At 43.4% G+C, this 70,624-nt stretch overlaps 2 protein-coding genes across 3 annotated transcripts in view; one reads left to right on the forward strand and one right to left on the reverse strand.

The window, feature by feature from the left end:
* The first annotated feature begins 8,146 nt into the window (after positions 1-8,146).
* Positions 8,147-46,423, forward strand: LOC116490554 (alpha-2-macroglobulin-like). 2 transcript variants are annotated; one of them, XM_032189852.1, is made up of 36 exons: positions 8,147-8,343; positions 13,127-13,310; positions 14,310-14,466; positions 15,000-15,052; positions 15,763-15,783; positions 18,818-18,986; positions 20,868-20,952; positions 21,659-21,782; positions 22,495-22,609; positions 22,745-22,854; positions 23,696-23,857; positions 24,164-24,391; positions 26,046-26,109; positions 27,395-27,537; positions 27,878-28,027; positions 28,225-28,401; positions 29,096-29,195; positions 31,220-31,355; positions 31,537-31,765; positions 32,907-33,033; positions 33,623-33,744; positions 36,563-36,614; positions 37,302-37,385; positions 37,513-37,689; positions 38,185-38,269; positions 38,802-38,958; positions 39,250-39,324; positions 40,051-40,216; positions 41,038-41,261; positions 41,853-42,071; positions 42,363-42,490; positions 42,845-42,935; positions 43,526-43,600; positions 44,038-44,140; positions 44,293-44,334; positions 45,288-46,423. In XM_032189852.1, the coding sequence occupies exons 1-36, from the start codon at positions 8,255-8,257 to the stop codon at positions 45,311-45,313; spliced, it is 4,449 nt and encodes a 1,482-aa protein (XP_032045743.1). In that variant the 5' UTR covers positions 8,147-8,254; the 3' UTR covers positions 45,314-46,423. The 2 variants fall into 2 exon arrangements, with proteins under 2 accessions (XP_032045743.1, XP_032045754.1); XM_032189863.1 differs by having other exon boundaries at positions 31,229-31,355.
* Positions 46,424-48,835: 2,412 nt separating this feature from the next.
* LOC116493760 (alpha-2-macroglobulin-like) overlaps positions 48,836-70,624 on the reverse strand; it is a 28,215-nt gene continuing 6,426 nt past the window's right edge. Inside the window, exons 8-36 of the mRNA XM_032195328.1 lie at positions 69,864-69,984; positions 68,480-68,594; positions 68,134-68,243; positions 67,483-67,641; positions 65,842-66,069; positions 65,438-65,501; positions 64,801-64,943; positions 62,811-62,960; positions 61,993-62,163; positions 61,253-61,385; positions 60,535-60,649; positions 59,974-60,202; positions 59,643-59,769; positions 58,872-58,993; positions 57,634-57,685; positions 57,269-57,352; positions 56,691-56,867; positions 56,098-56,182; positions 54,806-54,962; positions 54,394-54,468; positions 53,955-54,120; positions 52,772-52,995; positions 51,962-52,180; positions 51,543-51,670; positions 51,098-51,188; positions 50,452-50,520; positions 49,911-50,013; positions 49,717-49,758; positions 48,836-49,018 (exon numbers count right to left, since the gene is read on the reverse strand). Of these exons, the coding sequence (XP_032051219.1) occupies positions 48,993-49,018; positions 49,717-49,758; positions 49,911-50,013; positions 50,452-50,520; positions 51,098-51,188; positions 51,543-51,670; positions 51,962-52,180; positions 52,772-52,995; positions 53,955-54,120; positions 54,394-54,468; positions 54,806-54,962; positions 56,098-56,182; positions 56,691-56,867; positions 57,269-57,352; positions 57,634-57,685; positions 58,872-58,993; positions 59,643-59,769; positions 59,974-60,202; positions 60,535-60,649; positions 61,253-61,385; positions 61,993-62,163; positions 62,811-62,960; positions 64,801-64,943; positions 65,438-65,501; positions 65,842-66,069; positions 67,483-67,641; positions 68,134-68,243; positions 68,480-68,594; positions 69,864-69,984 (3,685 nt within the window). The 3' untranslated portion in view covers positions 48,836-48,992. The remainder of the gene's footprint in view (positions 49,019-49,716; positions 49,759-49,910; positions 50,014-50,451; positions 50,521-51,097; positions 51,189-51,542; positions 51,671-51,961; positions 52,181-52,771; positions 52,996-53,954; positions 54,121-54,393; positions 54,469-54,805; positions 54,963-56,097; positions 56,183-56,690; positions 56,868-57,268; positions 57,353-57,633; positions 57,686-58,871; positions 58,994-59,642; positions 59,770-59,973; positions 60,203-60,534; positions 60,650-61,252; positions 61,386-61,992; positions 62,164-62,810; positions 62,961-64,800; positions 64,944-65,437; positions 65,502-65,841; positions 66,070-67,482; positions 67,642-68,133; positions 68,244-68,479; positions 68,595-69,863; positions 69,985-70,624) is intronic.

Raw genomic sequence — 70,624 nt, forward strand, 5'->3', positions numbered from 1 at the left:
TGCTGGCTCCTGGCCTGACACGTTGCCAGGAGTTAGGGCTGCTTGGTGCAGTCTCAGTGGGCATGACCAGCTCCTTTGCATGCACATTCCCCCATCAGAAAAATGTCAGTAAAAATCCTATCACTGATTAAATTCCCTAACAGATCCTGGCCTAGAGAGTTGTCCCAAGTATGTGCTAGTCCCAAATAAAGTGTCAAGTGTAAAACTTGCAAGAAATTAGGCCTGAAATTATGTATGTTGAGGACACTGACATTTTTGAACAAGCGTGTTTAACAACATTCTGTACGATGTTCTTAGCATGCCATGCACCATTTAAACTGTGGCCAGTATTTTCATGCTGAACTCAGTGGACTCCGAAGTTGATAGAGTGATTTGCAGCTTACAATCTACTTTAAAGAAGACCAAAATGGACAGAAGACAAGGGGGGAGAGGACTGGGGGAAAAAAGGACCTGTCATGTAAATAATAATATAAGTGCAGATGAGAACTGTTGAAGTGCTGACGGCTTGTATATATGTTGAAAGGAACTGGGAAAGGGATCCATTTCAGTGGTTAATTTGCTAATGATGCGTGTGGAAAATAGAGACTTGGATTTTTTTTTCAGGCAAAATGAATCTGCATGTCAGCACAGAGTATCACCCTTCTCAAACTATTTATTTTTTTTCCCCAAAAGGAGCTACGCAATTAGAGAAACAACATGATTTGTGCTTCTGAGTTCAATCCTGAAGAAATCAGATGTCTGAGTCTCCACAGGCAGCAGGCTACCCAAATACTCACAGGATCTATCAGCCATATGTGATTTTCAGAATTGTGAAGGGCTGGCTGTCCAGGATCTGCATGATACTAATGTTATATAAAAAGGCATTTCATTAAGTTTCACAGACAAGAGGAATTTGTGGGCCATGAAATTGCTTTGGGTAGAGTGCAGATTTCTGTGCTGAGTTACAAAATTAAAACTTCACTGGCAGTGGCAGGGAAGCAAGCACAGCTGTGAATTTTGCTGTCCTGGTACACTCCAAACTGTAGCAAATAGGCTTGATTTACATCAGCATCAGACTGCATTAAAGCAAGAGATCACAGCAACAAGGCTGAAAAGGAGAGCAGGCTGAGTGGATGTGGATATAGGAATATATCCCTTTTCTGGGGAATTTGAGGCTAGTTAAGCGAAGACTTCAGTGTTCCACATGGAACTCATGAAAAAAGCCCTCAGGTCCAGCCACATGTTATTGTGCTCAGGCAAACATCATTTTCTGGGAAAAAACAAAGTCCTGAAAAAAAAAAAAAAAAAGAGAGAAGTGAAGAGAGAAGAGAAGAGAAGAGAAGAGAAGAGAAGAGAAGAGAAGAGAAGAGAAGAGAAGAGAAGAGAAGAGAAGAGAAGAGAAGAGAAGAGAAGAGAAGAGAAGAGAAGAGAAAAAAGAAAAAGAGGAGAAAAAAAAAAAAAAAGAAAAAAAAAGAAAAGAAAAGAAAGAAAGAAAGCCTGCATTTTTATCATTCTTGTGGAGCCTTCTTTTTCTCTTAGGCCAAACCTGAACTATTAAAATATCAAAAGCGTATTTCCCACTGCAGACTCTTCCTCTGCATACTGAAAATGTAATATTTATATCCTGATTTTGTCTGGTGACTCAAAGAGCTAATTGCCAGTTGGAGTCAGATCTAATAAACATCCCATGCTCAGACTCTTCCTCCAGATTTTTACATATAAACCATGTTCTCTTTGGCTCCTGCTTACACAAAGAACAACAGTATTTCTTAAAGTGCATTCCAGCAACTCCCAGATTTCTGAAACCTGGGTGTCTTGTTTTAGCTATATGCTTCATGGCACATACACAAAATTGAAGAAAGTTTCTTAGTTGTTCACTAGGTAAAGCAGGAACACGCAAAAATGACTGAATGTCATTTCTTCCTTCTTAGTCCAATAATATTGAAGTGTTATATCATTCAATCCTAGCACCTCAGAGAGTGTTATAGGTCTCAAAAGGTCAGAACTACTTTCATTTTGGCAAGATATACATGCTAGGCAAACTGTTTCCCCAAGCAGAAAATCAAGCCCACTGTCCCAAAAGGTGCACTTGGTTTACTGTGCTCAGTGTTGCACAGCACAGCTTCAAAATCTATCAGAGAACAGAGACAGATAGAGGTATCTGCAGAAACTGTTGTACAGGTTTGTGGACTGTCAGAAATGCTGCAAGAAACAGGAAATAAATTCACTGCAGTGGTCTGCCAGTGCCTTCATGCCTGCTCTGCAGCTTATGTATGTTCTATGGATCTATCCATGCCTCTATTAAAAATGCATTAAAAGCTATTCTGAACTTTGGATTTTTATGAGAAAAAATGGGATAACAAAAGTATAATCACATGAGAATGTCTTTGACTAAAGTGCTCAGTCATGCTTCCCTTTGTGTTTAAGCCTTTTTTGTAGTTTATGTGTGTCATGGGACTTGCTTTGCTGCTTATGTGGAGTTCACAGTGAAGAGTTTGCTAAAGGCTGATGTGACCATTTCTAATGACCACATTTGTTCTGGAACCTGAACATACACTTTTTTACTGTAGACCATAGGTCTCACCCACAGTGCAGGCAGCAGGGTGCAAAGTCTAGAGAAAAAAAAAAAAAAAGGAAAAAGTATCTCACCAAGAAAGATGAGCTTCAGTGTAGCAGTGTTTTCTTGCTGAGGTCTCTCAATTGCTTACCCAGTGCTCTCATTTGGAAAAAGAATCCTTGGTTCAGGGCATTTGGATGCTTCATCATTTGGCTCAAATCCTCTGTGATTCCAGTGATTGCAGTGTCAAAAGTTAATAGAGCCAAGCTGTTAACAATGGCACAACTAGAACTCTGTATGACTTCTCTTGTTTTCCAGATCTTGTTCCCTACTTGTTGATACTCAGGTCTTCTCCTGATCACCTCTGTCAAATATTAAGTGTGAGTGATGACCAATGAACTCACTGAAATGTTCAAGAGGAACCTTCTATCAAGGAGTGGTGATGTGCCAAAATGCTCTGAGAAAACAAATCAGCCTTGCTCTCTCATCATTCCTCTGTTGAGTTCATTTGCCACCTTCCTGGTGGGCAATTAGTAAGGTACTGCCATGTGTGCATCGCCTGACACCTGATTCATCAGACAAGTGGCATGATCACATCAGTGGCACCAATGGTTGTGATAAGGGTAGCATCAGAAAAGGACTTCTTGAGGAACAAGTGAAAAAAATATATATTTTTTTCTCTTTCTCACTCATGTACAATTTGAAATTGTGTATTCAGTGTTAAAATGAAATGTTTTGTATCTCCTCAATTTATTTTTTTTTTTCAAATGGAGAAGAAAAATTTTATCAGCTAGTCCTGCAGCTCAACAGCAAGACATAACTCCTTTCTGATCAGTTTCCTAAAGGGTCACCTTTTGAGGGTCAGGAAATTTTTTAAGCCAGGCATCGTATTGGATACAGGACCTACAAGCCTCCTCCAAGGAAACTTCTCAGTCTTCCCCTCTCTGATCTTCTTGCAAGCTCAACACACCAATTTTCTGATGCCCTTTGATCCTGTCCTGGAGTTGTTCGCTCCTTGCTCCAAAGGTTCCAGTGCTGGGTAAACCTCTCTTAAGAACATGATTCCAGGAGGGCTCCTGGACCCTGTGTTCTCACACTGTGTATATAACCTGGCAGCTGGGAGAGTGAAGAATTCTTACGTGAAAGTGAACATAGAGTAAATATGAACAAAGAAGGCAGAGGTGGAGGGAATAAAAATCACCATACTGTGTATTGACAGGGCTCTGTGTGCATGCCACAAAGTCCTAACCTTGCACATTTTTTTCTCAGCCTCCCACTCTTTGGCTCAGTACCCACTGGGAGGTGAAGGCTAGGTTATTACCAGAAACAATTGCATAACCACGCCACATGTTTGCCTTTCCAACTTCACTTTACTGGAAGTGATAAGCTCTAGACCCTACTGGCTTGGGGTATTAGTTGAAACCTGTTCCTCCCATTGCTGTCCCTCCGGTCAAGGCAAGGTGTGTCCACACTTACTTGCTGACCTTATGCCTATGCCATGGTAAAACTCTTCTAGGAAGTCCTATACATGGAGTTTGAGATGCACAGCTAGATCTGGAATGCACAGCTCTCCTGACATTTTCTGGCTCCTTAGGCAAGGTCCTTGTGCAGTTAGGACTTGTCCTGTTCCCTACCAATCACTTGTGTCCAATGCAGGGTATTCCAAAACATGAGGGAAGTGCAGTGGTGTAATGCAGCCAGGGCAGGCTCTGTAGCAGGATCCTAAATTCAAAAGGAACCTGTTCTCCAGCATCATGGCTTTTACCCCTTTTCCTGACCCAACAGGGTAAATGTGACACACTGCGCTGCCCACCAAGGTGCAATGTGGAGGTGTATGGGAAAGGGTTAACCATAAGAGTATCCTATTTCTTTGCCTAATACTCCATCAGGACTTCTTGTCCTGCTTTCTTGTAGCATCCTCTGTCTCAAAAATCTTTACAGACACATCTTTGGTCTGTACAAAAATCTTTGTACAAATCTTTGAAATCAAATCTTTGACTTGCCTATGCTGTGTTACCATGGTCTTTTTCTGTACTGGTACTTTTGTGCCATGAAGTTTGGACAATCTCCAGGGATGGCAATCCCGTGGCTCCTCTGGGCACGTGTTCTATTGCTGCACCACCCTCGGAGGAAGCATTTTTTCTGTCTGTTCAGTTAGAGTCTCTCTGGACACAGCTTGGCCCACTGCCTCTGCTCATGCCACTGCCTAAGATAAGAGCCTGTCTCTCCCTTGATGCTACCTGCCTTGAACACCAACCTTAGGACCACCAGAACCACCTCAAGAGGTGCTTGTACCTCATCTGAGGAGAAAGGGAGCCTGGATTATAAAATCACGGAGAGAGATCAAGTGAAATTTGTAGTTTTATATGCATTTTGTATGACTTTATGTGGTGAAGTTTTATCTGAAAAGAGAAGACATGAGTCATAAATAGTATTGTTAATTATCTCATATGCTGTTTTCAGACACATTTGTAAATACTTTGGCTTTTCCCCACCCTTTCTGTGCAATAGTCTGAGAAATACAAATGTAATAGCTTTTCATTCTTTACATCAGGGACCGTCTTCATTTCTCTGTAATATCAAAACCATATCTGTCAACATGAAACAGCTAGTTTCATGGTTATATATTTAAAAATTGTTAATATTATTCACTGATTACCTTGGATGGATTTAATGGCGGGATTTTAACAAGTGATCCCATTCCACTGTGCTCTGTAAACATCAGACTGACGCACTGCAGATTTCTCATACCATAGGGTTAACAACTTTGGTCGCAGTCTTTTTAGCAACATACAGCATAGGTTTCTTTTAAGGCAAGACAAAAAGTATAAATAGAAGTAATGTTTGTTATAAGAAGTTGGGAAAGGTGGATTAGCCCTACTTCATATAGGGCTTGCACTACCAATGGTCTTGCCTTGCATCACACAAAGTTAGTCACAATCTATTTATAAAACCCAATGCATTACAAAGCACACTAAAATGTGGGTAATTCATTGATGCCTTTACATACCTGAATAGATTTAGTTGTTCATAGGACACCACAGAAATTTATATGAGTTATATTAGACAGCCCAGATGTCTGCACTCAGGAAAGGCAGTTAATCTGCCACCAGAGCCTTCTGTCAAATTAAGATATTCAACAGGCCGCTAAAGTGGATAATCTTTATTTGCTTTAATATTTTCAGTTTAATTTGAAGTTCAGATGATGAAGCCTTTTTATGGGCCTTCATTTCATAGAATATCTTCCTTCATCTGCACGTTGCGACTTGTATAATGTTCATGCTTTCTGAGTTTTCCTAGTAAGTTTTAGAGGAGCTTCTCTTCACTACAGCCTGTGAAATATTTTGTCTCCCACAAAATAATAAACCCTTTTTTTATCCTTCTGGGTACTGTTGTTAATCCTATTAATATGTACAAATGCTTTTTCTTGTAATGCTTCTTATTTATTTATTTAAAGTAAATTGCTTTGGGTTTGTTTCCTTAGATATCTCTTATCAGATCAGCTACCCTTGCTGGAAGAAGTAAGGTATGAAAAAGAACCAAAAAGCTTTCAAGCTAAATACAAGTTCAATTGTTCTGCACTTAATGGGATAGGTACCAGATAGACTGCCTCAGTCAGTGCTTGTGGAGCAAGGTGGGCAGCAGGATGTCAGAGACCTATTGAGTGGTTCCTGGGGGACTGAGAAACAGATGTTTTGTGGATGGGAAATAGGTGAGTAGAAGAAAGATCACAGTGAGCAGGATCTCCGCTGAATCCCCACTTCTGATAGTCCTGTAGATCTATGAATTTTAGTTTTACATGCTCATCCTTAAAGCATACTGTACGTGTCCATTCTGCTTTCTTTTTGTTTTCAGTTCACAACATCCTGAGTGAAAACAGAACACGTGGGGTGAGTCATGTTTTCCAACAAATATCCAGGACACAATTGCTTTGAAAACTGCTACTTTGCACAAGTTATTTACTGGAGAAGACGGAAATGGGAGGGAGAGGACAGACAATAGGGGGCATTTTTGGAGAAGGATCCATATGGCTTTTATTACTTTGTAGTTACACAACCAGATTTTATCAATATTTCCATCTCTAGCTGATAATCTGCTAAATCTTTTGGTTTCTATGACTGTGTGTTCATTTCTTTTTCACATTACGCTTATATAACATTTCTCCCCAGCACTGGCTGCCTCCTGTTTGTTTTCCTTATTTTTGTGGTTTATGAAAAGGTGTTGAATTTTATTCCATGAGAGACCGTGCCTGATTTTTGAACACAGTTCTTAAATTTCCTTTAATCCTCAGGCATTTCTCCTTATCCTTTGCACTGTTCTTCCCTGCAGTTTTCTGTCAGCACAAGAGTCAAGACACACTATGTAGTTAAACTAACATTCAGTCTTAACATTCACTATATTTCAAAGTTTAATATTCAGACAAACCAATAGTGTTGTTGTGATCTTATAAGTGCTTTTGTGCAGATCAGAGAACCTCTGCCACTAATTTGGCTTCATATAATCACATGCAATATGATTTGTGCTAAAGTATTTTCTCTCCCGAGTATTCATACAAAACAGGGCTCTTCACAGGGGTCTTGAATCTCTAACAAGAGCGCGACCAATCCTTTGATTGCAGAAGCACTGCAGGGCAAGCTGAAGCCCTACAGTTGCAGTTTTTGCAGTCTTCCATGGACTGATACAAATACCCCACAAAGTCAAGCTACTCACGGAGTTCTGGTAGCTTGGACTGAATATTTCATTTCTGTGACCAACTGGAATGTAGCAATCTTATTTATTTATTTATTTATTTTACTAAATTCAACTTCTGGATAAGCTGCTGCAACCAGACATTCACAGACAACCAAGCCAAGTGAGCAGCGCTGTCTCTGAGTGATTTTCATTATGGATGCAACTCACAGCAGCACAGCTCTCAATCTGGCAAAGGGAAAGGGGAGGCACCTGGAGCACCTGGAACATCTTCACCCCAGACCAGGCAGTCTCAGAGCAGGCAACACAGAATGATCGAAGATGATCACCATGCTGGGGGGGGGGCAGGAATGCCACCTGATGGCATTGCCTAATATTTATGCATGTTCACAGTGGAAACAACTTATTTCCATATCTAGACCTGCAGCCACCTCACTGTGGACTGTATAACTGACAGGCTAATTGTCTAACCTAGCAGCCCTGTTAGGGGCTTGGTCAGCAAACTACTGCAGTATTCTGTTAATGTAACATGAGCAATGCTTTTCCCTGTGGGTTTCATTTTGATCGTAACATACCTATAAGCACAGCTTTTGACTTCAAAAGATGGCATTACCGGATGTCGGAGTGCTGAGATTGGATGCCACCCTCAGGGAGCAAGCTTGTGTCAAACCCAGTTCATTTTCCCAAGACTGTGGATCTCTGATGGGTTAAAGAAAGCAGGGTATGAATGGTTCAAAGATTTCTAATATAAGTATTGTCCAATAAACACCCTTCCCCCACATTGAAAGTCTCTAGCCAAATACTGTCCCTCTGCTCCAGCTCCTCCTTATATGCCTCTCGCCTCTCCCCATTTCCGGATGGGTCCTGGCCCTCAGCCCTTATCTCCTCTAGCCCCTGGGCTGTTTGCAGAGAGCAGTTAAAAAGGGGCTGACCCAGCAGAGAGTGGAGGGGAATTACAAGGTGCACAAAAACAACAGCACCAGACCAGACTGGATGTCTGCTTGAGTCACCACAGTCCTGCTCTGCACCATGGGGAAGGACTGGCTCTTTGGCAAACCAAACATCTTCCTCCTTTTCCTCTTCTTCCTCCCTGGAAATACCTCTCCCACTACAGAACCGTAAGCTACACAAATGGAAGGGGGAGGGAGGTCTTAGTGCTCTTTTTATTTTATTTTTTTTTTTCTTCTGTCATTTTTCTTCCTTTCTGTCATTCTCCAAACAGCCGTGCCAGTTTCTCCGATTCCTACCCTGCATCCCACTACTAGCCCAGCTCTGACTTTCCTGCACATCTCTGCCAGTGTTGCCTTTTCCCCCCGGTACTCCCCTGCTAGTCCAGCCCTGGTTCAGCACAATATCTCTGCCTAAATATATTCTTACCTAAAAATCTTCAGGTGCTAGGGTTTCTGTGGGCATGCATGTACTTACCTTTCCTGTAGTATCCTTGTTTTGGTCACTGAGTCATTTCTCTGCGTTCTCCTGTTTCTTTCAAGCTGGTTTGTTCCCTTTCTCCTGTTTCTTTCATCCCAGTTTGTTTCTCTTGGCAGCATTAGACATGCTTGTTCCCAAAGAGGATCTGTGACCTAAATTCCCTTCCGCCAGCATGGAGTCTGGCGCTGGCACCCTCCCCTGGGATGTCCACGCTGGGGCTCTGCAGGTGAGCAGCATGGCTGCAGCACTCACACTGCAGAGGGCCCCATGGAGAAGCTCTGCAAGGGCAGATCAGCCTGGTCTCCTCACCTCAGCCTCACCTGCCAGAGAGGGTTCCGCAGCCTCTACTCTCTCAGGCAGAGCAGTCTCCCTCTTTAGACTCTTGCTGCTGTCACAGCGTGCCTCTTGCTGTCCCACAGTTCTCTCCTCTGTGGTTCTGAAGCTGGTCTTGTGATGCTTGCTAGAGAGCTCATGCCCACAAGCAATGCATGAGCACTAGTAGCTGTAGTAGCAGAAGGTGCAGCAACACTGCTGTTGCTTACTGTGTGGTCAGAGGTAAAGTGGTGACTGGCTCAAAACTGAAGGACCTTTGACTCACACTTAACCATCAGTCCCTCATTCACCTGCCCTATTTGGCTGCTTCTGGGGTAGATAAGCTAGCCAAGTCTGCTTTGGGGTCAGGCAAAGCTCTCCAGTGTCTCCACAGTAATCTCTTGGCATCCCTGCCCAAGATCAGATGGAAACTGCTTGGTCTTTTCCTCGCATAAGCAACATGCTGCTCTTTTTCTCCAAACTGAGCATCATTTTGGGAGAGGAGAAAGAGGAAGGGTTGAGAAAGGTGTGAGGAAGAGAGGTATATTTGGGATGACAGAACAAAGATAGGAGCTGAGTGCAGTAAGCAGTTAGGGAACAGGTAGGCAGTGCGGTCTGAGTAAATTGCTAGGCAGGTGTGAGAATAATGAATCTCATTCACACTTGGTACCAAGTGCTGCAGGGTTGATCAGATGCTGTGTATAACACAGGAGGGAAGCTATCCTAGAACTGAAGACCTCCAAGTCAAATCAAAATGAAGCTTCCAACCAAGATTTGCTTTCTGCATCTTGCACAGGGAGATAGCTTTGATGAGCAGCAGTTGCTGCTTGTTCTTTTTCAGAAGTGACCATCTGCACAGGAGACACAATTAAAGTTCAGATTAGATATTTAAAAAATAAATAAAAAACTTACTCATAATGTTACTGCAGCATCGGAACAGGTGACCCATTGCAACTTCCTTTTCCAGGAGGGATGTTGGCTTGAGACATCCACATGTCCTTTCCAAACAAACAAACAAACAAACAAATATGTATATATTTATGATACTACAGCATACTGACAGTAGGATTTTTTTTTCTTACTCTGGATCTGTTCTGGAAGAATTCAACAGTAGGCATTGTTCACCTATACTGATATGTGGTTGTGCATATAAGCTTTTTTACAATGTAGTATATAATGTTTGGGAATATATTTAAGATACCCAAAAATGCTAGCCCATGATAGTACTTGAATTGACAGATATGGATATGGATTGACAGAGCTGATGAAACTTGGTAGTTTCTTTGGTTGAATGTTTGTTCCAGGAAGCAGCTGAGGGTTGACACATGGAAGTATCGAGGGTCATAGAATCGTGGGTTCTAGGATTCTATAATTCCAAGTTAGCCCCTCTTAAGCTAGAGTATTACCTCCTCTGTATAGACAAACTTAGCATTTTTGAGTCAGGCACTTTCTCTAGGGTCCCTTATCCCTCCTTGTTGCCTGCTTCTGATGGAGTCACTGCCTCTGTTTTCAGAATACTGCCAACCTTGCTGGCAGTGAGGCTGGTGAGGTCTCTTCTGGTAGCCCAGAAGCATTTTGTCCTGGAATGGCTATATATGGACTGTGTGACCCAGACTATTTAAAGCTTTCATAGTACTTCAATTCATCTAGCCCTTTTCACCAACACATCTCACAACAGTTGAAGGGAGGTCTATAAACAGCGTATTTCATAACCTTGTTTCAAAGACCGTGAAGATGGTGTAGGGGGAAGTTCTGTGCATTGGCCAAAATTTCAGTGAAACAGTGAACAGGAAGAGGAATAAAGCCAAATTCCCTATGAACTAGGTCACACTGTCCCTTCAGTAGTCTGGACATTGCAGTCACATTGCCACTGACAGGATGCAAGGAAAATTAGATTAGGGGACGCAGAGTGAAGCTGTGGTGAGAAGGCTATGGAGGAAGGGTAGTGGATTAGCAAGCAGCATAATCAAAAGCTGTAAGTCATTCCCTGGGTGGCTGGAGGTCCCTCCTTTCACTGCTTCTGCAGCTGCAAATAGTGGCCAGAGGTGCCTGCTGACTTCTTACTATGCTTTATCCCATTTTCTGATTTTGAGGGAAATGGAGGTACTCCCTAGGTCCCACTGCCTTCAGAGTAGAAGTTGGGCACTTTTAGAAGTGCCCAAAAGCTCAGAGCCTGGGCAATAATGTAGCTCCGGAATGTACCCAGCTATCTCTTTCCTCAGGTCTGAAGGGAGACCACTCTATTTCTACACTTCTCACATCAGCTCTGTCTAAATACACTCAGTCCTGAAAGTAACCATTTCTTCATTCTGCTGCCCTGGGCATGATTTCCATCCCTCAGCAAAGCTGCTAGTACACCACCATACTTTTTCCTAGGTCACTTGTGACTGTGTGACCTTTACAAAGTGTTTTTATTAACCATCTGGTAAGGTGCACAATACCCTGCCCCAGTGGATGGTCCATGGCAAAGTGTTTTTTTTTTTTTTTTTGTTCTTTACCTAGGGAAGGACAGTCAGCTGCTGTCTATCATATGATGCAGTCTGGGTATATTTGCTCTTCTTGGACTGTGTGAGAACACCAGAAGGTTCAAGAGCCACGGCTAGTCATACCAGAATTATACTTTGGGCTTTATAGTGCCTATTACCATTAGATTCCTTTATTTAATTTTGCACCTTAGTGAAGAAGTTTCTGCTTCATTTTATTTTTCATGAAGTGTCAGTTAATATTTTTACATGGTGTTGTTTAGTACGTGTATTGTTACAGCTGATGAACAAACCATACTTTAGGAATCCTTTGTGCATAAGCTTTCTCTCATTCCTTTTTTTCCAGGCTAAAGAATCTTAATCTTTGTAGTGTCACTTCCTATAAAATTATTCCAGATTTCAGACCATCTTTCATTGAATCTTTCTTCTAAATTCTTTTTTGAAATGGGAAGAAAACAGCATACCATATTCGAGATGTGGATGCAATTATACATTGGCAAAACTGTGTGTTCTGGTTTGTCCTCTATTTCTTTCTTTACAATCACAGATTTAAGGATAGTTCCTTCCAAGCCATTTGTCACTTATCACTGAATGAAAATTTTAGAAGAGTGTTTAGCAGAGTTCATTTCTTAGTGGTAATAGCCCACTTAGTGATGCATGATATACATGATAGTATTGGGGGTATAGTAGTGGGGGTGGTATTTTCTTCCTTGAATCATTCTTTTCCCTTAATGAACAGTTTATTTGACATTTTTGCTATAGTCCCACAATATGATAAAAGTTTTTCACAACTAGTTCACAAGTTTTTAACTTTTCAACATTTTCTTACTCTGGATAATTATCAGAAAAATTTTACTTCCCAGATCACTTAGAAGTAGATTGAACAACAGGGGTCCCTACGCAGACCTTTAAGATTTTCATTGGTGACCTGCTTCTGCTGTACAAATACACAATTTGTTCTTACCATTTACATCCTATCTTCTAAACACTTAATCCACATCGGAATTAATAATTGGATTTATTAACAAAAATTAGTAAAATTATTCCTTTTATTGGAGGGCAGCTTAGTTTATGCGTCTTTTGTGAGGGACCTTTGTCAAAAGCTCTTTGAAGATGCAAGTGCACTTCTGTTGCAATAAACCACTGCTCTCTGAAATCCTTTGTGTGCTCATCTTAATAAGGTCACAAACTGCAAGCACTCACATTTTTGCTCAGCGTGAGAAGGGTTTGGAAACCTGGATAAGCAAAAACAGGAGCAGCCACAGAAGTAGGTGGTTTTTTCAACCCTGTAACTGCTGAATTTTCAACCTTTTTTAGCTAATGCCTTTGAGTCTCAATAAGAGATTGTGGGATACACAAAAATCAATTAACAGCCTGGAACTTTTCACGCCATCCTTACTCCCTGCTGTGAAGCTGAACAAAACAGCCTTTATAAAGGGCTGTCTATTAGCATAGAAATTGTTCCTCTACTGAAAGCATTTTCTTGCTTTTAGGCTAATTAGTTAGGCAATTTAACATGTATAAACCCAAAATAAAATGTATGTGTTCATGTGTATATGCACTGGAGCTCACAGAGATAGTAATGGATTAGGCTTGCTGATTAGTTAATTTCCTTTCATTTAATACTGTTTTCTTAATACCACTTCACAATTCTGATCCTTGCTTCCCCCCTTTCTAGGCAATACATGGTGCTGCTGCCCTTTCTGATACACACCGATGCTCCTGAGAAAGTCTGCGTTCAGCTGACCCATCTGAACGAGTCTGTGACACTGAGTGCCACGCTTGAGTATCAAGGGGAAAACAGGAGCCTGATTGATGATGTGGTGTCGGAGAAGGATATATTCACCTGCATCCCTTTCTCTGTGAGTATCTAATTCCTTTAGGCTGATCCTTTGTGCTTATTGCTAAGGCGTAGTATTACTGAACAGTTCAGAGATGAGAAATAAGATGCTGCAGTTAGAGGCTTCTAAGCTAAGCCAAACAAACAAACAAAAAAAAGAATTTGATGTGGAAAACTGACTGTGATAGCCTTATGAGGATCAATTTTCCTCAAATTCTGTATCCCACGTGATATTTTTGTGCATGCAGGGCTTAGGGAACTCTTTTGGGATGATTCATCCCAGAACTTTGACTTTAAAGTAGAACATAACCCATCTTGGTTTGATCTGGTTAAGCCTCAGAGGAAAAATACTGATGAAGTGGAATGAGAACCAAAGAAGATGGTGAAGTGGTGAAAGAAAGTAAATTCCACAAGGTTATATTGTCTCCATCTGGGTCATATTCATAATTGTTTCCTACAGAATGGTGGTTGGTGAGTAGTGTAAGCAACTAGTGCCACCGACAAACAATGAATCTGGGCAGATTTTCATTTTAATAAATCATAGGATGGAGCGAGATCAGTTTTAATATTTCTTTGAGGAAAGCTTATAGATGACGATAGGGAAAGGCTTCCAGTATTGGAAGGACAGGCTGAAGATGCATAGTGAAAATGCAAGGAAATGGAGAAGAGAACAACCCCAACTCTCAGCCCGTCTTCATAGGAGAGGTGCTCCAGCCCTCTCTATCATCGTTATAGGCCTCCTCAGGACCTGCTCCAACAGGTCCATGTCTTAAACTGGGGGCCTCAGAGCTGAACGTAGTTCTCCAGGTAGGTCTCACTAGTAAGGAGTAGAAGTGGAGAATCACTTCCCTCAATGAGCCCTCCAAGTTCACATCAGAAAGTCATGTCTTACTCTTGTTTCTGGCCCTGTATCTTTGGCATTCCTTCAGAGAAGTTTTAGACCTAGCTAATATTCTGTCCTCCAAGGGCTCAGTCCAATGAGATGAATCACTGAAGTAGTAATTCTCTTCATTTTCCTCAGCTCCCAAAATCCAATAGCACATCAGTGGCATTTCTCACTGTGATGGTGAAGGGGGAGACGCAGCAGTTCAGAAGCCGCAAGTCAATGCTGGTCAAGAATTCTGAGAGTTTGGTCTTTGTCCAGACAGACAAACCCATCTACAAGCCTGGACAGACAGGTACAAGGAATTGGGTTGATGTTGACTCTGACAGCAAAAAAAGTCTGAGCTTCATTCCTCAGAGGACTCATACTTTCATTAAAGTTTTCAGACTTCTTCATGGGGGGATTTACAGCCAACAGTAAATCTTACTTCTTTCAGCTGAGATCTAGGCCATGTGGTACCTTTGTCATTGCTGCTTTCCATCCTCCAGGCAGAGCATCTTATTCAGATGGCACAGAATCAAAAAGAGGCACAAATGTGGGATGACTTCAAAGCACAGTCTCCCATGGCTGCACTTGAATCAACAGAGCAGAACAAGCACCCCCAAGGGACAATTCATTTAAGCCAAGAACTGATTATCCTATCCTATCTATCACCATCTGAAAGAGAGAGACCCTAAATTAGTTGTTTCTATAACTTAGGGATCTCAGTTCAGAGTTTGTTGAACACTGAAGTGAACCTGAGTTATAAGTTATTGAAACATTGACATTTCCTGGTAATGGCTAAAAATCTAACAGTGGAATTTCCTTCTTTTCCATTACACTCTTCAGTTCTATTTCGGATCGTCTCTCTGGACAAGGACTTCCACCCACTGAATGAGAAGGTAGAGACATAATTCCTTGTTTTTAACCAGAAGGTGTAATTCCCAGTTAATACCATTACTATCCTCATCCAGAATCACCAAAGAGAGCATTTAAAGCAAATAATCCTTTCTTATTTACACCATCCTTGATCCATCCTATATGTCATATCTGGTCCTGGGACACAATTCATCTGACTCCATTGACTGAGAAACCTCACCCCTTTTTTCAAAGGGATTTAGATGTTTAGAACCAGATTACCAAATGAATGTATGTGGATAAGCAAGCATGTAGGCAGGGATTTCATTAGAGAAAAAATGGGTGAGACAATTTCCATTGAAAGTGACAGATGTGTAGATGTTTTTGGCAGCGGGTGCAACCACATGCTTAGAGACAGAGAGCAGCATGAAAAAGACTTAGTTTGAAGAAACTGGTCATTGGTGTAGTTCACCTTTTAGCTTATTTGTCAGTCAGATCCTCATACAGTTCTTCAGAAACTCTTACTTTATCACATATTCATACTGTGGTAAGACAAAAAGCTGGAGTTCTAAAATATTATAGGAGAGATTCCCTTATCTATCAAGAACTAAGGAAGCAGAGCAAGTACAGAAAAGAACTCAGAGGACCTCTTACGAGGTTGTTTTTACTCCCTTCAGTTCAAATCAGGAAATTGCTTCCATCTGCATGCAACCTGTGTTTCTAACTCTGATTTTCCTTTGTTCTTTCCCCACAGTTTCCATTGGTCTATATTCAGGTGAGTGGATAACTACATGTATGTTATTTCAGCAGAATATGAATGCACAGAGGTATTATTCCCCAGCAGTGGTATTTGTAGGCTGAAGTGCAAGGGAAAAGAGATGGGTGCACGACCTTTTTCCTTTGTGTAAATGACAGCTGATTAGTAGGGCATCAAAATAAGTTCTGACAATGGTTCTTTGATTGAGGAATGTGCTGTAGCACCAAAATAGTTAATGAGTACTAGCCATGCTGTGAACAGAATTACACATGCCTAGAGGTCATATTAGAATGGCTTATTCCTCTTCCCAAGCAGAGCTAGGATTCTCTGTCTGCCAAGTATGACTGAAACCATAAAACTGCATTAAACAAATTAGCAAAATTAAAGAAATAAAATTATGTAAGTAGGCATATCCCCTATCATCCCAAACCTGCCTGTTTTTTTTTTATTATTATTATTTTATTATTATTATTATTAATATTTTATAGTTGAACCTCAGTGATAGACAAAAGTTGAGGGAAGGATGATTCTGTCAGTGAATGAGGTACCCCCTATTTCAGCTGAGTAACCAGAGGTTCCAATTACTATCAGAGACATCTTCTAGCAGAAAAATGATAGGAAGGACCCAGTGATAGACCCTGAAGTCATGACAGCAGCACAAACAGATATGAAACCAGCATTCACAATCCTCAATTTGGTTTGTGTGATCCTGAATCCTATGTAGTCAGTCCTAGTAGTGCTCCCTGTGGCTTGAGTTTCCTGTCTCCATTCTGCGCTCTCTCTCTCTAAAGCTGGGAGTGTTGCCACAACAGGGGGAGCAGAGCATGGGCTACAAACAGGCTATGTTCTTTTTTTCTACACTCCTGCCAGAGTGCTCTTATTCTCCCTTCATCTCAGCAAACAACCAGAACAGAATTGCAGAGCTGGTGGGCTACTGACAGTCTATGAATAGTGGAAGAAAACAGGGTAAGAAACTTATGGTGTGGGACAGGAGGATGAGAACATCTCAGAACTGCTTTATGCTGAGGTCTGTCTCCTGGGTGCAGTGCCCCAAAGGAACAAGTCCCCTGAATACAAGAATTTCATGAAATGAGCAAGAAGAAAGAAAGCCTATGCACAGCCTCCTGAAATCCTATATGTCTTTGTATAAAAACACTAATAATTTCATAACCATTCTTGTACCAGTACCATGAAAAGCTTCTGTTTGAAAATACCAGTAAGGCCTGGATAGCTTTCAGCTCCAGCCTGTGATGCACAGTGTTTGTCAGTATTGTTTAAACCAGCTTGTGTAGGCCTTGTCCTCCATTCCCACCAGCACCTCTCCCTTCCTTACTGCTCCTTTTCAGTCTAGCACTGCTGTTCAGCTTTCACAGACATCTGTGAGACACTCTTACAGAAAGACTGGGGCTTATAGACATAGACTGGGAAACTCACCTGGCAACAAATTCACCATTTGTTTTTCCCTAGGTTGTTGGTTGTGATTGTTTTTTGTTTGTTTGGTTGGTTGGTGTTTTTTGGTTGGTTGGTTAGGTTGGTTGTTTTTTTTTTTTTGGCCAGATCAGATCCACCACAGTTTACCACATTCTTGCATTAAATTTGGACTGGACCAAAGAAAAGGGTGGCAATACTGAAGGAAGGTGACAGCTTTAAAGTTAGCAGGGCTAAGGAAAGGAATGTTCATCATTCCATCCTTAACATAGCTAACTGATTATAGTCGACCACAAAGGCAGATATTAGGATGAGACTATTTCTGACCTGTTATTTTGACATTGCTTCTGTCATTAAAAAATAAAAAGACTTCCTGGGAAAAACACACAAACTGACATTCAGGCTTTCCCCATAAATCCATCACAGAAATGGCAACAAGATTACAAGCCCATCTGTAAACATTTTATGAATTCCTCCCGTAAGGATGCCCAAGTGGTGTTCTTCAAAATATGTGGTGAGCTTTTTTATGATGAAGAGGGTTTGGTCAGAGCCACAGACACTTCACTGATTGTGCCTTCCCTACGCCTGGGAGTGCTTCTTGGGAGCAAGGCTCTGCTGCCCTCCGACTGATGACCTCCAGCTATGACGTTGTTCACATCACATTTTTACTAAGCCCAGGGATAAAATCTCAGTGAAGTAAATGTACCCAATCAGCAGTTACTTACCTTGAGCTATCTAGAGTAAACAGGGTTTTAGTGACAGTCAAGGTACAATGCATAGAGCAAGCAGAAAATGAAAGGCTGTAAACATTAACTGTGCTGCTGAGGGGCCTAGAAAGGGTACATCAAGCTTCAATGCACCATTGCATTAGTTCAGTGACATCTCTGAGAAATTTGTGGCTGTCTTGATGAATTTGGAGCATAGCCTATTGACAGTCAATTCACAGCGAGCAATACTCAGCTGTTACAGTGATGAGGTTTCAGCCCCAGAATTAGGAATGGCCAGAGACAAGGGAGAGGTCTCAGCTGGGTGCACTTATCTGGGATGTACTTTCCCTATTCCTCTGATATTCTCCCTGTTCCTTCCCCCATGTCCCACCCTTCCACAAACTTTGGGCTCTTAAACATGTAGATTTCTCAGTCCCATATCTCATTCCTCAACAGACTATGCACTGGTTCTCAAGCAGACTCTACTCCAGGCACAGAAAAAAAACTTTGTACAAGCAAGTCAAGAAGTCTGTAATGAAACTTCCTTCCTTTCCTCTCATGCTCAATTTATTCCTGCTGTCCATCTTTCTGTTGTGTTACCTTGTCAGTCTTTCCCAGCCTCTGCGCCCCATACTTTGTAAGCATGCAAGTGTTGTTGAGCAGGAGAGAACACAAGACCTCCAGAGTTATAAACTGTCTGCTTTCTTTCATGGTAGCTATGCAGAACTGACAGGTAAGTGCTCGTGGAGTCACACATCCTCACAGATTACTGAGTAATTACAGCTAGGCATTTCCTAGCTTGGATGTATATTTCCTGAGCACTCCACTGCTCTGTCCCTGCGAGCATCCTGCACCAAACTGCCCTGTTTATGTACATAACTTACTGCCTTGTGACTTAGAGTTATTCTCACCTGCAGGATCCACAGAGGAACCGTATATACCAATGGCAAGGAGTGGAACTGGAGACCGGCCTTATAGAACTGTCCTTCCCTCTCACCTCTGACCCCATGCAAGGCTCCTACAAAATAGTCGTGCAGAAGAGCATTACCTCCCATGTGGAGCACTCCTTCAGTGTGGAGGAATATGGTAAGGAAAGAAGGGAAGGGCTGCAAGCAGGGTTGACAGAAATGTCTTTTACCATGGCCTCTCAATCCTTTGGGATTTCCTGGGAATGGCATGGAAAAGACAGGGATTCTGAATACACAGGCAATGGAGTTCAGAGGAGCTACCATAGAAGCTGCCAAATACCAGAGGTGGTTGCTTAGTTTATGGCTTGTGATCTCCACCTCAAAAATTGCATCTGAACCCCCCAGTTCTGCAATTAAAACTTGTGTGTGCATTTGAGGTGGCTCTTTGCCCTGTGCTCTGTGCTGGGTCTTCCCTGGGGCTCCCCCAGCTGTATAAAACCTGGAACACCCAGCACATTGCTCAGAACTTGCAATTTCTGGAAAACACAGAGTGCAGAACCAAAGAAGACTGTATCTGAAATGCTTGGGAACTGGCTTATCTGATTTGCAGTTAGTCATTGTGGCTAGTATGAACATGGTGAATAATCTGAACACAAACCAGGTTACAGGCTCCAGCCTGCCATGGTGACAATTGGGCTGTGCCTCCTCCCACAGAGATGTCTCAGACCTCCTCCCCAAAACAAAGATGTATATGCCTTTCCTAGCTTCATGCTAAAATAGTTTTTCTTTTATTCATTCTTTAGCCTTATCCCCATGAACTTCCCCTGTTGCTACACCTGTTAACTCTGTTACACCTTAGGTAGAGTCTTTTGAGGAAATGTATCCTGGGGTTGAATCACTGAGCTGAGGAGGTGCACACCCTCCTTTGTCTTACTCTCTTGTACTGGGAAAAAAAAAAAAATCAAATCAAATCAAATCTCAGGTACAAAGCCTGGAAGCAGGCCATTGTATACTTCAGTGCAGTCCTGGGCTTGAGTAGCTGGGGGGGCTTAGTGTTGCAGGATACAAAACAGGAAGATGGATGTAACTTAATGAGTGGCTGAGAGAACTGGGTTTATTTAGCCTGGAGAAAAGGAGGCTCGGGGGAGACCTTATCACTCTCTACAACTACCTCAAAGGAAGTTGTAGCAAGGTGGTTGTTTTCCCAAGCAACAAGTGATAGGGCAAGAGGAAAGAGCCTCAAGTTGCACCCTGGGAGGTTTAGGTTGGATATTAAGAATTTCTACGCTGAAACAGTTGTAAAGCATTGGAACAGTTTGCCCAGGGAAGTGGTTGAATCATCATCCCTGGAAGTACTTAAAAGATGTGTAGATATGGTGCTTAGGGACATGGTTGACTTGGCAGTGCTAGATTAACAGTTGGACTTGATGAGTTTAGAGGTCTTTTCCAAACTAAATGATTCTGTGATTAATACTGAGGAGTAAAACATGCTTTTTACCTGACACTCTTTATATCAGGCCTTATTGCTGCTTAATCCACTTGAAAATGTAGAACTGATTTTCCATGGCTAGACACAGTAGAAACATATGTACATGGAGGACAGTTTCACATACTACATATCAGTGAGCCTAACAGCAGCCTGGGATCTCCAGAACAGTAAGAAGCAGCCAGAGAGTATCAATGATTTGAGCTGTTTCAAGGTGTTAAATGACACAGGTGGTGAATGTTCTGCTCCAAGACTTAGCTCAAATTATGTGTTTTGAAACATGAAACACAACATACAGCACCGGTATGTCCCTCTGAATAGGCATATGTGAGGGGTCTACACGGCTGTCTGATGACAACAGGATCTCACAAGCATGTGCTGAGGGAAGGTAGGGGCTAGAACAGTCCTTAATTCCCTTTAAACCCAAATGGTGGTGAAGTCTGTAAAAACATAGGAAAGGAGTAGCAGAGCTGTATTGAACACCACACAGAAGTGATGGTTGATATTAAGCTGATTGTTTGGGTTTCTGCGCACTCTTCATCCTTCTCATCAGACTTTCTCTCTCCCATCTAGTGCTGCCCAAGTATGAGGTCCTGGTGAAGCTGCCCAAGATGATCACTATTGAGGATAAGGAACTTCCAGTGTCTGTCTGTGGTCTGTGAGTCACAGAATTGTAGTAAATCTCTCACTCCTACTTCATTCCTCCTTTCTGCTGAGCACAGAAAGAAGACTTTGGGAAGGCTTTTCATACTATTCTAAGACATCTAGTGCAGGTTTGTTCCACCTTATCTGTTCTGAGCCTGCTACTTGGCCTTAACAGACAATGAGAAGTGGATTCTCTGTGTTCATTAAAAGATGATGCCAAACCAAGCAGCATTTCTCTCCTCCCAGTTTACTCTACACTCTCTTTCTCATTTTACACTTCTGCAGTTAGAGATTTTCTGCCATTCCTGAACCTTGGAGATGTCAAATCAGACATCACTTAAGCAGGTTGTGCAAACCCAGTGTTGTAATTTTTAATTATTAAATTGATCCACCTGAGCCCCTGTTCAACCTTTCTGCTTCTTCATTGAACCCTCAACAGTTTGACATACAGGAATAATCCCAGCTGAAATAGTTTTATACAGACAATCTTTTCCTGCATTTCTGCAGATGTCTCCCACCTAGAACAGATTCTAATGTATGATGTAAGAATCTCACCACCAAAATGATGGAAAGATAATCACTAGCATCATTAAAATATCAGATTAGTTAGGCTTTGAGAAGAAATTTTATAAAGTCATCCACAGAAGTTCTTAAGGAGCTATGTTTGAATGTGACTCTGACTGGCATCATCCAGTATATTGTTTAACACTTTCTAATAGGTACACCTATGGGAAACCTGTCCCTGGTTTGGTGAATGTCCAAGTGTGCCGGAAATTTTCTCATTCTGGTTCACATTGTTATGGAAAAGATTCAGAAGCTGTGTGTGAAGAATTTGTCAGGCGGGTGAGTTCCAAGATTAAAATGTAGGGGTCTTCCTTATGGGTAATGGGCAATGTTGTCTAATGGAGGGCAAATTTATGACTGTTGTGAGCTGGTAGAACATCAATGATAACACTCTGTCAAGGGAAAAACAGATGTTCTAACAGAAGGATATTCTTAAGAGGTCAGTCATTGAACTGGAAACAGAAATGATGAAGAAAACCCCACAGATGAAATCCTTACCCCATTGGTCACAGGTCTCCAGTTAGCCGCTATGAGGCCCCTGGTATTGATCCCCAAACTAAGGAAAGAATCTGGGAAATAATTTTATAACTGTGGAAAGGACTGGCAGGGATCAAAGAGTGTAAAAGAGGAGGAGAAGACAAGAAAGCAGTATAGTATATGGGTCAAACAAAAGAAGAGAGAAAGGACAACAATGAAGAGAGTAAAGACAATGGAAGAAACAGGAAGAAAAACAGGGCTAAGGTAGAAGGGAAATAACAAGGAAACCACTGCATGGCTTGGAGAACTAAGTATGAAGAGCCTCACAACACAGAAAATAAGTGTGTGAAACACATGGAAATGGGCTGTAAACAAGTGCTGGTGTTGGAGACAACCCCAGAACATGAGGCTGGGATTACGTGAACAGCAGTTAAGCATGTTGGGTTTGTAATACCTATTCCTGTTTCACGAGGCACCAAATTTGTTCCAATTTTCTCTCTAACCACCTGCTTAGGCAGATGCTCGTGGGTGTGTTTCTGATGTAGTAAGGACCAAGATATTTCAGCTCCAGCGCAGCGGATATAAAATGAACATCGAGGTGCAAGGCAAGATCACAGAAGATGGCACAGGTGCGTATCATATGGAGATGGCAAAGTGATGGCATGCCACAACAGGAGGGCCTGGAAAAGATGAGGAACATAGAGTGACATGTCTATAAATGTTGCAGTTCATTAATAATCCCTCTTTACTGTGCTCTTTCTCAGGAATAGAGATGGTTGGAACAGGCTCCTGTGAAATCACATCCATCATGAGCAAAGTCAGCTTCCACCTGTTGGACTCTTATTACAGACCAGGGATCCCACTCTTTGGGATGGTAGGGAACTTCTGAGACCTTGGAAAGTGAATGGCACAGCAGACTTAGCGGTGCATAATCCCATCAATTGGAACAGCAGTGTGTTGCAGAACATAATGCAGAAGACATAGTCCACCTTCCTCTGCCTCTGCTTAGGCAGGCAAATTGGTGTCAGTCAGAGCACCCTGACAAACACATCACTGAACTTTCCAGCAGTCATACCAGTTACATAATAGAAGGCCTTCTGTTCTGACACATGAGAATAACATTAGGGAGCTGCAAGAATGGGCTATTCTACACAGGAAAGTGAGCCAGGAGTAAAAGGTGACCACAACACAGGTAGGAGTAGTGACATCATCACTAGTTGACATCAACCAGACTGGGCAGAGCAGGAGTGTTGACAGTACCTGTTTCCACCAACAGGCCAGCAGTCACCAGATAACATAAGGTGATAAGTCAGGGCTGAGCTCAGTCAAGGAATTCCAGTCAACAAGATGGGAACAGCAGGAGAAAGCTGAATGTAGATCTAACTCCAATGTAGCCTAGTCAAAGACTGGGGCAAGGCACAAGCCTGAACTCATAGTTCCCGGACGAAGAGATGATACTAAAACCTATTGAAAAACTCAAGGCCCTGACAGATAATTTCCATGGGCCAATCAGATTGTTTTGCTGATGAAGATCTGCTACCTTAGACAACTTAGGACTCACCTGCACATTTCCACATTTCCACGTTCATCTCTTTAGCTCTTCTCCATAAGAAACACCCTGCTTGGCAAGGATGACAAGGGGAAAGGGTTTGTAGGACTTGGGAATTGTTTTCTATTTCTAGTCTAAAACCTGAAGTTTGCTTTTACTTTACTAGGTGAAGCTCGTGGATGGTACTGATGCTCCCATTGCCAATGAAACTATCAGAATTTCTGTGAATGAAGACAGTTACAAAGGCAACTACACTACAGATGAACAGGGACAATCCTGGTTTTCCATTGATACTACCACCTTCACGGAAGCCTCCCTGGAAATCCGAGTGAGTGGCAGAGACAGGGCAGAGAGATTGGGGTAAGCCTCTCTCTCTTCTTGATCAGCAGAGGAATTATCTATCCATGGGTTATCCATGATTCTATGATCAGTCTTTCTGCCAAACAGGAGATATAGCAATTCTTTTGGCAGTTCACCTCTCTTTGTCTCCTGTGCATGTTCTTCTATGTCTATCTCCCTTTAACTTCATCTAAGAATGGGAAAGATAGAACATAGCCAGATTTTTCCCATGCATATTTATGTGATCTGTTACCTGGTTTTGGTCAGCTGTGAACTTTTTATTCTCCTTTATCAGGCTGAACATAAACCTGAACTGAACTGTTATGACAGCGACTGGATCACGCCTTCATATGAGCATGCTTTGCATAGAATAAGTCGGTTTTACTCCCCCAGTAACAGCTTCCTCAAAATTGAGCCCAAGCCTGAGACATTAAGTTGTGGCTTCCCCACAGAGGTCCATGTGCACTATGTCTTCACACCAGATGTTATTGGAGAGCAGAGGAAAATTGTCATTTACTATTTGGTAAGAATTGTTCCTGGTTACTTTAATCCATGGCCACAGAGAGCGCTGTGGCACTACTTTCCATACAGCAACCACAGCACTGCTATGCAATTAGTCCTTAGCCAGTAATGATAAAGGGAGTTTGAAACTGAAAAAGTGTGGTTTGTGACCATGGGATTTAAACATATTTCCATAGTGTTTCCCATGTTGTCTTCTGTGTGCAGACATGGTTATGTTGCCCATGTTTGATAAAGAACAGAAGAGGGTAAAAATGTTGATGTAGAGACTATTGTCTTTGGTGCAGCCAACACTCCCATTTAATAATACTCTACTACTAGTGTACCCTGTTCCAAATTCTGGTTCATATATAGTCACAGCTCAGAAACCAGCATCCTACAAGAAGATGAAAGATGAGCTAGAAACCTGCCTCATACTCAGTTCTTTGGGAGACACCTGACCACAGAAACTAGAGCAAGACCTCTATCTACAGTACCAGTACCTGATAAGCTTAGAGCTGTGTTCGTAAATCAGGCAATGATTGAAATTTTGGGATCCCAAAGCAACTGGAACAGACTATACCATGCTGGAATTAACCATGATTTGAATCGTTCTTGGGGGGCAGAGAAGAGAAGCTAACTGAGCTGTGACTGAACAATGATCTATCACTTTTGTTTGGGGGAAGAGAAAGAATCAGATGACTATTCAAATAGAATTTCTTTCCCCCTAAATTTGTTTTCCTGGTTATCCCATTTAATGATGCTAGAATTAAATACAAGACAGAGTACCTTTGCAGAGCTAGAAAACATAAGTGGAACAGACACTTCTGTTCTGATGGATAATAAAGGACATTTAGGAGGAGTTAGACTGAGATTACAAGAAAATAGGAAACTATGGTAGACATGTCTGTGTGCTTATTTTCAAGACTGCTAACCATAAATTGAGCACAAGATTCCTGTTTATCCTAGTGGCTTAGTAAAGCAGATCTTAAGTATATACATGCAGCAGGTAAGAAAACGGTGAGGAAACTTACATTTTTGTAGGTGTGTTTCCCACACCTTGAAATTAAAATATAGTACTGTGGAATAGATATACTGCATGGAGGACAAGATTATACAGTAATTGTATAAAGAACATTTTTGGCTGTGAAAAAGGAAACTATTTCTAGAGATAAGGAAATCACAGCTAGCATTCAGGCTGTTGCTTCAAACCTGACTTCAGATACTTTATTCAAATACTTTTTTACAGCCAGTGTTCTTCTATTCAAACTCTATGTGAGTTATAATAATAATCCTGATTCAATCTTTCTCCATCCTTTTTCACAAAGCAAGTGAGAGTGGAGTGAGGAGAACCTTTGATCATCAATCTGTTCCAAAATGTTAGAAATGTGCATGTGACCCCCCAAACTTATGTGTATTCAGAGGTAAAGTGCATTTGAACCTGATACAGTGTGTACAGAAGGTGGAACTGATGAGGAAACACTAGTCCTTCTAGGAAGGCACGTTTCTGGCTCCAAAGACCTAGTAAATTCCAGTTTAGTATTTGCTTAGTATCTTCTTGGTTTTGCTCACAGTTGGCAGTGCTATTCACACACCCTACAGCTAACCCAATGAACATTCATTCTTCTTCCTTTTGTCATGAGTAACAACAATTATAGGAGTGTTTCTCTGTCACATAGGTGATGGCCAAGGGAAGCATTATGTTAGCAGACACTCATGATCTGACTGTGAATCCTGGAGATGGTGAGCAGAACTATGTATTTTTAGCATGTCTGATGAGATGGTGGGCAGGAGGACTTAGAGAAATTATTGCAATTCAAGCATTCAAGAAAAATTGAATTACATTTTGAAAATTAATTCCTTTTAGATTAAATGGTTTGAGTCAGTTTTGTTTGGTCCGAATTCTGTCTGTTGCTGTACTTTCTTACTTTCTGTACTTTTTTCATAGAAAATATATAGAATGTTTTGATTATTTTTTCCTTGAACCAGTGCTTTCCACTGACCTCCATCACCAATTCTGACTGTGGGTACTTGCCAGTATTTTAAGACCCATGTGTACAGTGAGCAGGAAAAAGATTGTCTCCCTTTCTTTCTCTCTCTCACTTTTCTTCATTTTTGGGGTGTTACTTCTTCCTCATAAGCATGCAAGCTATATATATATAGGTATATATATTTATGTATAGCTTGCATGCTTATATATATATATTATATATATGTATATATTCTAACCAATCTTTTTTTTTTGTATATATACAATGTTCAAAGATTACATAATTGAATGAGACTGACTATCATGCATCTTTAAAAGTCTTTGGACAAGAAGACCAGGAAAATCATTTTAGAAGCCCATGAGAAGGAGTATGCAGTATGTGAAAGTAAAAGTTCTTACATGCTGCGTGAAATGATGTTGGGGGTATGACTGAAAGTTCTGCTACCTCACTAGTTGTAGTGATTAAACTAATACCTTGGTTCATATCAAAAGATATATATCAAAAGATTTTCTATCACCTTCATCCAAATTGTGACAAAAAGCTCAGGTCAAGCTAGAATGTGGCATTTCCTACTACAGTTGGAGTGACAGTTTGGTGTTTCAGGTAAGTAAATACTAGCTTTGGAGTTATTTTGAGGAGTTATTTTTTCAGTTATTCTGCAACCTTGGCTGCTGCCACCTATTACAGCAGTCCCTTATTTCCATGTCTTTTCCCTCATCTGTTTTTTTTGGTTTTTTTTTTGTAAACTGCAGATCTTAGAGCTTGAGGAAGAAAAAGGTTGGGAACAGCAGGAGGTGATTCCAGGTGTTAGCTGGGGAGAATCTAGAGGACATGTTGAGGCCCACTAAACATCTCATTTGGCTATTACATGATCACTGTTTGAATGCAGGTGTCTTCAGCAATAGGCATAGACATCAGTCATTCATCAGTACTCCTGCCCCTGTTAACTAAAATGTTCAGCATGAGTGAACTTGACTTCTTTATCTGAAGAAGGCAGAACTTCTTGTATATAGCTTAGCATTTCTTCTCTCTGGTAGCTTACGGGATATTTCGGTTGACCTTTCCTGTTGAGGCGACCATTGCTCCCAAGGCACAGATGCTCGTGTATACCACTTTACCCAGCGGGGAAGTCATCGCCAGTTCAGCGGATTTCCAGGTTGAAAGTTGCCTCCCCAATAAAGTGAGTAAGTCAGGTTTTATGTAACCCATGTTTGCTTCATGGCCAGTAGTTCCATTATTAGTTCCAGAATGGAGGCAGAATTCACATGGAATGGTCTGATCAGATGTTGGCTGAGGATTAGTGACTGAATAAGTTACAAAGCCATAACTATAAAAGTGGAGGAAGACAGAATAAGAAAAAGAATCACTGCTCATTATAAACCACACTAGTCAAAGCTGAATATGTTAGAAGAGCTGTAGAGCACTAGCAGAACTCAGTTCACAAGGCTAGATACTTCAGTATAATAGTATGTAACTGCATCCAGCAAAGTTGCTGCTTTAACCTACTTTTGGGGTTGCAGGTCAGCTTGAGTTTTATTCCCAAGGAGGGTCTTCCTGCCTCCAACACACGTCTGCAACTCCATAGCTCACCAAAGTCCCTGTGTGCTATCCGTGCCGTGGACAAAAGTGTTCTCCTCATGAAGCCTGAAGATGAGCTCTCTCACAGATCTGTAAGTCTTGGCTGTTTCTGGTAATGAACAATACAAGAATCAACTAGGATGGACATAAAGCCATATATTTTTATAGCTGCATTCACTATACCTGTTTTTATAGAAGCTGTCTTTTATCACTTGATCATTAGGTAGTGTCTGTGTCCCCATGAGTACCAACCTGCCACATTTTTCCCTGGTTGTTTGCATTTTCCCAGTTGTATGATCTTCTCCCAGAAGAAATGAAGGAAATCCAGGGCTACAGCTTCAAGGACTACTATTTGGAAGATGACAATGTAAACCCCTGTTTGTCGCTTGACAACATATTATTAAATGGATTTGTCTACGTACCCATTTCTCCTGATGGCAAAGGTGATGCCTATGACATTCTCAAAGTAAGCACCAGCCTTTCATTTTTATTAGTTACTCCTTTTTGGAATACAGTATCATCTCCTCCTCTTCCCTGTCCTGAAGGTCTTTTTGAATGAACTTTGGTGTGAGCTTGCTATGCTGTGTATGCAAGACATACACAGGCCCAGGCCCTGCATCTATGTAGCCTATTGCTCATACCTAAGCGCTTCTCCAAGCCATTAAAACTTTGACAGGTCTCTTCAATGCCAGGACAAAAACCTGTGAATAGGCTCAAATAAGGAAGCAGTACTGAGAAATGACCCCTGGTGCCATAATACTAGAAACCCTTTCCGTAGTCGTGCATGTTGTCTCCCTGTCTGCTGTAGTTAGTGGTTTAATAAAGTGACAGTTACTTTGATAACCCTCAAACATACCTGCACCCATCTACAGAGTCATGCACAAGACTTTTTAGATAGGTACTCTCAATCCTTTCACACATCATTTTCAGTCACATGTCCCCACGGTAGACCTTGACTTTCTGCCTAATCATGCCAGCATTTAGCTTTAGGATGAGCATGTCATGACAAGGCCTCAACATCTGGGTTGAACCAATCTATCGAGTATTTATATATAAACCTTTGCTATTCTGCTCAGTTCCAGACATAAGTATATCTATTCTTGACATAGTAAAAATAGTATAATTTCAAAAGTTGATTGTACTTTCTTTTTGTTTAACAGCTGTTGGGCTTAAAAGTTTTCACTAGCAGCAAGATCCATAAGCCTGAAATCTGCCGGCGTTACAGAGAACACATGATGGAAAGGAATTACATGGTTTCTGGTAAGAAGGCCTGCTTCACTCTACCTCCACACAACTACCTAAAATTTTGCATCGTGCTTCTTTCTTCTCATCTCCTTCTTTGAATATTAATTAGAATCACAGAATCATAGAATATCCTGAGTTGGAAGGGACCAACAAGGATCATGAAGTCCAATTCCAGGGTCTACTCAGGACCACCCTATGCCTGGGAGTGTTGTCCAAACGCTTCTTGAACTCCAGCAGGCTCAGTACTGTGACAACTTCCCTTGGAAGCCTGTCCCAGTGCCCAAGCACCCTCTGGGTGCAGAACTTTTTCCTAACATCCATACTGACCCTCTCCTGTCACAGCTCCATGCTGTTCCAACAGGTTGTGTCGCTGTCCCCAGAGAGCAGAGATCAGCACCTACTCCTATACTCCCCTCACGAGGAAGCTGTAGGTCTCCTTGGGGTCTCCCCTCAGTCTACCTTTCTCCAGGATGAACAATCCAAGTGACCTCAGTCACTCCTCATGTGTCTTGCCCTCTAGACCCTTGTTTTTTAGCCCTCCTTTGGCTATTCTCTAACAGTTTGATATCCTTCTTATACTTTGGTGCCCAAAACTGCACACAGTACTCAAGCTGAGGCAGCACTAGCACAGAGCAGACAAGTTGATTCTGCTCTCAGATATGCCAACCTACATCAGGATCATTTCCTTCAGGATACAGTCCTGAGATATGAAACTGATACAGCTCTCTGTGCTTATCTCCAGCTAGTCAGGTATGCCTAGTTAAAACTGTGTGTTCTCAGTGAATCACATGCCAGGCCTGCAGCAGAGATTCTGTAGACACTAAGACCATCTACCTTCGGATGGACTGCCAGCATAAAGTATAAGCTTTGTTCCTCCATCAAAAAAGGCCCATCTATAGAAACCTTAAAAAAAAGGACAGTCTCTACTTCTAGGTAGGTACATTTCAGCAATAACTAGGGGAACAACAATGGCAAAAGTGGACCAAGATAAATGAAAAGGTGGTATGAATCTGTGGGTTTATGTTTTAACTCTGAGGGCTGAAAAGCTTCATTCTATTCCCAGTTCTTCCATTCACGTGATTGTAAACGTCTGGGTAGGTCACTTTGCTGCTGCAGTGACTGTGAAGATAGAAAAAAGATTTTATTTTTTTTTCTAAATAGCTCTGAGATTAGAAAGGCTATATAAAACATTCTCACCTACACCACTTCCTATCACCGACTTTTAGTGGTACAATATTAAAGTTACTATTAAAAACAATAGTCTTTGGTCAGGTGAAATTTTCTAGCCTTCTAGTTAAAGCATATCAAGTCTTTTGTTTGGGAATGCCAGATCTGTCTTCAGAGCACAGCATGAGACAGCTGGCTGCTTTGAGAAGACGGAAAGTCTTCTGAGACTGATAGAAAGTGTTTTGTAAGGCACAGCACTATGCAACACTGTGAGGAAGAATTCCCTTTCTCCGGAACTACTTATTTGCTAGTGGCCATACATGCAAAGATACATATTCAGCTCAAAAGAATCTTAGATGGAGAAAGGGAGGGATAAATGTGGCTGCTGTTTCTGGCCATGTATAAACATAATCATTTTTTCAACAAAACTTAATAAATTATATGAAACAAATATCTAGAGGCAGTGAATTCCACATTTGACTTCTCTATTGCAATAGAAACGTACACTTGGTAGCCTCATAAGTTTGCTCCTGGATTTGCTGGCAGTGGAGGAAGAATGATCAACCCCACCCAATCTCTGTAAGAGCAGTAGCTTTAGGAAACATGAAATATTGAGATGACAACAGAGCAATACATTTGTTTTCAGTGGACAGTCTATATGAGGTTAAGAATGTAGTGCAAGGATCACTGTGATCTGTTACAAATAGAGACAGCTCAAAGTTTGAGTCTGTGAGGCTGGCCGTAATCAAGTTTTCTAAGCTGTTATTTAAATTTTAAAATTTTAGCTAAGAATAACCACTAAATGGAAGCAAAGTATCCTCCTTGGTTAGAAATGAGTTTGATATGTCTTTTTCTTTCTTCCTTTCCTTGAGCGGATTTAGGCAGTTCAATGCAACCTTATTATGATTCAGACTATGAAATGATGGAAGAGATGGATGCTGGCCATCCTGTGGAGACCATCCGGAAATACTTCCCTGAGACATGGATCTGGGACATAGTTTCAGTGAAGTAAGTGTTTATGGGAATGTAGAGTGTGGTCACTGGGGCAAAACCTCAGAAGATAGTTAAGCTTTAATGAAAGTGTCAACATTTTGGTGAGAGGGGTCTTTCTAGTAGATAGAGGGATTTTTCAAGGCCACTAAGCATAGATCAAAATACGACTGAAATCTTTCTCTCTGTCTCTTGCCAGCTCTGAAGGAAATGCTGAACTAGATGTGACCATCCCTGACACCATCACTGAGTGGAAAGCCAATGCGTTCTGCACTTCATCAGACACAGGCTTTGGCCTATCCCCAACAGTGTCTCTCAGAGCCTTCCAGCCCTTCTTTGTAGAGCTCACCCTGCCTTACTCTGTAGTGCGTGGTGAGGCCTTCACACTGAAAGCCACCATTTTCAACTACCTAACAGCCTGCATCAGGGTAAGAGATATTCACTACTTTGCTCAATCTGACAGCTTCGGAAAAACTACAATGGGCTATTTATAACATAGTTTCCCAAGCCAGCTGACTGATCCCTGATTATAATTTCATATGGGTGTATGTATGTAGGAATTCTTGATGGATTTCATGAAGGAGGAATAAGTTTTTCCAGCAAAGTTTTGAAAGCTATGTTCGATTCAGAATCTAAAGCTCTGCTAATGAGGCCTCTGGCCTTGACATCCTATAATTATTTTACTGTTCTATACAAACAAGGAACTTGTTATAAGTTATCTTTAGACCATTTAGACTTATAGACCACATAGACTTCATATCCATAAGGTCATCTGTAGACCACAGTGTCATTGCCTACCGATATGGAAAATCCAGGCTCACAAGAGTGGATACACTTTTTTAGCCTTTAGTCTCACCTCATGATTCTGTGATCTCACAAAGTATCATGCCACATTTGCTGGAATATGCTTCCTCTAATTGATTGCATCTAACCTTAAGACACTGAGCAGAACTGTATAGCTTTAGTATTCTTATCTGCATTCTTTCACCATCAAAGGAGACGAGAGAATTTGAGAGGTGATTCTAATGAAATCTCACTTTTGCTTGGTGTTTCACAAACACTGATGTATATTCTGAAAGGAAGCTGAAACAAGGAGGAATACTGATCCAGTCATTCAAATGCTGTATCATTTCCCTGTCTTTCCTGTTTTGTTTGCTATTTTCAGGTTCCTTATTCCACTCTCCCTTGTTACCTTACTAGCTTTCACACTGCTGGAGTTTTACCTCTTCACCTAATTAATTGTGATGGGGGATCTTTAACTCATGGTTTCATTCATAGACATTGCTTTGTCTTTATTCACATAATTGATAAATGCTCTCCATTTTCCTTGAATCAGTTTCCTTTCTAAAGAGTAATACATGTTGTGTTCTCCACATTTATCTCACCAATCTCTTAAAATTTTACTCACCTCAGTCTTTTTCCATTTTATTACCCAGTTCTTGCACTGCCATATCCATGAAGTTCTCAGTCCCACAGTATAACCAGGTCCATGCCCATGCCCATGTACTCCAGTAACTTCAGCTTCTCTGTAATTCCAACCTTCTTGACACTTCTCTGTATAAACGGCAGGTCAGCGTGTCTCTAGCTAAATCTACTCATTTCCTGGCTGCTCCAGTAGAGAAGGAGGAAGAATCCTACTGCATCTGCCTGAATGAAAGGAAAACTGTGGCTTGGGCAGTAACACCAAAATCTCTAGGTAAGAGGCTGGACTACATGGAAATACTAGAATAAGATATCTGTGGATAGCATCAGATCTTTGGTGTGAGGAACTAGGACCCCAAACTTGTCTGGAAGTAACTTATCTGTGCTAGAAGTGGGAAGTCCAGCTCTGAGGCTGAGACACAATATTAGGATGCAGGTCCTAAACAGACTTTCTAAGGATTGTGGCCTTTTCTCAAAATTTGAATAGAAATCACAAATTCCCTTAACACTTGCAAAATGCTTAGACATTCCTGTTGTGGAGCTATGAAGTATCTTAATGTGTCTGGGTCTGAAATATTTAATTCAGAGCTAGCTTTCTCTGAGTCATCCCCAATCAAGACTGTTTGATTTAGAAGACCTGCCCCTCCACTGCTCTTCTTGCTGACTGATTAGCACCTGCTTGGGTGGCCATCACAAAAGAGGTGGTCTAGAAGGCTGCAGCTGGATCAAGATAAAACACTGGCACATATTTAGCTCTTCTCCTGGAAAATCTCTGTAACACAGCTGAGAGTGCCCAGCACAAACACAAACCCCCATTTCCCTTGTGCTGCCCGGCAGGACTGGCTGACCCCTGTTTCCTCCAGGGCAGGTGGAGTTCTCAGTGAGCGCTGAGGCCCTGCAAAACCAGCAGCCCTGCGGGAACGCCATAGTGGAGACCCCTGAGAAAGGACGGAAGGACACAGTCATCAGACAGCTGCTGGTGGAGGTATGGGGGATGTTGAGTTAGGTGGCAGAGAAGAGTAACAATAATTTCACGCTACATAGTAACAGTTGCTGCATGATAAAGATCTTTAAGTCGTGATAGCAGAAATAATGGCTCTTATTCTGCATGCTTCATTAAACTAAGAGCTGATAAATCTCATACAGGCCAACAAATCCTATAACTCATAAAAGCAGTGTGTTACATTACATAAACAGGAAACATAAGCAAACATGGCAGGTTCATCCCAGAGATATCATCTGGGAGAAAAATGAGAACTCCTTGGTGTTGCCTGTAATAAGTCACAGGGAGAGGCTACAAATGGAAGCTTTGCCAGAAAACTTATGTGTCTCCTCCAGGACATGGCCAGTACTCTAGATCATGAAACAGTTGCCATGATCTACATGTATTTCCAAAAAAAAAAAAATGCCATCACTGTTTTGAAATGTTTTTATTATACTTTTAAGAATGTTCAAACCAGTATGAACTGACTTTTTTTTTCATTCTTTTCTACATTTTTTTCTTAGACACTATTTTACAATGATTAAACCACAGTTTTTATGATAAATAGGCAGTCATAAAATTTATCCACAGTATTAAGACTCCCTGTGATATTAATGGCAAACAAATAATACTAGCTTTTTGCATAGTGAGTTCTATACTATATCATGTCACAACATTGTCACTCCTATACATGAAAGGAAAGAAATAATCTTACTTAAGAAAATTTAGTCAAGACATCGCAACTCCTCCATAAATTGTAGATATTCCAATTTTCAGTTAGGCAGATCTAGGATTCATATAATATATAACTTCAGAAAATGTTTTTCTGACCTGTATGTAATGATGGAACAACAGTCCTATTTTTGTCTGTTTTGTTTTATTTTTTAATTTTGCTTATTTACAAATGAATGTGATTGTACAGTGCATTTCATGTATCAGGGCACAAAGAACTATTGAACATTTCAGGAAAAAAAATGCAATTTCATACATGCCTTCAGGAAAAAGAGTAATTACTTTGTTCTTTGAAGATACTAGAAGATAATTGCTTCTGAATTTTAAAAGAGTCTTTTCTCCCAGATGGTGGGGAAGTGAAAATAACTGAATAAGCATTAAAATAACTTCTGTTGGGTTGTCTAAGAGATTACTGGTATCACTCTGTTATTGTAATGAAGTAATTAATCTACCCCATCTAGCCCTGAGTGGATAGAATCAGAGATTAGCATCCAACAATTAATTAGCAGGGGTGGATACAGTGCAACTTGCTTGGGGTGGAGCTTCATTGTCCCAAACACATGGATGTCAATATTCCCTGCAGCAGGTCATGGGACTCTAGGGAGAGCAAAGGGAGATGACCAGAGTCCATGGGGCATTCTCTTGCCCTCAGGAAACCAATCCTTGATGAAAGCTAATTGGGATACAGGATGTTTTTTGTTTTCACCCAATAATTGCATAGCTGGAAATGAAAATCTTTTGAATAATTAGTTTTGTATATTTTAATTTCCTGTTGAAATGTTCAAAATCAAACAAAACAATGGAACTCATTTAGTTGCATTTCAGGGTGGTACACTGAAACAAACACTAGGCACCTTTGCAAACAAGCATTTAGCTTGGTTGTAGTTTATCCTAATGCTTTCTCTCTTTTTATTGGATTTTGAATTTTCCCCAAACTTTTAATCTTTCTCCATCTCTTTTATATTGAAGAATGAGAGACAACATGTTTTAACTGTGTGAGAATGTCAGGGTAATACCATTTTTTACATACTGGAAAAAAAAATCTTTTGGCAAAAGCTGGAAACCAGTAATGAAGGAATGGCAAGTCCCCTGTTTGGAGGATAAAAAAATGTTGAGGGGGTCTTACTACATTAAACTCTGAAAAAAAAATTCTAGTAAAGATTTGATTCCTTAGTTTTATGCAGAATCTTCTAGATCACCTCAACAGAAAATATGTCTTCTTTTCTGACTTTTCTGAAAAACGGGGCTAGAATTTTCTGAAATAGAGGAACAGAAGTTACCCTCATTAAATGTAGTCAAAAATCACCAGTTGAATGGCGTATATTTAAATTTTGTTTTTTCTAATATGTAACTTGTGGAAACATTGGAGTGCTTTAGTTATCACCTGTCAAAACTCTTGCATGAATATCCTGTAGTGTCACAATCAGCTGTAAACAGTCTGAAATGTTCCGCTAGGCTGGACTAAGGAACATACCTGTGTTACAGATGACAAAAGTCATCTACCTGGACTTCTGTAAGGCTTTTGACACAGTCTCTCATTCATGGCCTTTCAGTACTTAAAGAGTTCTTATAAAAAGGATGGAGAGGGACTCTTTGCTCATGTATCTATGACAGGACATCGGGGAGTGGTTTTAAACTGAAAGAGGGGAGATTTAGATTGGATGTCAGGAAGAAATTCCTTACTCAGAGGGTGGTGAGGCACTGGAACAGGTTGCCCACAGAGGGTGTGGATGCCTCACCTCTGGAGGTGTTCAAGGCCAGGCTGGATGGGGCCCTGGCAAACCTGATCTAGGGGGTGGCATCCCTGCCTATAGCCTGGGGGGTTTGGAACTAGATTATCTTTAAGGTCCCTTCTAACCCAACCCATTCTATGATTCTATGATTCTATCATCAGTTTTGTGTACAGAGGAATGTCTTTGTAAGCAACTTCTAAAGGCTTTGCATTACGATGAAGTAATTACTACAGGAGAATTTGCAAGTTTTTTGTTTTCTTTTTAGTGTCCCTTTTAGTTTCTCTATTGATCATTCTTTTGTTTCTTTTTCTGTCTGTTTCTCACTTTTTTCTTTCTTTCTTCCCTCTTCCCCAAAGCCAGAAGGGATGGAGGTGGAAACTACATATAACTCTGTGATCTGTGCATCTGGTAAGAGCTTATTTCTTTCTAGGACTTTTTTTTTTTTCTTTTTTTTTTTCCATGAAGAAAAGACTAAGACATAAAGAGAAAATGAGGCTTAAAAATTATAAGGATCTAATGAAACTGAATAAGCTACATGGATGTCCAACTGGTAGTGAAATTAATTCTTCCTAAACAGCTGTGATTGTAATAGCTTCTGCACTTGCAGAGCCAGAAGCATAGCTCTTAGGAAGTAAGGCTGCCTAGGTCCCTGTGGGGACAGAATATCTGGTATTTATTAGGGTTATCTCTAATGTCTTTAATTCTATGTAAGTAAAATCACAAACTGAACTCTGCCAGGCCTGCCACCAAAGCAGGAGAGGCCAGAAAAATAGGCTAGAAAGTGTATTTTCCAAACCAGGCCTGCTGATAGTGCAATGTAGAAATCCATAACATTTTGTGTGTGAGAGTATTGCAGGCCTAATGGAAAATGTGCAGGATAGGAGGATTCCACAACAAAAATGCAGATGAATGGATTTGTTGAAGGCAGGAAACCCTTGTGCAGTGAATGGTATCTCAACCCATTAGCTGATACGCATACATGTAGACGTAATCAGGAAACCTAACCAAACTGATCTGGTTGTTGTTCTTATTGTTTTTGTTTGTTTGTTTGTTTGTTTTCTGTTTTGTTTTGTTTTTGTTTTTGTTTTTCCCCAGAAAAGTCTATGTCAGAGACAGTTGCTCTAGTTCTCCCAGAGAATGTGGTGGATGGTTCAGCCAGAGCATATTTCTCAGTGCTAGGTAAGTGAAGTACTCTCAGTGTCACATGCTGTTTTAAAACACTGCCATGTTTTTTTCAACCTGTGCATAGTTGACCTCTGAGCCCTGAATTATGCTAATGTGCCCTTGAAAATCTCTCATTACCCAGGTGACATTATGGGCACTTCCATGCAGAACCTGCACCAGCTCCTCCAGATGCCATTTGGCTGTGGAGAACAGAACATGGTCCTGTTTGCACCCAACATCTATGTCCTGGACTATCTGAACAAGACAGGGCAGTTGAGTGAGGAGATCAAATCCAAGGCCATTGGATACTTAGTGAGCGGTGAGCTGGGACATGGCTTCTCTGTTAACTCCTTTCCTTGGCATAAGGATAAGGACACTTTACCACTGGCATGTATGATCTGTGGGAGGTTTTCCTAGTGCATTCTCTGGAAGGGAACATGATACTGTAGTAGGTTGAGTGCATTTAACACAGTACCTACAAGAAAGAATTCCGTACTCAGGTAGAGGTGCAGGGTGAGAGAGGACAGCGTCCAAACAGGAACATAGAAAAAGTCCAGAACTGGCAATAAAATAACTCTTTTCTATAATAAAAGGGTTTTATGAAATATATAAATCAGTCTGTAACCAGTAACCTTGGCAGCTGCTTATACTGAATCTCAGGCCCCAAAAAGTCTTTAGAACTGAGATTTCAGAAGTGTTCTTCACCTTTGACTGGGCCTGATTTTTTACAGCCAGAACAATTTCTACTACATTTCATTTGTATGACTCCTTGAAAAGTACTGAGACAACAAAAATATTCTGCTCTCCATTTCAGGGTATCAAAGGCAATTGAACTATAAACACTGGGATGGTTCTTATAGCACCTTTGGGCCCCAATTTGGGCAGGCTGGGAATACCTGGTAAGACTTCAGTAGTACTGGCTTTGTATTTCTGCTCTTCATCCCCTCCCTTTTCTCAGTGTCCTCTTGTGCTTGGTCATTGTGAAAGCTGAAATGGAGGTGTAAGTGAAAGGATAATCATGACATCATAAATAATCATGTGGGATAATGGAACAAGGAAGGATGCTAAGGGAGATCCCCTTTAGGTTTGTAATGCTGCACTGATAGCTATTTACCTCCCCAATACCCTGGTTCAGCTCAAGTAAGGATGACCCTCAGGATGCCCAAGCAAGTTCTTCTTAACAGATGCTGATGAATCCCTAGAATGCAATTGCCCACCTACCCACAGTCCTCATGTCTGTGAATGGCAGTTACCTTTAGCACTGGTCCCTGTCTCAACAAATTGCTAAGCTAGTTTGCAGTTTCCAACCAGCCCACGTAACCAAGTTTTGGAGCTTCTACTGCTTTCTTCCGGAACAGTGATATCTGCATGGGCCCCATCACCAGTGATGGATACAGGGCTGGTTGTCTCAGTTCCCTTTGTTGCTTTCAGGCTCACAGCCTTTGTCCTCAAGTCCTTTGCCCAGGCCCGGCCATACATCTTCATATATGAGAAGCACATCCAGGATGCTTTGATCTGGCTCACTCAAAAGCAGAAGGAGAATGGTTGCTTCCACAGTTCTGGGACGCTCCTGAATAATGCCATGAAGGTAATATATCTGCCTGTTTGGCTCCATATCAGCTTTGTGAGGCTGGAAGTTGACTGTAAGTCAGCCTGGGACTAAAAGAGATATATCAGCACTTGGGGATTGGGAAGGAGGGGGAATCTATGTATATGAACTATTAAAAAAGCAGGAAGAAACCAATGGCAACTTCTGAAGGACTTAACGATAAGTAGGAGGCTAGGAAGAATTTGTCCTTGCATGATGTAGATAGCGTAGCACAGGGAGAAGTCAGTGGTGCTCTGTGGGAATGACATCTACTTTTGTGTTTCCCTGCAGGGTGGAGTGGACAATGAGGTCTCACTGACAGCCTACATCACTATTGCATTGCTGGAGATTCCTCTGCCTGTAACTGTATGTATCACCTGAGTCACTATTGGTAGTAATTTACCCTACTAGGCCCCCACAGATTATCAAGCCCCTTTACCTTTTAAAGAGGAAATACTGTCTGAATATTCTTTCTTTTCAAGCCCAGACTGGAATAACATTTCCTCCAGTCTCCTCCTTTGTCCAATCCTGTCTCCCACATAAACATTTCATTTAATCTTTTTCTAAGTTCTTTTGTGAAGGATCTTGCTTTTGCTCACTTAAAAGAGTACACCATGGATTAACGGTGAGTTAAATAATATTTAAATCCCAGAAATGACACGGATAGGATTTCTACATCCAAAAAATTCTCCTTTTCTGTTGAAATTGTACATTCCTACCAGAACACAAGTAAGAGCATACTGTGTTGGCACAACACCCCATGCAATCAGTCAGGCAATGAATACTTTCCTAGGCAGAAGGATTAGAGCCCTACTTCCCACTTTTAAAATCAAACTGGAAAAGAAACACCGTAACATGATGTATTAGAAAAGAGAAGGTACTAAATAAGGAACAGCCTCTGGCTGTCCACTTGTTACCTGGGGTAGAAGACATGGAGGGGAAGGAATACATGATGGTACAATCTCCATCAGACAGAGCAGTGGGGTTTTTCAGGGGTCCATGTGTACAATGGACCTACTCTTCCTGTTTTCCTATGATAGAATTCAATGGGAGAGAGCTTGTTGCCCAGCCTCACTGTCTCCCTCTACACAGCACTCCGTGGTGCGTAATGCTCTCTTCTGCCTGGAAACGGCAGCAAATGCAGAAGAAAACCACGTGTACACCAAGGCACTGCTGGCGTACGCCTTTGCTCTGGCAGGAATGGAGGAGAAAAGGAAGGCAATGCTTGGCTTGCTTGAAAAGGAAGCGGTGAAAAAGGGTGAGTGTTCCTGATCGGACATTGCTTTCTTCCAGCCCACAAATCTTACCATTTCCCTTGAAAAAACGGCTTTTGTTGGTGGTGCAGTGGGTGCAGGAAATGGCTTGTGTGGGTGGGGAAAAGTGTAGAGAGAGGAAACACTTGTGCAAGGTAGTTGCATTTTTGACAGCTCCCTCTCAGTGTCCAGTCCCACTTCTCTGCTCTGAGGGCAGACACAGAACATAGAATGGAGGATGATAAACCAGGGAAGAGAGAGATATGCTGAGACAGAAGACGAACATACGGGTCATTTCAGAGGCCCTAGCGTAAGCTCCGTGTCTTGCAGGAAACCGCATAAAGACTCAGAAGTGTTCTGGTAAAGTCAGCCTGGGCAGTCAGTTTGCCCAAGCGTTGTCTGTCACGGTGCTGAAGGAAGCGCCACCAGCACCTTCTGCCTTCTGCACCTGCGGGTGGCTCTCAAGCCCTGCTCCTCACGGAGCTTGTTACTTGCCCCACCCGGGCATCTCTGCTCAAACTGGGACAGTGTCCCAGCCCGGTGCTCCGTGTAGATCTCTGGCTCCATGAGGTGTTCAAGCCTTTAAATGCCTCCATGAGCATGGAGTTTAAGTGCAAGCGGTATCCTGGTGCAAAGACAGGACCTCAGCACTCCTAGACTAGTTGTAACCGTGCAACGAGTGAGGTGCTATTTCTCTGCTCCTGTTTCACCCTGTGGTTGCATGCTGGGGGCTCTGTCCTCACCGCAGCACCAACAGGGCCAGTAACTCCTTTGCAAATAAGTGTTCCCTGTTGTCTTCTTTGCCCACTCCCTGCCCCCTGTGAAGATGGATCTGTTCACTGGCAGCGGCCTGGGAAAGAGATGGTGGCTGATCTCCCCTACTATCGCTACCGAGCTCCCTCTGCTGAAGTGGAGATGACGGCCTATGTGCTCCTCGCTCACCTCACCACACAGCCGGCGCCTTCCCAGGATGAGCTGTCGTTCGCATCTCTTATTGCAAAGTGGATCAGCAGTCAGCAGAATCCCAATGGAGGCTTCTCCTCCACCCAGGTGAGCAACTCCCCTCCCGTGAGCTCACACGTCAATGTCAGGAGAGTGTCAGCGTGTCAGAGAGCAAGGTAGGAGCACGGTAAGGTTTGCCCCGGCAGGAACTGTACCCCTGCAGTTAGCCCTGTAGCGTCTGCCGCAGCTACCGAGTTCCCAAAAGGCTGCAGGCCAATATATATGCCAAGTAGAACCAATGGGAGTGACTGATATTCGGATTCATGTCCTGGCTTTCTTGACGCAGAGGGACAGAATGGCAGTGGCATGAGTGACAGTGCAATTTGGGGTCCTCACCACAGTTTGTGTATGCACATGCAGGTGCTGCTTCCCCCTGTGGAGAATGCTTTTGAAGGCTCCACAGAGCTCCACAACAGGGAGTTGAGGGTCAAGCGAGTGCTGTGCAGAGGACACAGCGAGAGCATGGAATCGTATAAAAACTCACCTTTTCCATCTCTCCTTCCTTAAGAGTGGGGAAAATGGAGAGTGGAGGAGAGGGTGCCCACCGCCAGCAAAGGGCAGGCTCTGGGAGGACGGGTTGTGGAAGGGCTGACTGGGCTAACGCGGCCATCCCTGGGTGCCGGGACCCGTCTCTTGCAGGACACAGTGGTGGCTCTTCAGGCCCTGTCTCTGTACGGAGCTGTCACCTACGCCAAGAGCGGAACAGCTTCCCAAGTGACCCTGAGATCTGGAGGGGACTTCCAGCAAGACTTCCAAGTGGACCCCTCAAACCGGCTGCTGCTGCAGCGCATACCCCTGCCCCAGGTGCCTGGGGAGTACAGCGCAGAGGTGTCTGGTGAAGGATGCGTCTACCTGCAGGTGAGGGTGGTGGAGGCTGGTGCTGTCCCGGGAGAGGAGCCCCTTCCCCGGGACAGCAGGAGCCAGGGAGAGGACAGCAAGGACAAGGGAGAGGGGAGGCATGGGAGGGAAGGCTGTGGCGGAGGAGAGAAGTGTTGTGCGGGGAAAAAAAAGAGCAGGAGGGACAGTGCTGGAAGTGTGAGGGAGCTGTGAGAAGGGCGAAGAGGGAGGGCTGGGCAGGTAGGCGACGGTCTCTCTCCTGGGCTGTGCATGCACACCCACGCTCACACAGAGCTGCTGGCTCTCCCCCAGACGAGCCTGAGGTACAACGTGCAGCCCACGCAGGAGGACGCACCCTTCACTCTCCATGTGTACACCACCCCAGAGACCTGCGAGGACTCCCAGGTCCCCAAGGTCTTTAACATAGGCATAAATGTCAGGTAAGTCCGTGCCTGGTCTGAGCCTTCCTGGGAAGCCATGGGAGCTGGAGGAGCTCTGGTGGTCCAGGGTGAGGCAGTCTGGGAGGGGCAGGGCAGCCCCCGCAAGGTGCACCAGAAGCAGCTGTGCTGGGAGAAGGCTGTGGAGGAAGGGGGCGTCCTGCGGGGTGAAGCTGTGTGAGGAGCCCAGGGCTGCAGTAGTGAGGGGTGGCACAGGTGACTAGGGAAGTGCAGTGGGCTGGAGAAGAAGGTGTTGGGCTGCCAGAAAGCGGTGGGATGTCAGGCGTTAGGGAAGAAGTGGAAGTGCCCCCAGCTTTGACTCGAGGTGCTCTGAATCTTTGCTGCTTGGTTCCTCAGTTACACAGGTGAGCGCAACGTCTCCAACATGGTGATTGTTGATGTGAAAATGCTGTCGGGATTCATCCCTGTCAAGTCTTCAGTAAGAAAGGTAGGCGCCCATGTGAATTATTTCTCCAAGGATATCTGCCCCTAATCCACGCCCTTTTTTGAAGGAGGCCCTAGTTGTTCTGTTATCTTTTCCACTGTTAGCCGTGCCTCACTTTTTACCCTGGTTCTTTTACCGATCTCCTGTCTACTGATCTCCCATGGTGCACGAGGGATTCCAGTAGCAACAGCCCCTTCTCACACCTGTACCACTTTTGGTAGCTTGCGTTAATGTATTGTGTGGACCTGAGCCTGAGAGTTGGGAAGAGATGATCAGGCCCAATTTCAAGTATTCAGGAGCCTCAAAAGATTTTCAATAGCTGTGAAAATGCCATTCCCTCATTACTTTTTTTTCTTTTTTTTTTTTTTTTTCTTGTCAAGGAAGTGCAACAGCATCAGCTGGTCAGAACTGGCATAAGTCTTACTGTGAGGGGCTCTACACAAGAGTATTTGCTGATTCCTATAGGGCATAGTTTTTCCATGTTTTAGTTCTCAGCCTCTACCTGCTAAATGTTTTGTGATAGGAAGAAGTGAGTTGAAGGATGAGTGACATCCCTTCAGAACTGTAACCTCTTCCTTGTATCCTCTTTCCAGCTTTCAAGCATCCAGCCTTTCCAAATCCAAAGAACAGAAGTCAGCTCAAACCACGTTCTGGTGTATATAGCGAAGGTGAGGACAAACTCAGGGTTGCAGAGGGACACACGGTGGAGCTCTGAATTACATTGGCAATAGCATGGACTTCTTTAAGTAGTGGAATGTTAAGCACCTCAAGTCTTGTAACCATGAAACACAAACCTGTTTGCCAGTCTCCTTGTCTCTCTCATATGGATGACTCTCCCATCCCAGCCCTCAGCAGGTTTTCTCTCCATGCCTGCACACAGATCAGCCCACACCTGCCCACCAACCACCGGCTCCCCCAGTGTGGGGAAAGGCCCCAGGGTTTCCCTTTGCCCCTCAGCCAGGCCTGTAGTCCTACACACACCCCCAGGGCCCAGAGCACTGGTGGCAGGGAGAGCACTAGTGGAATGAGGCCAGTGAGGAGACACCAGGAGAGACCAGGGCAAATGCAGAGGCACCCCTAAGCCTCCACTGCTTCCCTTCCCCAGCTGAACTATGAGACCTTGAGCTTTTCCTTCACGGTGGAGCGGGACATCCCTGTGCAGGGCCTGAAGCCAGCCCAGGTGAAGGTCTATGACTACTACGAGACAGGTAAGTGAGGGTCTGGGGGTGCCCTTGGGAACGAGCATGGGGAGTTGGATACGTGGAGGTGCATGGGAGCTCTGGGGACCCACAGCTGCCCCTGGCACCCATCCCTATGCCAGCCAACAGCCCTGCTCTCTCCTTCCCCTTCTGTTTTCCAGATGAGTTTGCCACACAGGAGTACAGCGCTCCCTGCACCACAGGTAGGGTATGGAGATCCCTTCTCTTCTTCAGAGTTTTCTACATCTTCCTCACTGTGCATGAGGTTTTCCATTCAGTGCTTATGTCTGTCTGACAGTTATTTTGAATGAGATTTTCCCAATGCACATGCACAGATTTTGGATGCAAAACTGTGAACACAAGAGGCACAGTGGTGTTGTCTCATTGAAAACTGACTCTCCCTGTATTCTTACAGTCAGGTTCTCCTGGCTTGACTGAAGGTGCCCCATTTCCTTCTTCTTTGAGCTTGAGTTTCTTACATCATTTTTGTTGCCTTGGCATCAGGGTGTCTGTTGGTTCTTCCTGAGTTCTCCTGCTAGTGTAGCTATGGGATCTTTCTGATCATGGGACTTGGCTCTTCCAAAACACCTGGCACTCTGCTTGCCAGAAGCGCTCTGTCTAAATCAATAGAAAAAATCAAGGTCACCAACATATATACCCCATAGAGCAGCATGTCATGATCTGACCTTCCATGATACCATACTGTGCTCCAGAACCTCCTGCCCAAGCATGGTATACCTTTCCACCAAAGCTGTAATATGGTACTGCTCGTAGCCCCTCATTTCCTACTCTGAGTATACAGCCATACCTGCAGCAGGAAGGAATCAAGGAGGAATCCTGTACAGCCCTTACTATTGAAGTGGTTTGTCCATTTTAAGAACTTGGGTTTGCCTCCCTCGTATGGTGAGAGAAAACTGCCCTGGTGTACACACAGCCATGTCATTTTATTTTTTTTGGGGGGGAGGTGAGGGGGGGGGGAGCATAGCTGTACAATATTGCACCCCAGCCTGCTTAGCAGCTGTATGTGGCAAAGCCCTATGTGCTGCTGGCACATTGCAGCATGATACATCTTGCTCTCTCTTTCTCTCCACTTGAGAGAGGGAACTATCATATCACTCTAACTCCGGTTCCCTTCCATTTTCTCTCATCCTTGCAGAGGAAGTAGACCAGGGCAACGTGTGAGGAACACTCCAAGCTGCTAGACCCCACCTGCTTCGCTGTCACCACCAGCTATGGAGAGAATAGACTGACATTTGGATAGTGCCTGCAAGGAATGTAAAATGAACTTTACAAACAAATTAACTGTACTGACCAATGATTTTTGAACAGCTTATTCCCAGTTCTATTTCTTGCTGCTCAATCTCCAGTCACAGCTTTAATCTGTCTGGCTTCTTAGGTTAAAGAGCATCCCATCCAGCCATGCCTGTGTGCAGAACTGTAAGGCTGACAGTTATGAAGATAGAAGATGATTTAAGTCAGGGTCAGCTTTTCTAATGTAGCCTTCTCCGAGATGTTTACTTCGAACTTGTTAGCTGAGATTCTGTCTAAACAATGGAGAAGGACAGGTACTTCTTGAGAGCAATTTCTCTTCCCTGGCTTAGAAACCATGACTTGATTGAATTGCCCTCTGCAGGTTCCTATCCATGTAACTTACCTGGAGGCACTCTGGATGGTCAACTAACGTTACACGAAATAATGTGCCCAGGAGCCACTCCATCCAGGGTTGTTTCTTATTCTTAGAAGTGTGGGAGCAGATACACAGTCTGCCCTCTTCTAAGTTATATATGAAGCTTAGAACATGCAAGGGGTGTTGGGACAGTGGAGGGCCAGAGGGATATATGCATGTATTATGCTTTAAGCTGATAATTTATAATAATAGTGTGTTCTCCAGATGAAGCTTGGGCCTTCTTGTGGAAACTTCCATATGTTGCACCTGCTTCTTCTTGGAGGTTCCCAGGGAGTATGAGTAAAAACCCTCTTGGCAAGCAGCATGGCCTAGAAGCTTCCTAAAAGCATTTGCCAGTACCCTAACTATCTGAGTCTAGTATAAATAGCATGTTTATTTAAATCATGGAGTTGCTTTGGTGAAACTGTCCCTAAACCTCTTATATTAAGGTGTTTCCAGGTTGTGACTGTTTATTCTCATTAAATGCTTATTGCTAGATATCATGGCTTGTTGTATATCCAAAGTATGCACAGCTAGCTGTTGCATCCAATTTTCTCTTAGTGCGCCTATCCAAACATTGGTACTGAAAACAAATAAAGTTCTTCAGCTATTTTGTTAAATATTAATATTATTTCACATTATCTCTTAGTGATTGGTGTTCACTCACCCAAGACCTTTTTGACACCTCATATTCAGAGAAGCCTATGAAATCAACAGGCTTCAGAGAATACTGAGAAAAATTTCTAATTGAGCACGAATACTAATTCCATTTTTATTTGATTTAGAAATAGTAAAACTATTTCATTTCCTAGCATAACATAATTTATTTTCCAGGTGCTAAAAGCGACATAGTTTTTGGGTTCTGAATGAAACTGTTTTGATTTTAGACCATTGCAGTTTGCCTTTGAAGCATGTAAAGCGTGCTCTATGGGGGTAGAAATGGAATATTTGGATATTCTTGTGCTTTCCTACAGTAGCCTTGATAAAGTTTCCTGTGTCATATGCCATGGAGGGCCTGCAAGCATGTGACAGACAATTCACATCCTAGTCAAGCAGAGGGATGTTAAACTACTTTACAGATGTGGGCTAGGTAGGGAACTCCAGCCAGATGATAAGTGATGTGGCTACTCATGGGCAGCAATTAGGTGTTGTTTAATTTAACCTGGCAGCCACAAAATATTGTGTTAACTCTTTGGTAGAAAACCATTATCCAAATTCTGTGAATGGAACATATTCCAGACATTTTACACATTTTTAAACTAAATTGTCATGATGATCACTTTGTTTCATTTGAGGCAGAAAAGATGCAGCAACATAACCATGGTAAACTACTTGCCAAAAAGCAAATGAAACTAAAGGAGCTGTTGACATCCATCTACAGGTTGCTGTAGATGGATCTGTATTTGCAAACCTATGTCTGCATGCACAAGTTTGCACACCTGGCACTTTTGAACCTGCTTGGCCTTAACTAACAGTCTCAGCGGGGACTTTGTATCTCCAATACTGTATCTCCAATACTCTAATAATCCCAAAGCAGGGGGACAACTATAAAAAAAGAAAAATGCCAGAGCAAATTGCTTTCCTCACAAAATGATGAGTTTTAGCTCATAAAAGGGAAAGAGGATCTTCAGACACCCACATGGATAATGACAACTCAAAGAGCTTAAGCAACATTAAAATAAATATGTTATTTGCTTAATCTGTGACATATTATTGACAACCTGGGTCTGTGCATATGAAACAAGCTGCATGAGGGATTCCTACAGATATGTTTGCTTAAGCTATCATTGGAAAGTTCAAAGGCACTTCTGCACACAGAGCAATTCAAATAAAATATACCACATGCCATATGACCTAGTGAGCTAGGGCTGACCTCTACTGCATCTTTGGAAGAGATCTTTGGGAGACTAGAATGTATGTGATAATTTGTGTAACTAACATGCAAAAAGTTTAACCCAAACTACCAGATAGGGGTACAGGGCCTCTCATCTGAATTTTGCTGAAATACTCTAAGCCTAATTGTGAGCCTAGCTGTAAGCCTAGTTAGAAAAAAGTTAGAAACACACTAGCACTCTGGTTGATTTGTTTTGTTTCTAAAGGACATACCAAGATGATGGGAATCAGACAAGCAATTTGGTAATTGTCCCATATAATTTGGCCAATTACAAGAAAAAGTTCCACTCAGATTTTTGTTGCTATACCCATTCAGAGTTTATAGGCACAGTAAGGTTGACACATAAGCATTAGAAAAAAGAGCATGGTTATTTGGTCAAATAAAAGCTTCTACAAAAACACTCTGTCATGCTTCCTTTGGCCATCACACCTTCTAACCTACTGTTCACTCCATGTAACACATCAGACTAGGTCAGCTAGGGTCGAGCAAGATCAGCAACTTGTCAAAGGGGAGAAAATGAAAACTGTACGAAAATTACTCAAAAGAATAAAATAGTCCTACAGGCCTCCTCTGAGGGGAATAAGATAAAGTTTTCATAAAAAATGCAACAATTTTAGCTCAGAAGGTAGATCTTGTTTGAAATTCTGGATGATGTTAAGTTGCCAGTCCCCCTCTGATTTCACTTCAGCTGTTTGGAAACAGACAACGTCTTCTGTGCCAGAATGGGAAATGTTTCCTTTCACAGGTCCTCCCTTCACTTCTATCTGTTCTGAAAAATCAGTTTGGACAGGTTATACAGCCCATCTACTGCACAGCAGTGGTTTCACCATGGAATCGCAGGAGTTACATGAAGAGAGGTTTATGTCCAAGAACTGTCTTGCAGAAAACACCCACATTTACAAGCAGGGATCCAAGTTTCCAGGGCATAGTGGACCAGGCAGAATTCCCTTTCCTCCTAGAGAACTGGCAAGTATGATGACAAACCTCCCCACTGCCAAAAAATGTCTGTCTCCTGGTATTCCAGAGGAATTGCCAAACACTTTCTTGCAATGGATGGCTCTTTATCTAAATCTCAGACCATAGTCTGAGCTGCAGATGGGAAGAGAAAAAAGGCACACTAACAAAAAATAAGGCCAGAGGCATCTTTGGAGAATCAAGACTTAATTTATTTACACTGTCACTTCTTTTCTTGGTGTTGAGGTGTCCTTATGTAATGTTTCAGTAGGCCACCTTAACAAGAAGATCCTCTAGAGGCACAGACATGTGAGCTGATCCAGCAGGGCTCACATAAGATGTGTTCTTCAAGCATTTCCCTCTTCGGCTTCGTCTGGAGGTGAGGAAAGGACAGAATGAGAGATGGTTCCTGAGGAAGCAGTATCCAGAGTCCCAGATATCTTCCCTGCATTCTGGTGGCCCCTTCTTTCATGCCATGTGAGTTCAAGCCCAGTTAAAACCTAGGAACCTACATCACCTAAAATTCTGAGTCACAGATGGATTGGGAATGGTTGGACATGTTCAAGAAATCCTTGCTACAGAGAGGGAAGGGGAGGCAGAGATATCCACCTTAGAAAGCATGTGCTACCTCTGTACATGTTCTCTCTCAGCACCTGGACTTCCCAAAGGATGGTAAAAAAAAAAAAAAAAAAAAAAAAAAAAAAGGGCAATTTGACAGGTCCCCACTGAAGGCATGTCAATAGCATCATAATTTCCCCAAGACTGCTGGGAGGCAATTCCTCAACGTGACATACACAGAGGAAAATACAAGTGTCTCTGTGTAAATTAAGGCCATAACATTGGGATCGAGCCTCAGTGAACAAAAATGAAGGGCTTACACAGGACATGGTGTAGCCAGTATTGCATTCCTTCTCTGTACTAAGGTATGTCACAAGACTGCTAGAGCCATAGTGAAGACATGCCCAGAGACTATATCTAGGCTGAGGATACCCCAGGTTTGCAAAGATGTTCATTCAAAAGAACCTGCAATTGGCCATACTAGAACATGTCATCTGTTCCTCTGTACTCTACCTGTGGTGCAGGGAGCGCTGTACTCCTGTGTGGCAAACTCATCTGGAAAACAGAAGGGGAAGGAGAGAGCAGGGCTGTTGGCTGGCATAGGGATGGGTGCCAGGGGCAGCTGTGGGTCCCCAGAGCTCCCATGCACTTCCATGTATCGAACTCCCCATGCTCGTTCCCAAGGGCACCCCCAGACCCTCACTTACCTGTCTCGTAGTAGTCATAGACCTTCACCTGGGCTGGCTTCAGGCCCTGCACAGGGATGTCCCGCTCCACCGTGAAGGAAAAGCTCAAGGTCTCATAGTTCAGCTGGGGAAGGGAAGCAGTGGAGGCTTAGGGGTGCCTCTGCATCTGCCTTGGTCCCTCCTGGTGTCTCCTCACTGGCCTCATTCCACTAGTGCTCTCCTTGCCACCAGTGGGCCCTGGTGGTAGGCACCACCGCCCTGGGCCCTGGGGGTGTGTGTGGCCTGGCTGAGGGGCAAGGGGAAACCATGGGGCCTTTCCCCACACTGGGGAGCCGGTGGCTGGTGGGCAGGTGTGGGCTGATCTGTGTGCAGGCATGGAGAGAAAACCTGCTGAGGGCTGGGAGGAAGGTACCAGTAAATCTTGAAAGCTTGGCAAAAGTCAGTATGAAGTTCATTCCTACTTTTGTCAGACCCATGGTAGTTTTGAGGTCCATGTCTTTTGCCCTGGGTGTCCCCATGCTTGTGTTTCTCTGACCCATCCCAGCCCCAGATGGACACTCACCTTTTCCAGATACACTAAAACATGGTTGGTACTCAAATCCGTACGCTCAATACCTGAGCGTTGTTGCAGCTAAAGAAAGAAAAGCAAAATTTTACTGAGCTGAGAGTAATCTCCCTGTGCCACTTCCGCAGGCCTATGGATGGGACACTAAGGGAATAAATACTAGGGGGAATGAGGGAAACAACTAAGTCTGCAGCATGGAACTTAGTGCCTCCTTGGTAGGCCCAAGGTCTTCCCTTCACCAGTCTGGCAAAATGACGTACTGCCTAGCTTCAGCAGAGACATATAACTGGCCCAAACACAGCAATGGAAAAACGCAATAATAACACATTATATGAGGCTTGCTAATTCCGCAGTGTCATCTCATAATCTCTACTATTTTATAGGCCATGCACTTGATGAACCTCTCAAAAGGTAATCTAGAAACAAACTGTTACAGGACAAACTATAAGACAAAAGGTAAGATTGTGTGCACAAGGTAAGCACCACGGGAGACCTGTGGAGAAGAGACGGGTACAAGAACTAGGGGAAAAAGTGAGGCAGGGCTAACAGTGGAAAAGATAACAGAACAACTAGGGCCTCCTTCAAAAAAGGGCGTGGATTAGGGGCAGATATCCTTGGAGAAATAATTCACATGGGCGCCTACCTTTCTTACTGAAGACTTGACAGGGATGAATCCCGACAGCATTTTCACATCAACAATCACCATGTTGGAGACGTTGCGCTCACCTGTGTAACTGAGGAACCAAGCAGCAAAGATTCAGAGCACCTCGAGTCAAAGCTGGGGGCACTTCCACTTCTTCCCTAACGCCTGACATCCCACCGCTTTCTGGCAGCCCAACACCTTCTTCTCCAGCCCACTGCACTTCCCTAGTCACCTGTGCCACCCCTCACTACTGCAGCCCTGGGCTCCTCACACAGCTTCACCCCGCAGGACGCCCCCTTCCTCCACAGCCTTCTCCCAGCACAGCTGCTTCTGGTGCACCTTGCGGGGGCTGCCCTGCCCCTCCCAGACTGCCTCACCCTGGACCACCAGAGCTCCTCCAGCTCCCATGGCTTCCCAGGAAGGCTCAGACCAGGCACGGACTTACCTGACATTTATGCCTATGTTAAAGACCTTGGGGACCTGGGAGTCCTCGCAGGTCTCTGGGGTGGTGTACACATGGAGAGTGAAGGGTGCGTCCTCCTGCGTGGGCTGCACGTTGTACCTCAGGCTCGTCTGGGGGAGAGCCAGCAGCTCTGTGTGAGCGTGGGTGTGCATGCACAGCCCAGGAGAGAGACCGTCGCCTACCTGCCCAGCCCTCCCTCTTCGCCCTTCTCACAGCTCCCTCACACTTCCAGCACTGTCCCTCCTGCTCTTTTTTTTCCCCGCACAACACTTCTCTCCTCCGCCACAGCCTTCCCTCCCATGCCTCCCCTCTCCCTTGTCCTTGCTGTCCTCTCCCTGGCTCCTGCTGTCCCGGGGAAGGGGCTCCTCTCCCGGGACAGCACCAGCCTCCACCACCCTCACCTGCAGGTAGACGCATCCTTCACCAGACACCTCTGCGCTGTACTCCCCAGGCACCTGGGGCAGGGGTATGCGCTGCAGCAGCAGCCGGTTTGAGGGGTCCACTTGGAAGTCTTGCTGGAAGTCCCCTCCAGATCTCAGGGTCACTTGGGAAGCTGTTCCGCTCTTGGCGTAGGTGACAGCTCCGTACAGAGACAGGGCCTGAAGAGCCACCACTGTGTCCTGCAAGAGACGGGTCCCGGCACCCAGGGATGGCCGCGTTAGCCCAGTCAGCCCTTCCACAACCCGTCCTCCCAGAGCCTGCCCTTTGCTGGCGGTGGGCACCCTCTCCTCCACTCTCCATTTTCCCCACTCTTAAGGAAGGAGAGATGGAAAAGGTGAGTTTTTATACGATTCCATGCTCTCGCTGTGTCCTCTGCACAGCACTCGCTTGACCCTCAACTCCCTGTTGTGGAGCTCTGTGGAGCCTTCAAAAGCATTCTCCACAGGGGGAAGCAGCACCTGCATGTGCATACACAAACTGTGGTGAGGACCCCAAATTGCACTGTCACTCATGCCACTGCCATTCTGTCCCTCTGCGTCAAGAAAGCCAGGACATGAATCCGAATATCAGTCACTCCCATTGGTTCTACTTGGCATATATATTGGCCTGCAGCCTTTTGGGAACTCGGTAGCTGCGGCAGACGCTACAGGGCTAACTGCAGGGGTACAGTTCCTGCCGGGGCAAACCTTACCGTGCTCCTACCTTGCTCTCTGACACGCTGACACTCTCCTGACATTGACGTGTGAGCTCACGGGAGGGGAGTTGCTCACCTGGGTGGAGGAGAAGCCTCCATTGGGATTCTGCTGACTGCTGATCCACTTTGCAATAAGAGATGCGAACGACAGCTCATCCTGGGAAGGCGCCGGCTGTGTGGTGAGGTGAGCGAGGAGCACATAGGCCGTCATCTCCACTTCAGCAGAGGGAGCTCGGTAGCGATAGTAGGGGAGATCAGCCACCATCTCTTTCCCAGGCCGCTGCCAGTGAACAGATCCATCTTCACAGGGGGCAGGGAGTGGGCAAAGAAGACAACAGGGAACACTTATTTGCAAAGGAGTTACTGGCCCTGTTGGTGCTGCGGTGAGGACAGAGCCCCCAGCATGCAACCACAGGGTGAAACAGGAGCAGAGAAATAGCACCTCACTCGTTGCACGGTTACAACTAGTCTAGGAGTGCTGAGGTCCTGTCTTTGCACCAGGATACCGCTTGCACTTAAACTCCATGCTCATGGAGGCATTTAAAGGCTTGAACACCTCATGGAGCCAGAGATCTACACGGAGCACCGGGCTGGGACACTGTCCCAGTTTGAGCAGAGATGCCCGGGTGGGGCAAGTAACAAGCTCCGTGAGGAGCAGGGCTTGAGAGCCACCCGCAGGTGCAGAAGGCAGAAGGTGCTGGTGGCGCTTCCTTCAGCACCGTGACAGACAACGCTTGGGCAAACTGACTGCCCAGGCTGACTTTACCAGAACACTTCTGAGTCTTTATGCGGTTTCCTGCAAGACACGGAGCTTACGCTAGGGCCTCTGAAATGACCCGTATGTTCGTCTTCTGTCTCAGCATATCTCTCTCTTCCCTAGTTTATCATCCTCTGTACTTTTTTCTGTGTCAAGCACATCCGCTGGGAGGAAGGTGCACCCATAAACATTGCTAAGCCTTTACTAAGTTGTTTTTGGCATTACAAAAGGAGCAGAGTAAGGTGAGATGCTAGCAGAGCCATGCTTTTGCTCAGCACTGATGGTGTGCTGTGCAGTGCCTCCTGAGGAATCCCCTCATAGCAGAGAAGTGGGACTGGACACTGAGAGGGAGCTGTCACAGGTGTTTCCTCTCTCTACACTTTTCCCCACCCACACAAGCCATTTCCTGCACCCACTGCACCACCAACAAGAGCCATGTTATCAAGAGAAGAGGTAAGGTCTGTGGGCTGGAAGAAAGCAATGTCCCACCAGGAACACTCACCTTTTTTCACTGCTTCCTTTTCAAGCAAGCCAAGCATTGCCTTCCTTTTCTCCTCCTTTCCTGCCAGAGCAAAGGCGTACGCCAGCAGTGCCTTGGTGTACACATGGTTTTCTTCTGCATTTGCTGCCGTTTCCAGGCAGAAGAGAGCATTACGCACCACTGAGTGCTGTGGAGAGATAACCAATTTTTGGAAGGCTGGGAATAGATGAGGTTTGTGCCTTACTAACTATACATCATTCCCCTGGATGCTGAAGTGGGGTCTGCCAGAATAAGGTGTAGGGACATAAAGAGTACAGTATTTTTCAGAAATGTCTAACATGACAGCACATAACTCCTATATCACAGGAACCAACAGCTGTGTACTTTTTCCAGTCTGGGTCAAATTCTGGACAGTACTGTGTCATGCTAGACTGACTCAAGTTAGGGTGCAGTCACATACAGTTACAGGCAGAGGAATCTCCAGCAGTGCAATAGTGATGTAGGCCGTCAGTGAAACCTCGTTGTCCACTCCGCCCTGCCAGGAAAGACAAAGGTAGATGTTTAGTGACATATTTTTTCATCTTCATTTTTTTCTACTGTTGCTGTGGTAATACTTTATTCTGTACTGTAGACCCTTTAGCTTTCCTCCCCCCACTGCTGCTCATATGGTGCTATCACTGTTACTTTTATACAGCAGGTTTGCCTTGACTCTTCTTCCTGTCATGGCAATCATACAGAATGGCCTCTGCCTCATTACTTCTTGCCACTGACATGGGATTTCTCTGTCTGGGTGCTCAAGAAGCTCAACTGCACCCATTTGACTTATGGTCAAGCACAAGCCTAACTAAAAGCCAACCAGGCAGGCATGCTACCTTCATGGCATTGTTCAGGAGTGTCCCAGAACTGTGGAAGCAACCATTCTCCTTCTGCTTTTGAGTGAGCCAGATCAAAGCATCCTGGATGTGCTCCTCATATATGAAGATGTATGGCCGGGCCTGGGCAAAGGACTTGAGGACAAAGGCCGTGAGCCTATAATGAAGAAAGAGCAGTGAGAGGGGTTGTGCAGGCCCACTGTCCATCTCATGTGCACTTCACCTGTCTGGAGGAAGGCAGGAAGGCCTGGGGAATGAAAGGCCAATTAGTTGGACCACAAGTACATCTTAACCTCAAAGTATCTGTCAAAAAATTGTTTCTCACCTTGAGTTCTCCTCTGTCTCTGGGCCTATAAAACCCTATGATTCTTTTGCATTGAAGCTATAGTTTGGAGGACAAAGACAATCTGCATCTAAACAAATCTCTTTGGAAAAAGCAGATAATTGTATGCCAATTAGCTTAACATCTGTGTGACAGCAATAATCAAAATGACAGGGAAGAATGAATCCCTCGTAGCTCATGGTCTGCTGGAAGGACTCTCACTAGAAATTCATGTCTCATGGATTTCCCAGAATTCCCCAGATGTGTCAGTAAAACTATGAATATAGTAGCACATATTAAAAGAGTGAGCTGAGAGGCTAGAGCTGTTACAAAGCAGTTATGGGAAGAAACAAGCATGTAGTGAGAGGCCAATGTTCTGTTGAGACACGAGGACTAAAAGCAAACAGAAGGTGATGAAATCATCCACTTTTACCATTACCTAAAGTTGAAAGTGAACGGCAATGATATTCTGAATCAACTCAAATTTTCACAGTAAGTCACTCTGGCAACACACACTTTTGTCTAAGATGTCTTTGCTTAGTAACAGACAAACACTTTTGAAAAATAACCATACAGCACTGCTCTCAGATTATCATCCTTTCCACTTATATGCAAATACCTTTCCCAGCAGCCTTCTCAGCAGATGCTGCTCTAGAAGAGCTGTCACTGCAACTCTTCAGCTTTGTCCAGTTGGAATGTAAAATCCCTGCTCCCTTCTTTCCCAACTTATTTCCTTCCTTCTTATCCGTCATGGTCCTCAGAGCTGCAGGTGGGAGGAGGTGCTTCAGCTACGTAACTGGCTGATGCATCCTCTTTCATGAAGTGAGAGGCAGCACAGGGACCAGAATATCTCTGAAAAGTCTGCTTATCTACAACAGCGTTTCCTATTTACCATCATACAGCATGTATTATAGCTGTGTAGCTGAGAAAGAGAGGATACAGGGGAGGCACGGGTGACACTCAATCTCACCAGGTGTTCCCTGGTTGGCCATAGCGTTGTCCAAAGGTACTGTAAGAGCCATCTGCATGCTTGTAGTTCAGCTGCCTCTGATAACCTGCAACAAAGAGTTAAAGCAAGATTCACAGATGCCGGAGAACATCTGCTGAGGGATGAGGGAACATAAAAACAGCTATTACAGCAAAAGCAAAAGAGAGAGGAGCAGGTCAGTCCTATACTAGCAAATAAGAAGTACTGATACATCCCTACCTCCATACACTTTTTATACTGCATGAGGAGAAGTAGCACCTGTCTTTCTTCAGAAGGCAGGCAGGACACATTAATGACAACAAGCTACTATAGTGGGTCACATTGCAACTGTGCACTGGATTGTGACACTGTTAGGGAGCAGAGAAAAGTGGGTACAATGACTGGGTATCCTAATGCTTTAAGAAACAGATAATAATAAAGGAACAAACATGGAAGGGGCTTCACTGGCATGCAGAAGAGATGATCTGAACAAGAAAGAAGCTCTCTTTGCACATCTGGCCAGCATTTGACAGAAGAAAGCCACAGTGGATCTGGAAAAAATCCAAAGCAGAAGCAAAAGTTGTGTCCCAGCTCACCGCTCACTAAGTATCCAATGGCCTTGGATTTGATCTCCTCACTCAACTGCCCTGTCTTGTTCAGATAGTCCAGGACATAGATGTTGGGTGCAAACAGGACCATGTTCTGTTCTCCACAGCCAAATGGCATCTGGAGGAGCTGGTGCAGGTTCTGCATGGAAGTGCCCATGATGTCACCTAGGGAACAGGAGATATGAGAGGGATATTAACAAAATTCATGGCTGGCAACCAGAATGAGAGGAAGCTACAGAACAAAAGAAGCAGGAGATGATAGAGAAGAACAAAAGAAAATCTGTATTGATAATGGTCCTGGAATGAAACACAGAAAAGGACGGTAGTGAGTCAATGTTTAGGGCACTGCAGAGAACCCTGAGTGGAATGAGATTCAGAAAAGGGAACAAGAAGATCAGAACTAGAAGGGAAAGTACTTGAGACAGAAGGGATGAAATGCAGGAGTGAGGTGTACTAGGAACCAGGAGAAAAAGCTGTGAGGTTGGAGGCCAACACAGGTAGGCAGGCAGGCAGAAACAGTACATGGTTCTTTCTCCCATCAGATCCTTCCTGGGCAGCTCACTCACCCAGCACTGAGAAATATGCTCTGCCTGAGTCTTGCACCACATTTGAGGGGAGCGACAGGGAAAACTTCTCCTGCAAACTCTTTCCTGAGAGAGAAACAAGACCAAACAGTTTCAGTGCAGTCCCAAAAACTGTCTAATATAAGAGCAAGGGGCTTCAGTAGAACATCAGGAAAGCCTCCTCTTCCCTTCATCCCTTGCTATAAAGAAACAGGTCTCAGGGTCCCAAGTGATGGGGTATGTTCTGATTATCTAGAAATATCAGCCCATCCAGAAAATGGTAGAGGCAGCACTATTTTCCTCCTCCAGGCATGTCCCCCACCACCCACACAAGAACAAATGGAGAGAACGGGGAGAGAAGGCCTTACCTTTTGCACAGAGCACAAAGTTCTGGGCTGTTTCCTTCTCAACTCCTTCAGGCTTGAGTGGGATGAAGAAAAACAAGAGAAACGAGAAGTTATTGAGACAGGGAATACAGGCAGAGGGATCCTTAACAACATCCCTAAGAACAGAGTGAAAATAAAAGTGAGTGAACTGGAGAAGGGAAGGCAGTCACAAACACTTCCTGGAATTTAAAAAAAAAAAGAGCTCTGAAATAATAATCTAAGTAAAAATAAAATATAAAATAAATTAAAAAAATCCAGAATCCAAAATGACAGACCCAACACAGTTGTACATGGATGAAGGACAGCAGAAGGAGAGGGAAAATGCTGCAGGGCAATCACATGGGTGACTATTTTAACTGCTGTATGAAGTGAAACTCCTGTATCATTTTAACAAGTACTACAGCTTACAGTAAGCGCTTTTGCTAGCAAAAGCTCAAAGTAGTTCTAGAGGGCTGCCTGGAAGGTGTCTGCAGTTCTGTTTATCATAAACCTGCAGATGCCTTGTGAAAAAAAAAAAAAAAAGTTGACAATAGGAAGTAAAGATGTGCACTGTAATATGCAATGACACTACTGGTACAATACAACATAGTATGCAAGCATTAAGTTGTTTTATGATACAGAGAAAGGCTAAGAACACAGAATATTTCTGTCAGATTTACAACACCCAGCATAATAAACTAGCATTTTCTTATAAAAGCAGCAGTACTGCCACATAACATTTCCTTCTATACCATGCAGTATCTGCAACTCTTCTTGCCATAGGAAATGGATAAGCTGTACAATTTTAACACGTTTTCTGGACTTTTATAATATCTGGAGTTTGTGGGGACTTTTCTGCAGGCATCTAACTCCCTTAGGTGCTTGTGATTCCCCTGCCTTCACCCTGGAGCCAGGCTATGGTAGCAAACAGAACTGTGTAACACTCAGCTTAAGAAGCAGTTTGCTTGGCTACTCAGCTAACAGAGAGACAGCTTGTGCTGACTGGCAAACTGTTTACATTAGGAGATGGGGAAAGTTTAAAATACTGGCAGGAGACACAGTTTTTGCACAGTTATTAACCTGCAACCTTTATGTAGCCCTGCCAAAGTACAGAGATAATGTAAGACCATCATATCACCACACTGTGTGGTGACCCCCTAGAGCTCTGTTTCATGTGTCTATGCAGTGAACACTCTAGCCTGTTAGGCAGCTCAGTTCTCCCCTGCCCACAGCCCCCATACCTCCACCAGCAGCTGTCTGATGACTGTGTCCTTCCGTCCTTTCTCAGGGGTCTCCACTATGGCGTTCCCGCAGGGCTGCTGGTTTTGCAGGGCCTCAGCGCTCACCGAGAACTCCACCTGCCCTGGAGGAAACAGGGGTCAGCCAGTCCTGCTGGGCAGCACCAGGGAATAGGATTCATTGACATTTCTGGGAGTTTCAGCCTGCAGGCCCAAAGGTAGGGATTTCCCATCACAGCTGAGCCCAGCTTCTTTCCCACAGGAATTTAGCTATCTAAATCGGAATGCATGCTGGAGCAGGTGGGCTGCACTGCCATTGAAAGGTGACTGTTTTGGTGGCTCTTTTCCAGAACTTAGGACACCACTGTGGTGGGACTCATCAGTATCATGGCCGTTCAGCACTCCGCTACTTGGCATGCAAACCATGGCTGCTACCACAACATGTAACAGCAACAGCAAAAGCAGAGTGTGAAGGCCTCATGGAGCAATCATCAAATCTCTGACATGGATGGAACTGACAGAATGTCCCTGCCAGCCAGCAAAGTTTCAGAAGTTGATGTCCAAGGCCTGTAAGACTTGATGAAATTGCACATAGTGCCAGACATGGCCTTGGACACTAGGAGTCCACCAGCCTTTACATCCTGCATAACCGGAGATGAGACACTCAGCCACGGTATTTCCCAGGAAACTATGTAGCTCTAACACCAGATACTGAACTGGGAGAATAGCATAGAGAAACCCTCCCTGCAGTTTTCAGTATTCTGAGACTTTTACCTAGAGATCTGGGAGTCACTAGCCAAGCCACCGTTTTCCTCCCGTTCTCACAGAGACAATAAGATTCTTCCTCCTTTCCCACTGGAGTTGCCAGAAATTGAGTAGACTGAGCCAGAGCCACACTGACCTGCCATTTGTAGAGAGAGATGTAATTGAGGAGGGGTGATTTTGAGAGACAGGGAGAAAATATCAGAGACACAGGAAAAAATAGCAATAGTTATTTCTTCTCTAGCAAAGAAGGGTCTAAGGCTACTCAGAGATAAGGTTAGGTGAAGGCAAGAAGTGTACAAGAAGGTACGTGGGTACAGAGAAGGATTTCAATCTTCCATACCCTTATGCAGGCTGTCAGATAGCTGAAAACGGTGGCTTTCAGTGTGAAGGCCTCACCACGCACTACAGAGTAAGGCAGGGTGAGCTCTACAAAGAAGGGCTGGAAGGCTCTGAGAGACACTGTTGGGGATAGGCCAAAGCCTGTGTCTGATGAAGTGCAGAACGCATTGGCTTTCCACTCGGTGATGGTGTCAGGGATGGTCACATCTAGTTCAGCATTTCCTTCAGAGCTGGCAAGAGACAGCAAGAAAGGACAGGGTGATTTTTACGGGATTTTGGTGACTATCAGTATCCCTTTCAGCCTAATGAATCATATTTGCTGTATGAATGATTGGGCACACTATATTGGGCACTGAACATCTTCTAAAATCACTACTACTATGTGGACAAACCTAACCACAGACAAAGGCAATTCCATCACAGGGGAATGCCAACTGATCTCTGCAAACAGTGAAGGACTTCTTGGCATTGAAAAGGCGTGGTAGACATGAGATTCATGTTTTCATCTTGTAAAACCAATTATATTATAAAAGGAAGGGAGGAAATATTCCAAGGCATTCACCTTACAGATACTAAACTCCAGATCCATGTTTCTGGGAAATACTTTCGGACTGTCTCTGTCAGCTCTTCAGGAGTGCTGACACGGTGCATTGGTGAGGCATACATTCTAGCAGAGTCTAAGGATGATAATTCCAAACAAACAAGATCTACATCAGCATCATGCTTTGGTCTGAGAAAGTGGCAATATACACTACAATTAGAAGCTGTGCTGGCAGCAGATGCTTGCTGTTGCTGTAGTGAGCACTGGTACTATAAGCAGTGAAGTTTCTGGGTCAGTGTTTATTAGCAAGGGCTAGCTCTTCCATATTACCCACCGGTCCCCAGCAAAACTCATACTATGAGAGGCAAGTAAAAATGAAGTAAAAATGAGCAGCTTAGAGGAAAGAGCTGTTTATGACCTTGTATGCTTGGCTTTGACAAAAGGAAAGAGAAATCTACCGAAACAAAGACAAAAAGTCCTTATCTACCTCCTAGTTTTGTTCAACTATACTTTGGCTAATCTAATTTCTATATTTATTTCTATATTGATTTAAGCCTATCCATAGGCCTTTACAACCCAGCAAAAGAGACATGCCCCACACTCATGATGAAGATGACATATGTGAACACCCCACTTCATTACTGCTTCCATAACCCCAGCTCTTGTTTATTTACCCCCCCAAAAAACAGATGGGATCTCTGTTCAGAATAGAGATGACAGCAAGACTCAATTCCTTTACCGCTTGTCCTCACGTCATAGTTAGGTAACATGAGTGCACTTGGAACCGCAATTCCTGCAGGTATGTAATTGCCAAAGTTGCAATACCTAGGTTTCTTCACCTTGGAATTTGTGAAAACCTTTAAACCCATTTCCTATGGAAGAGAAACACAAGATTTATTTTTTTGTTGTTGCTGTTACTGATTCCAGCTGAGGTTTACACAGCAGATTTGATGTTAGTATTTTATTGCTTCTAAAGCAGAAGCTGTTATGGTCTGTGGTTTGGACCTTGAGATGATCCCCCCCAGCCCTGGGTCTGGGTGCCCAGGTGGCTCAGAGAAGTCAAGGGATAGATCCCCTTTGCCTGTAGGGCACTGATTCCAGTCTGATTCCAGATTAGGGGTCAGGATTTGCCAGAGATTAGATAGAGAGTCTCCCCTTTGGAAGGAAATATCCGTGGCTACAGTGTAGCTCAGGGACGTACTGATTTATATGCGGTAAGGTAATGGCACAGAACTTGAGTTAGAACCTTAATTCAAGCCAATCCCAAAGCTTTTCGTGTAAAAAGATAACTTTAAGACTGATCAATTCAAGTCAGGAGTACAGCTGTCATGACAGGTGAAGCTTATGACTCTCACTGAACTTGGTGTCAGACTACTGAGATTCACAAGTCATTTCCTTATATTGCATCATGCCACAAAAGGTTTAAGCACTCTCATTCTTTCTCCCATTTCACTCCTCAAACATGCAAGAAGGTTTTACTTTTAGGATGCTGTAAGTGTCATCTTCGTTACTATCCATTAGTGGAGAATAGGTGATCCCATTCACAACTATATTCTTCAAGGTGATACAGTCTTCCAGGGGGTCATCCACATGCACGTTTGGACCATAGCGATAGCTCTGCAATTCCTTCACGGGCAGCAAGCTATACACCTGGGCAGAAGAAGCCAGGACATTTAGCATTTTTCAGTGTCCACCATCACAAGTAAAGGATTTGGACACAAGCATCATAACAGTCAAATCCACACAGCCATGGTCCTCCCTGAAGTGGTTGCAATAGGAAACTGGAAGTCCAAGCAGACATCCAAATTTGGAGATAGTGCCTCTTTTGCTATGGACAGTATGTTACTCTGGTTACTATGGCTCAAATATATGAAAAATTACAGTGGCCAGCCTGGCTGCAGCCCTTTGTCCCTGTTCTGGCAATGTCATTTGCTGCTTAGCATGAGGAGAATGAACTTTCTGACACTTCTAGATGCTACTTTAGTAAAATAAATCCATGTCTAGAGAGAAAAACTGAAAAATCATCATTAAACACAGGACAGCTTTTGGCTCTGGACATGAGAAGCAGTTTCCTTAACAGGGTTTCCCAATTACCATTCCTACAGTTGTGCAAAATCCCAAACAAACAAACAGCTGCTGCCTAGTTCTCAGATTTCGCCCACTGAAGATTAGCAAGAGCACAGGAGAGCATTCCTGTGTCAGCACTTTCAGGAAGGATTCTTCATTGCTTCTACCCCATTACTGGGTTGCTCTTGCTCTGACCAGGCTTTGAGGTACTACGCAAATTAAGTACTTACAGAGCCAGGTGACAGGTCAGCTTCTGGCTTCATGAGGAGAACACTCTTGTCCACAGCACGGACAGCACAGAGGGAGTTTGGGGAGGCTCTGAACAGCAAGTGCGTTTCAGAAGAAGGTAGGCCTTCAGAAGGAGAGAAGCTCAAGTCCACCTGTATCCACAGGAATACCTATGTCACAGATGCCCTAGCCTTGCAAGACTCCAGCTGAGCATCAGTCCCAACCCTATGAATCCCACACAGACATGTATACTCACACCCTTCCCTCTGTGAAACATTGTTGAGTTTCCTTCCTGCAATGCCAGAGGAATCAGCACTAACAGTTCTTGTCAACTTAAGCATCGCGACTTTTCACAACTTTTAAGGCATTTGGGGGTTTTAAGGCCACTGTGAATGTGATGAGATAATCCCACACAGTGACTAGATCTGTTCAGACAGCTGAGTATGGTTTTGAACAGGCTTCAATCTCTGTGCTGCAACCAGAGGTGTTGTGGAGATACAACAAACCTGCAGCAATCTCACTTGGCAGATTCACTGGTAACATGAGAAGCAGTGATACCTTGGAGCAACACTGTAATATGTACTGCCTGGTGATGGCTCTGAAGAACCAGCTTGTTGGCTGAGACCTGCCAGACTAATGTGCCTTCCTCAAAAGCTAATTCACAACTCTAATGACCTCCTACTAACCTCTGCCCTGCAAGTTCTTTCTAGCAAAGCTGATTTCAACACTATCTCACATGGTTTTATAATAGCATGGCTGACCTGCATAGATCTTCCCTCTCATCAGCAATACAAATGCACCCCTAACATACAGCAATCACAGCATCCTTACACTAAACATGTTCCCTGACAAAGCTGCACTAGCTGCCAGTCTCCTTCATGTCCCAGTGAGACCACACAATGCCTTTTGCTGACAACCCTCATCTCTCCCAGGGTGGTCTCCCAACCTTGTGAATGCAAAAAAATATTCTTGAGGAAACAGCAGAACAATGAATGTAGCAAGCTTGCTACTAAAAACAATGTCTAGCATACTGATGGCCCAAAGTCTGTCCCAGCCAGGCTGCTTTGAATCCAGGATGCTTTTGGAGAGGAAAGCAGTACCTAATCACATAAATTAATTGGCACTTGGCATGTGCCTAGACTTTAATACTGTGCATAGAATGACCTTTAAGATAAAAAGAAAATTCAGGTGTCCAATGTCTTACAGTGACACCAATATCAAGAATTCATTTAGTTTGGCTTTTAGTGGGACAAGGGACTGCCTTTAACAGTGTACTATTATTTTGAAGCTCTAGTGGCAGCTTGAGGATCCTCTCTTCTTAGGGCTGCTCATACATTATTCTGATCTTCTGCATAACGAATAGATGGGTCCACAAGAGAATCATGGTCTGTATGTTCACAGAACTTTCTTTGACCTCTTTCAGCTGAAAAGCAGTCTCATCTGTGCTATCGGAGCACCACCATTCATTGCTCGGTACAGATGGCAGGTTTAAGCAAAGTTTAGCTTCATTTATGTATAACAGAAATTACAATGACAGGATGAGATGTATGAGAGTTGAAAGATCTGACAAAGATTAGATGTGCCTACTGGACTGGGGCTGTGTGTGTGTTTTATTTTTGCTCTGCGACCACGCAAGATGCCACATCATTCTTACAAAGAATTTGTGTGAAAAGGAGTGAAATACATGTGTTGCAGTATGACATAAGATACATGGCCTCCCCTTTTCTTACCCCAAATTGTCTGTGAGATCAGTGACTATGACTTGTTGATGAGAGATTTTAGCAGTGTAATCCCTGCTAGCATCCTTTTTCCAAGAGTTGATCTCCTCCAAGCTAGCACAAACCAAAAAGCAGTGAAGCTCCGTAGAACAATTTATTAGTGGCTTGTCCAGTGTTAGCAAATCTAAGTAAATGAGCTTGGACAGGCTAAATCTAACAAAAGTTTTACCAGGTTTCAGTCTAATGGCTGTTCCCTCAAGAAGTGATCACTTACCTTATTGCTGAAACATTTTTCTATGTTGAACTTGGCTGAATCAGCAATCACCTCCCTGCTAGGAGTAGTGGTGTAGACAAGCACTTGGGCCACTGGAGCAATATCAGCTTCCACAGGCAACTGTAGCAAGAAGACCCCGTTGGCTAACAAAACAAGAGCAAAAAGTTGAAGTACAGGAAACCTGCTCATGGAGCAGCCAAATTTCCAGCTTTTCCTTGATGATGAACTTCATTCTAGCTATAACGAAACTCTAGGCCTCCAATTGGGATGAATTTGTTTTCAAAGAGATGCATACGACTCACTGTCTGACTGGAAAGGCCTGTTTCAAGACCTGTTCTACACTGCATAAGCAAGCTGAATTTTGGTTGAGTTTCTAAAAACAAACCACCAGACAGTGTCTCTGAGGAGCACTGAAGCCCCAGAAACACAGTGTTGGAATAAAGACAGCTGGTACAGGGGTTAGTGCAAATCTGTGCTAAAAATGAGTAAAGACAGAAAAGAAAGCTCAAACTCTTCCCACATCCTAGGGAACATGGATATGGGAATTCCTGCACTGCACATGGAAGCAGCCTGTGTGTCTGCCACAGTTGCATAGCCTCACAGGACAGAGACAATATGGCAGGGGAGGGAAACTTACCACTTTCCTGGTCCAAATCCAGAATGCTGGTGCCAGATTGCTTGATGATTCCTTTGGCCATCACCTGAATGGAAGGAGAAACCTTGCTGTGACTGAGGTTATGCATGAGCTAAACCTTAAAGAGGGAGAACTTGAGAGGAGAGTAACTGAGTGTTTGTAAGTGAGCAACAGGGAGATGTCTGCATCCTGCTCAGCTGTTCTCTGCCTCCCTGTAGCAGAATCCCAGTGCTCACCCAGGGGACACTGGGACATCCTCACTCCTTGACCCTCCTTTTCATGGGAAAAGAACATGTGGAGGGTGATGGGGAAGTGTTTAAAGCCTGCTGCCTCAAACCACAATTTCCATCTCCACCTCCTCTACAATTACCAGTGACAAGCTGACTGTATGGGAAGTGCAAACTTACCAGGTAGTAAAAGACAATTTTCCTCTCCTCTCCTACGGCTTCTGGTGTAAGGATATAGTGCACCCGCACCTCTGTGGGGGAGCCGCAGCTTAGCATCTCAGACTTGGGCTCAATTTTGAGGAAGCTCTTACTAGGGGAGTAAAAGCGCTTTATGTACAGATGGCCTTCTTCATAATGTGGAAAAACCAAGGAATGGTCGAAGCAGTGGGAGTATGATTTATGAGTTGCCTGGAAATGGAGAAAATACACACATAGAGATCCTCAAACACAGGCAGAAGAACTGGGACCAACATTCATGGTCTAGTGTTACAAGTTTGGTATTTTTTGTACTTAAAACAAAAAGGCATTCTACCCAAAACAGAAACATGAGCCTCGAAGATGAAAGACAGACAGGGTGGCAGTATCCTGAGCAAATAACTGGAAATGACTCAATCCCAGAGAAGCTGGGCTTTGTCTCAAATAGACTGAATTTTATCGGTTGTTTACTTACTGTCAGTATCATCATATGGACTCTTTACCCTAATATCTTGCCCTCTCTAATTCTCAGTTAGTTTAAAGAGAAAATAAACCAATTTTAATTTTTATTATCATCACTGGCACTGGAGAACAGATGTTGCTGTCCAGTTCAGGAATTACTAGCACCAGGATCAAGCTGAGGATGCTACAGAAAAGGAGAAAAATTCTCCAATTGAGAATTCAAAACCTAAATCAAACAGAAGTTTAGCAGGTGAGAGGCCATGTCTTCCTAAAAATAAGAGTGAAGGGAAAATATTTCACATTTCTAAGGGTGCTGTTTCAATATTTCATGTGCTTTCCATGCCCTTATTTCTTTATCTTTCTCACTACACTTAGAAATTCTTGCCTTTTCTTTATCTTGCAAAATTCTGCAACTTTCAAGCACATTGTGGTAACTTCTAGATATTTTTTAATGGTTTTAATCTGTGACAAAAGAATTGTATGGAGAAAAAACAAATATAAGTCTGGACAAAGTGCCTTATTCCAAGGTGAAATATTAGGAAATGTGTATGTTACATATATATTACATTTTCCACTAACAAAAGGATGCTCAGCAGCACTTAACTTCTTCCAGATAAATGAACTCTACACCACAGAGAGAATTTCTGTTAATGGTTCATACTGTTTTTCTATTTATGGCAGGGGAAGAAAGGTAGGAGGGAGGGAAGGAGGGAAGGAGAGAGGAGTTTAGAATCTCAGAATGCTAAATTAAACCTGGAGAGATGCTTAGATGAGACACCTGAGAAATCATTTAGTTGAAAAGACAGTGAAGCACTAGCAGCACTCCACCATGAGAGATTTTTAAGAATAAGTTAGATGCATCCTTGATACAGATTTGTCTAGGTAGGGTTGGTGATCCCTTGGAGCAGAACGGACTATATGACCTCTTGATGTTTCTTCTAACCCTCTATTACTATTGCCAAGCTGAAATCAAATACAAGCTAAGTGCAATTGTCACATGGCAACCTGGTCTGTTGCATGGCTATTTCCACCATAGTGACGCTGAGGTTGGCAAAGACAACCAGAATCAAGAAGCTAAGTGCTTCTGTATATGTAGTAGAAACTTCAGAAGTACTCCCCCTCCATCCCTGCTGGTCACTTTATCACTTTGCCTCCATGACTCACTCTAATTCCAACAGATTCCAATTCCAGCATGGAAGTGTTCAGGGCAAACTGTGCCCTGCCCTCTTCATTTGTTGTGTAGTTGGTTTCCTGGCCTCCTTGTAAAGAAATCCTCACAGTTTCATTGGCAATTGGAGCACCAGACCCATCCACAAGTTTCACCTGCAGGAACAAAAACAGGATGATACAGGAGAACACCTGTACAGTCACTAAGCTGGGGATGTTGGGTCCATCTGAGACAGGGAAATTTCCATGGCACTTTGCATCACTTCACATCACTTCGCTCTTCCAGAGAGGGCTGTGAACTTTCTGAATCTTACTTCTTTGTCTCTTTCTCATCTCCATCTCTGCGCCAGAAGACTGGAGACAAAGACTGACATGCACTCACACCAGTTAAGGCCTCCTATTAAGCAGGAGACCAGAGAAGCAAAATGTGACTTGACTGAAGAAGAGGGGTCACAAGGACAGAGGGGGAAAGCAGAATGAAAGCTATGCTCTCAGCTGCTGTTCCCAGGTTAGAGAGCCTGAAGAACTGAGGAGGTCATCAGGGATTAGCAGCAACACTGAGGTTCAGCATATTTGCAGATGTGGGCATGTGCCCATCCAGGAGGTTCAGTAGCACTCATGACACTCCACTTCTCAAGGTTTCCCTACCTGTCCAAAGAAGGGGATTCCAGGTTTGTAGTGGGAGTCTGAATCCTCAAAGGTGATTTTGCTGATGGTGTTTGTGATCTTGGAGAAGCTTGTTCCAGTCAACACCACTCCTGCAGGAAGAAGATTGAAGAATTAATTTGCCTTTCCCTGACATTAATTATTTTTGCTCCAGGTCAATCCTCCTTTGTTGGACAATAAATTTAGTTGATGCTCCTGATATCCAGGCAGGAAACTTTAGGATTCCAGAACTGGGAGTCTGCTTTTCTCCCTCACTCTTACTCGGCAGGCCTCTTTGCTAGTCTCTCCAGGGCTTATTATGTGTCTCTTTGATCTAGATCATTCATACCTGTTTCCTCCTCTTTAATCTTAGCCTCTACATGGAGCTTATCCTCATATCCAGTTCTCTTGAGCTGGAATAACTTGGTTTTTACCACTTCAGAAATGCAACCATGGTTGTCTGTCTGTTGGAGGAAAACAAAAAGGCTGTTATAGTCTCATGTGCATGACATTTTTCCAACTTAATGATCCCATCATTGTGTGATGTGGTTAGGTGGAAGAAAAGCTCACAGCCTCACAGGCCATGCTCTTCACAGTTTTTATCAAAACTGGAAAAGCACCTAAATAACTTGGCAAGGAGCATTCTGAAGTATCTGCAGGAACATCAGAGCAAAGAATGTGCAACCTAGAAGATTTTTGTTTATGTGTGTGTTTATGATGTTTATTATTCTAAACACTTGATACAGAAGCATAGAGAATTATTCTTGTGTATGCCACACAGGAAGCATTTGCCAGGTGTCAGGCACATTGGAATATAGCTGCTGACTTAAAATGCACAGGCAGTACTAGTGATACATAAACCATAGATAAAGTTTGTGTATGTGTAGAAAGAATAAAACAGCTGGAAAAGTATTTCAAAAGCTTGCCACCTCTCATTATCTTCATGTACAAGACAGGTCTCCACAGTCAAGGGAAGAGCTACCTAGAACAGAGTTTAGCACTGCAGTGTTCATGTTTCCATTTAGCATGGATTACAGCACAGTAGCAGAGGCAATTGTGGGGATGATGCTGTCGCACATTCCAAGAATCATGCTCTCTTCTGCTTGCTCTCTTGTCCTAGCCTATGTCCACAACTGCCTCAGCTAGATACCTTCAGTTTCTGTCAATTAAGTTAGCACGAGTCAACTTGTCCATGCTCCAAATGCCATTCAGTTTTGCTCTGTAGACTTGCCAGTGTGATAGTAGTGTGTGTGTCAGGGGAGTATCTATCTGTCTTAATCACTGATGCTAAATTCATATTCTTTTCCTCCTTGCTCAAACTCATCCCCTTCTTTCTGTTCCTTTCCTGTATCAAGCAACAACTTCTGATCCCACACACTGACTCTAGTGCAAGCCAACCCCAACTCTGCATTCACCATGCATACCTACCCTATCTCATTATTCCCTTATACTTGCTAGTCTCCTGATTTTTTTATTTTTTTCTTGTCACCTCTTCCTTCTCTATCAAGCTTCTTGCCTTTTCACACATCTTTCTTACAGCACAGGCCTTTCAGATTTCACCTTGCATCCAATCTTCATTTCTTCTTAAGGCTTTCTTAAAATACATGAAATCTCTCCCCTCTTCACACTCATGATTGTACCTACTCCATCAGAGCAAACTTGTACCTAAAAGGCATGCTCAATAAACCACATTTTCTCCTACCACTTTGCCCCCTGGAATTATCATGACTCACCTGTCCAGAGAACTCCTCACACACTGCCTTAGACTCTTCACCATAGCAACTGGATGAGTATTGAAACTTCCTGCACACACGGAAACTCACGAGGCCAGGAACAGGCTTCCCAAATGTGTATCTACAAGCAGGGAGGATAGGAAGAAAAACAGAGCCATGAGGAATGTAAAAGGAATGGAGAAACTGATTAGCTCACCCCCAGTGGAGCCAAAACTCTTTCCTAAAACCACCTCCATGATACAGCAGGGTCATCATAGGAAGTAAAAGGCAGCAAGAAATTTGGTAATGTTTTAGGATCAAGGTTGGCAATAAGGGCAGAAGCACTGAGTCTTATAATCCTGATTCCTAGGAATAAGACATAAGTGTGCAGAAATAATTTATTATAATGCTTATTCAGTTGAGAGTACACCTAGTCTTGGAGAACATGTTGCAAGTATCTACATCACCACCCAAATCAGACGCAACTGGTTTATCTATGTATGTGCATTGGGTCTCTCAGCTCATTTTTCATCCCATGCTGTGTCTCTTCCTGCAGGACGTGTGGAACATGCCACACAGAACTGAATGACATAACTCAAAGGAAACATCACTTATGGTTTTCTCACAGCATTGAGAGTAGAAGCCAAGTTTAAAATGCAATTCCAAGTTGAGATAAACAAAGACCTCTTCTCTAGAACAGCAGCTAATCTTATGTCCTCTATGACCCTCATATGTTAAAAATATGCAAAAATACTCTCAAAAACAAAACAACCAACCAAAAA

The sequence above is a fragment of the Aythya fuligula genome, chromosome 1 (genome assembly GCF_009819795.1).
Source record: "Aythya fuligula isolate bAytFul2 chromosome 1, bAytFul2.pri, whole genome shotgun sequence".
NCBI lineage: Eukaryota > Metazoa > Chordata > Aves > Anseriformes > Anatidae > Aythya > Aythya fuligula.

Coding starts and splice junctions, on each gene's coding strand:
- LOC116490554 (XM_032189852.1), top strand. CDS start 8,255: ATGGGGAAGGACTGGCTCTTTGGCAAACCAAACATCTTCCTCCTTTTC. Junction 29,196..31,219: donor AAGGAATTACATGGTTTCTG/GTAAGAAGGCCT, acceptor CCTTTCCTTGAG/CGGATTTAGGCAGTTCAATG. Junction 42,491..42,844: donor AACATAGGCATAAATGTCAG/GTAAGTCCGTGC, acceptor TTGGTTCCTCAG/TTACACAGGTGAGCGCAACG.